The sequence below is a fragment of the Hyaena hyaena genome, unplaced genomic scaffold, assembly GCF_003009895.1.
Source record: "Hyaena hyaena isolate Hyena2069 unplaced genomic scaffold, ASM300989v1 scaffold_209, whole genome shotgun sequence".
NCBI classification, from domain to species: Eukaryota; Metazoa; Chordata; class Mammalia; order Carnivora; family Hyaenidae; genus Hyaena; species Hyaena hyaena.
Genome location: NW_024080844.1, coordinates 2265375 through 2337463, shown reverse-complemented (window position 1 = coordinate 2337463; position 72089 = coordinate 2265375). Strand labels below are relative to the sequence as shown.

The window sequence follows — 72089 nt, the reverse complement described above, 5'->3', positions numbered from 1 at the left end:
ATAATCTCGTGGTTTGTGAGTTTCAAGCCCCACTTCAGGCTCTGCTGACAGCTCAGAGTCTGGAGCCTGCTTTGGATTCTGTGTCTCCCTCTCTCTCTTCCCCTCCCCCACTTATTCTCTGTCTCTCTCTCTCTCTCTCAAAAAATGAATAAACATTAGAAAAAATGTTTTCTAATAAAAATAAGAAAAAAGTTATACATCCCCATAAGTTTACCAATTACAGAGCTTTCCATTCCTTTATGTAGATCCAAATCTCCATTTGATACCAGTTTCTTTCTGCCTGACTTCCTTTATCATCTTTTTATAGTGCGGGTCTGCTGGTGATAAATTATTTTATCTTCAATATGTTTAAGAAGGTATTTTACCTTTGCTTTTCAAATATATTTCCACTGAGAATTCTAAGCTTTTATTTTAGTACTTTAAAAACATGGTTCTGGAGATTAGCCAAGATGGCAGAGAAGTAGGGAGTTCCATACTTCCGCCTGCATCTCTCAAACAAAGAAGGGCTGAAGCCAAAGGACTCTGAATAGCAAGAGTCTGAGAGGAAAGGAGACAGAGTCCACTAAAAACATGATTCCACCATCTTTTTGCTTGCATTGTTTCTGAAAAGAGGTCATTATTATTTTTGTCCCTCTGTATATAATGTGTCTCTTTTTCCCTTCTGCCTGCCTTTAGGATATTTTTAGGAACTTGATTTTTATATGTGATAGTGTAGTGTTATGTTTCTTGGGTTCATGGTAGGTTGAGCTTCTTGAAATCCGTGGCTGTAAAATTTTCATCAAATTTAGAATTTTTCATCTATTCAATATTTTTTTGTTTGTCTCTCCTCTCTCTTCTGTCTTTTGGTGACTTGTATTTGAAGTTGTCCCATGGTTCACTGATGTTTTTTTCTCTCAATTTAGTCTTTTTCTCCATGTGCTTTGCCTTGGATAGTATCTATTGCTGCATCTTCAAGTTCATTAATACTTTCTTTTATGGTGTCTAGTCTACTTCAGTCCAGTGGAATTTTTGCCTTAGATATTGTGTTTTTCATCTCTAGAAGTTTGGTTAGGTCTTTTATATATCTACCAGTGGTATGATGAGAAACCACCTCTCCAAAATTAGAACAAAAACAAAAACACCTGATTTGCAACATTTGTTGATTCCATGTATAAACATTTCCACCACAGCCAATTTGAAATTACTGGTGGTTTAACAACTGGCTTGCAAAATTCATGATTATTTAAAGTGGCCTCTCAAAAAGTGATAGGAGTAAGTTTTATCCCAGCCTTAATCCTTCCTCTAATTTTTTTGAACGTATAGAATAGAGTTACAATAACTGTTTTAATGTTTTTGTCTACTAATTCTACCATCTGCCTCATGACTGCTTCTGTTTCTTATTATTTTGTAGTTTTTATGACTCATATTTTACTGCTCCTTTGCATGCCTGCCAATTTTTTATTACAGGTGACAGGAGTGTATATTTATTAGGTGCTGTACTTTTTTGTGTTCCTATAAATATTCTTGTTCTAGAATACAGTTATTACTTGGAAATAGCTTAACCTTTTGTAATTTGCTTTTAGGCTTTGCTATAGGGTACCAGAGCAGCCTTTAGTTTAAAGCAAAATTTCCCTGCCACTAAGACCTCTACTTGATGTCCCATGAATTATGATGTTTTTCCACTCTGGCTGTGGCAAACATGAGAGGGATTACTCCCTCTGCTTCTTCAAGAGTTTTCCTTCTCCAGATCCACAGGAATATACAAAAAGAGGGACACAGGGTCCATGATAAGTTTGTGGAGTTGGCATAACCCCCAAAGTTAAGAACATATGACACACAATAGTACATTATGCAGCCTAATATAATTACAAATTGATATAGAAAGGATTGCAAAACTACATATTTTCTAAAAGCATCTGTTTAATATAATCTATTGTATCAAAATTCAAAATGATCAAAGTGATATGTTTTTTCTAAATCCAAACAGAACTGGATCTGATTAAAATTCTAATTTTTTTCTTTTGGTGTTTTTGAAACACATAATAATTAATATGTATAGCTGGGGGATTATCATCATCATTATTATTATTTCTAGAGTACTATATGTAATTTAGAAGAAAGAAAATCTCTGCTTTTCCATGTTTGATCTGAAGATATGAAACATCAGAATATTCAGATTCTATCCATCTTTCCCAAAGTCTCCTGAATGATAGGATATACAGGATTATACAGAATTACTAATTACTCAGTGTCTGACTATGGATCAATATATTCAGCCTGTTTATTTCTGTTCTTCTTGCTTCATTATTGTAGCCAATATAGAAAGCAAATGGCAAGGTAGTTATAATCCTCTCATTGTTGGGGAAGGTCATCCAGAAGATATGACGGGTGATTGACCAGCTGACTTTCAGGACCTGGGTGATTAGAGGCTCCTTAGCCCCTCCCCAGCACTTGGAATGTGAGCTCCATTTGCCTTCCTGCTGCCAGAGGCTGATCCAAGGATACAGCTTTGAGATAGTGATGTGGTATTGAGAACCCCTGCACATTGTATGTGACTGGACTCTGTTAAGGGCAGCACATGAATCTTAAGAAGTGGAGTGCAGGTGCAGGGATGTTTTCATCTTGTGCTGCCCAAGACAAGCCTTGTAGGTAAGTTTCTTTTGCTTATAAAACCTGTCCCCTACCAACATGCCTCTTTCTTCAGTCTCTCCCTTCCCTCTTCATATGGGCATCAGTTTCAAATTGCACCTGGGAAGCTCCCAAGAGGCTTGCTAACCAATATTCAGTTTACTACTTGTTCCTAGCTTTGACTGTGACAGAAGCCACAAAAAATGCTGGTTAAACAGGTTAGAGCACATTTGATTTAGCTGCTCATGAAATCCTTTCATCTTTCCCTCAAATTTAGTGACCCAACCTGGAACAAGTTAAATACAAGGTCTGAAGGATGAAGCATTGAATTTGCCTTGTAGTTGTGTTTAATGGCAAAATGCCACAAGAATTACTCCCCCATAATGTGGAACTAATTTATAGTCACTAATTCACTGTAAAATGTGGAAAAGAAAGAATAAAACAAAAACCACCTACAGTTTCACAGTTCAGATACAACCTTCATGCTGAAGTCTTTTTGTAACCGTATGAACTTTTTACTCATTTGAGATCATACCAAAACTTTGTGTTTTATTCTTTTACAAAGTCCTATTTCAAATTTGTTTTTTGTTTTTTTAATATTTCATGCTTTTATTTAAATTTTAGTTAACATATAGTGTAATATTAGTTTCAGGAGTAGAATTTAGTAATTCATTACTTACATACAACACCCAGTGCCCTCCTTAATACCTATCCCCAGTTTGGCTCATCCCTCCACCGACCTATGCTCTAGCAACCATTAGTTTGTTCTCTACAGTTAAGAGTCTCTTATGGTTTGCCTCCCTCTAGTTCTTTCCCCTATGTTTTTCTGTTTTGTTTCTTAAATTCCACATGAGTATTTGTCTTTCTCTGACTGACTTATTTCACTTCATATGATATACTCTCGCTCCATCCACATTGTTTCAAGTGGCAAGATTCTTTCTGGTGGCTGAATAATATTCCATGATATCTATATCTAACATCTTTATCTAGTTGGTAGACAGTTGGGTTCTTTCCATAATTTGGCTATTGTTGATAATGCTGCTATAAACACAAGGTGCATGTGCCCTTTCAGATTAATATCTTTATATCCTTTGGATAAATATCCAGTAGTGCAATTGCTGCATCATAGGGTGGTTCTATTTTAACTTTTTGAGGAAACTCCATACTGTTTTCCAGAGTGGCTGTACCAGTTTGCATTTTGTATTAACAGTATGAAACTGTTCCCATTTCTCTGCATCCTTTCCAATATCTGTTGTGCCCTGTGTTATCAATTTCCAGATTTGTTTTAAAGTAAAAATTGTTTGAACCCAATGTATTCTTTTCAAACAGGTAATGAATACACAAGTTCCTTTCCACTTGCATGTGAATATCCACTACTTTCCCAGCAGGTCAGGCCACCCAGACTGTGCAGGGTGACTATACATCAAAAGAAGCACTATCTGCATTGTAGGAACTAGTTTTGCATATTATGATAATTTTAGGCATATGGCAAAAAAATATTTTTCCTTAAAAAATTACTATGACAATTAGAAGTAAACTGTTCTGAAGAAAGAACCACTTATCTAATTCACATATGTTGTCCATATGGTAATTCTGCCAACACCATAAATAAACAAGAGTGATATTTATTCCCCCCACCAAAATGACTCAAATTTGTCTTATTAGGAAAAATTATTAGATCTAGAACCCATATACCACCTTAAGCATTAATGACATAAAGAAAATAATTAACTAAAAGCCAAATACCCTCACTAGTTTTCTTTTTAAAAAATAGAAGACTTTGGGGGCACCTGGGTAGCCCAGTTGATTAAGCGTCCAACTCTTGATTTTGGCTCAGATCATGATCTCAAAGTTGTGAGATCAAACCCCATGTCAGGCTCTACGCTGAGTGTGGAAACTGGTTGGGATTCTCTCTCTCCCTTTCTCGGTCCTTACCCCATTCGTGCATGTGTGCTCGCTCTCTCTCTCCCTCACAAAAATAAAAAAATAAATTTTAAAAATAAAAAAGTAGAAGACTTTCTGTTATACTTCTTTTTTGAAAAAAAATGAATATAGAAACTGCAGTAAATAATTAAACTTTATAGTTTATTATAGCCACTTACAGTCAAGCATTTCAAAAAAGGGAACAGGGTAAAAAAGTGAATGAAACAACTGGCCGATACAAACAGCTGAAAGACAAAAACAGATGAGGGAAAAAACAGAGAGAAAAAAAATCTCTACTTAGAAAGTAGAGAGAGAGAGAAAGAAAAGAGGACAGGATCAGACTCTGAGAAATATGACAATTTAGGGTATTCCCACCTTAAAAATCTATGTTCCCCCAAATGCAGGTATAAATGGGTGTAAAATTGGGAATATCACTTGCTGGATAGGTTGGAGGTTTCCAGTTCCAATCATAAGGCAATATATTTCCATTAAATATAATCAATACCTTAAAATTGGGTAGGAAAAATATTTCCTTGTCAAAAACTGAAACCAGAGCATCTGACCATTTCATGTTTTTATTGCTGTGTTAATAAAACATGATGACAGGGGGATATTCCTGAGTGAAATCATCTTTTACCAAATAAAAGGAGAAGTATTGAGGGTCCCCAAACCCTGATGGGAATAAGCTATTACTTTTTTTTTTTAAGTTTATTTATTTTGGGGAAGAGAGAGAGCATGTGAGAGGGAGAGGGGCAGGCTCACGATTCATAAGATCATGACCTGAGCCCAAACCAAGAGTTGGATACTTAACTACTGAGCCACCCAGGCGTCTCAGGAAAAAGCTATTACTGAACATGTTTGCCAAACTATGATCTTACTCATTTATTTTAAGCAAACTACGCACCCTTCCACTACCTGCTTAATGTTAGCTAGTCTGAAAGCGAGGCAGTTCTAATAAGAGGCAGTAAGGCCTCAGGGAAGTTTCACTGGGGTTAGGGCAGAGTTTCTACCTCAAGGCTTAGAATTCAGTGAAATGGAATATGAATCTAATTTTTATCACCTTCTAGAAAGGTTACTTTTCTTCTTGAAAAAAAAAATCCTTTGAGATTACAATTGGTATATTTATACCAGATCTTGGATTGCCTTATTTGAATTGTACCATTCAAGTCAATCAACGTCCATCTCCAAGAAAAATAACCAATTTTTACTCTGCCAGATGCACAATTTGTGCAAAACAAACAAAAAGACCAAAACAAGACAAAAAACAAGACCCAAAGAAAATAATGTATCTTCATATTTTCAGTGTAAGAGAGAGGAATAAATGTGACATACCAATAGTTTTTAGTGAATTCACAGAATGAATAGGATCTGTAATGCCAAGGATCATGCTAAAGAGTAGGCAAGATTGCAAATTCCATGAATCCTTATTGAATTTCAGAACTACATATCCAATTATGATGAATGCCACAACAAAGCTTATTAATCCTGTCAAGAAGACCTGTGAAACCAATTCATAACACAGTATTAGGTTTAGCATATAAAGATGGCATGACTGCATTTACTTAGATAAGAATCAGATTTTGGTTATGCATTTTGTACAGTTACAAATAACTTTAAAAGGTATTCAGGGTTACCTGACTCAAAGAAACCATCCCTTCCAAACAAAAGAGATTCTATCTTACTGTTACAAGAACAATTTACTAATCTTTCTTGTTGTCATTCTTGCTTAATAGTTCTGAACATCAAAATGTTCTTAAAATGGAATGCAAATGTTTCCTGCTTCTGTGTAAAACATTTTCTGGCTTCTTCAGTGTTGATCTGCAGGGCTCCAGGCAAAAAGAGAGGTAAAAACAAAAGGCCAAAACCACATGACCGCTGATTTGGCCCTCTTTTTGAAGGCTTTCTAGAAGCCTCATTCAACAAACTTTTATGCACCTTTCATTAAGCCACACTATTTTCTGAGGCTACACAGCTACCGCTTGCTGAGAAATACAATCTTTCACACTGGGCCCACCTCTATTTCGAGCAAAATCTAGTAAGTTTCTGTTAATGATAGAAAAAGAGAATGTGTATCAGATAGGCAATCAGCAGTGTCTGAGTCAAAAATAGAAACAGAATGTAAAACTCTTAAACAAGAAGGAATTTAAGAATAAAGAAAACGGACTCAACTTGATTGAGAATGCTGAACGAGAAACAAAGGCTGGAAGCGTGGCAAATGCAGAGTACAAAACTATATGTGAGAAATAAGTCCAAATCTATTTCTTTGTTTAATTCACATACAGTGAAATTCATTCTTTTGATGTGGAGTTATAGGTTTTTGGACAGATGCATGCAGTCATGTGACCGTGACTACAGTTAAGAAACAGAACAGTTGCATCACATCAAAAAAAAAAAAAAAATCCTTCAGCTCCTCCTTAGTACTCAGTTTCTTTCCCTGTCCCCAGTGCCTGGCAACAAATGATCTGCTCTCCAAACCTACTGTTTTGGCTTTGCTAGAAGGAAGGTCTATTAATGGGATTATACAATAGGTAGGCTTTTGAGTCTGGTTTCCCTCTCTTAGCATAAAGCATTTGAAATTCTTCTATGTTGTGCCTATTAATGCTCTGTTTCTTTTTCATTGCTGGGTGATATTCTATTGTAAGATGTATCACAACGTGTTCATTCATTCACTAGCTGAGGAACATTTGAATTCTTTCTAGACTTTTCTGATTATGAATGAGGCTGCTACAAAGAATCACACAGAGCCTGTGTTAGGGTAAACATTAGCTTTCATTTCAGGTCAATAAATACACAGAAGTAGAATTGCTGGGTCATAAGACAAGTGTGTGTTTAACTCCGTAAGAAACTCCCAAAATCTTTTCCAAAGTGGCTATAGCATTTTGCATTTTTCATGCATTCTCACCAGCACTCACTATTATCAGGCTTGTTATTGTTTCTGCTGTTGCCATTCCAATAGGTATGTAGTGGTACTTCACTGTGGTTTTAATTTTTATTTCTCCAATGGTTTACAGTGTGGAGCATATTTCCAAACACTATTTTCCATTCAATCTTCCTTGGTGCCTCAAATCTGTTAAAATATTTTGCCCTTCTAAATCTATTTTTAGCCATAATAAATATTAAATGAGTTTTTAATTTTTTAAATATTTATTTATTATTGAGAGAGACAGAGTGCACGTGGGGAAGAGGCAGAGACAGTGGGAGACACAGAATCCAAAGCAGGCCCTAGGCTCTGAGCTATTAATCACAGAGCCTGACATGGGGCTCAGACCCATAAACTGTGAGATCATGACCTGAGCCAAAGTCAGACACCAACTGACTGAGTCACCTGGGTGCCCAGTAAAGCAGCAGAGATTCTCAACATGGATAAAATAACAAAATCTAAGTATATATTATTAAAAAAAAATCTAGACATAAGGACACCAAAATCTTATAAGTGGAAGGATGAGAAAATTATACCAGGAAAATATTAAACAAAAGAAAGCTGGTATAATTACAGTGGTACCAGATGGAACTGACATAAGGCAAAGAGCATTATTTAGGATAAAAGGGTAACTAAATCATGTGGGGGGGGAAATTAACGAGGACAATACTAATGCTTGTAGGCACTTAATAACAGCGTTTCTACTTATATAAAGTAAAAACTGGCAGAATTGCAAGGAGAAATTGATAAATCCATAGTTATAATGGAAGCTTGTTATATTAAATTGAAAAACAATACTGGCGAAGATATAGAAGACCAAACTTCATAGTAAACAAAATAATCTACTAAACAAATTTAGACCCCTACACTCAACAATTGGAGAATATATATTCTTGTAAAGCAAAGAACATTTTGGAAAAGTGATGTACCAGGCCACAAAGCAAATCTCCACAAACCATAAGGGTTGATATACAAAACATATTCTCTGGTCACAATATGATAAAAGAAATAACAATAAAATACCATATTTGGAAATTTTAAAGTAACTTCTAAGTAATTAATGGGTTAAAAATAAATAATCCAATTAAAAATGAGCAGTGGACCTAAATAGACTTTTTTCCAAAAAAGACATACAGATATCTAACAGACACATGAAAAGATGCTCAACATAACAAATCACCAGGGAAATGCAAATTGAAACCACAATGAGCTATCACCTCATACCTGTCAGAAGGGCAAGTACCAAAAAGACAAGAAATGACAAGTGTTGACAAGGATGTAGAAAAGAGGAAACTCTCTTGTGCTGTTGGTAAATTGGTACAGCCACTGTGGAAACCAGTATGGAGATTCCTCAGAAAACTAAAACTAGAATTACCATAAGATCCAGGAATTCCACTTCTGGGTATTTATCCAAATAAAACAAAACACTAAGTCAAAAAGATAGATGCATCCCTGCTTATTGTAGCATTATTTACAAGAGCCAAGATATGCAAGCAACCTAAGTGTCCATGGATAGATGAGTTGGATAAAGAAGATGTGGCATTTATATATAGATACAGCCATTAAAAAATGAAATTTTGCCATTTGCAATAACATGGATGCACCTATAATGCTAAGTGAAATTAGTCAGTCAGAAAAAGACAAATACCATATGACTTCATTTATGTGTGGAATCTAAAAAACAAAATAATACACAAAAAAACACCATAAATAGACTCATTAATACAGAGAACAAACTGAGCGTTTCCAGAGGGGTAGAGGATGGGCAAAATAGCAGAAGGGGCCTAAAAGGTACAACTTTCAGTTTTAAAATAAATAAGTTACAGGGATAAAAGTATAGCATAGAGAAGATAGTCACTAATATTGTGATAACTTTGTATAATGACAGATGGTAACTACACTCATCATGGTGAGCATTCATATGTATACGATTGTTAAATCACTGTGAAATACACTTGAAATTAACATAATATTGCATGTCACTATATTTCAATAACAAATAATAAACAAGCAAAATTCTTCCACACATGAGGAAAAAATAATCAACAGGTCCAAGAAAAAAGTACAGTAAAAATTTTAGGTAGGTTTGGGATGATCATGAAAACACTAAAAATCAAAACATGTGGGTGAAGCTGTAAGAGTAGTTATAGAAAAATTTAAGACCTTAAAATGTACAAAATACAAAAAACAGGAAAGCTAAAAATCAATAATCTAATATCTACCTCAAGATGTTAGGAAAAATACGGAATAAAACCAAAGAAAATAAAATGTTCTTCGAAAGAAAAAATAAAATCGTCTGGCAAGCATGATTAAGAAAAAAGAGAGAAGCCACAAATAAAACAATCTTAGCAGTGAAAATGGGCAAACCTATAGATAGAGTGGAGATGAATAATCCAGATTCTGTCATTTATCAGCCTTGTCTGTGACCTCTTAGCCACGATTTGTTGATATATAAAATGGAAATGGTATTTACTCAGTGCCTTATCACAGTGATCACCCAGCAAATATGGATTCCTTCTCCTTTCCCTTCAATTCCCTTTAATTAGTGGTTCTGCAGAAGGAACCACAAATTCAACTAAAAATGTAAGATTTGTGAATTATTAGTCTTCTTTGTAGACAAACATATTTTCTGCTAACATAAATAAGCAAGACTGACCATGATTTGTTTTAAAATGAGTTCTTACCTGCCAAAACACATTCTTGAGTATATAAAAGTCCACATCCAAAGCAGCCATAAATATAATTATAGGTGAAAAATAACAATAAAGTGAAAAGCTTGGTGTTCTCAGAAGAGGGTAGACAATTTCGTGCACCTAAACTAACAAAGATAAAAAAGAAATTAGTTGGCCGCCATTTTGAGGTGTCAGAAATTAGAATTAGGTAATTTGAGGTATTAGAAATTGATGCTATATCAAGGCCAGTTCTGAGGGTCTTATAGATTTCTTGATCTGATGTCCAGATGAGTTATACGTACAGTCCACTATTCACCAGAGAATTGTGTGTATTTGGGCTACACAAACATTGCTTGTGGTAAATACTGTAATCATTGTTTTAAAAAATGAAACTAGTGCCACTAGTGATCCCTGAGATAATTTTAGGTGTTCACAGGTAAGAATTTTTTATGTGACTGTTAGATATTTATTCTAATCGGCACTGAGACAGAAAAGAGAACCTTGCACAGATTCTTGTAATTTCACAAACATTTGTTTAGGATTTTAAAGTCCTTCAGTGAGGGGAACCTGGGTGGCTCATTGGTTAGGCATCTGGTTCTTGATCTCAGTTCAGGTGATGATCTCATGGTTCATGAGATTGAGCCCCTCATTGGACTCTGTGCTGGCAGTGCAGAGCCTGCCTGCGATTCTTTCTCTCTCTCTCCCTCTGTCCCTCCCCTGCTCACTTGCACTCTCTCACTCTCACTCCCTCTCAAAAGTAAACATTAAAAAAAAGAAATGCTCCAGGCACCTGGGTGGATCATTCAGTTAAGTGTGAGATGGACTTCAGCTCAGGTCATGATTTCAAGTTTGTGGGAGTTTGAGCCCCACTATGGGCTCTGTGCTGACAGCTCAGAGCCTGGAGCCTGCTTCAGATTCTGTGTCTCCCTCTCTCTCTGCAATACTCATGCTCTCTCTCAAAAATGAATAAACATTTAAAAAATTAAAAGAAATGTTCTTGCCTTAAAAAAATAATAAAGTCCTTTAGTGAGTCAAGTAGAGAAAAATAGTACATAGATAATAGCACATATTGTGTATATAAGGCATAAATCATGAAGGTTGTACACAGATGAATGGAAGAGATAGCAACAATGATTAAAAAGCTGTAAATATTCCCTCCTAAAAAGTTTCTGGCTCAACTAATAGTTTAATTTTCATTGCTTAACCTCTGTGCCTCAGTTTTCTCATCTATAAAATAGGATACAGTACCTACTTCTACTGGGTTTCTGTGAAGACAAATGAATTAACTCAAGAATTGATGATAAGTTGAGCACAGCGTAACACATAAGTCAAATCACTATGTTGTACACCTGAAACTAATGTAACATTGTGTGTCAAGCATACTCAAACAAATTTTTAAAATTAAACAGCTTTCATTGGAAAAAAAGAAATAGTAATAGTTAATAAATTAATAAGCACAAAGCACTTAAAAGAGACCCTGGCACATAGCAAACACTCAAATGATGTTAGTAGTAATGGTGGTGTTTCAGAAGAGTGACAAGAGGCTTTTACGATCCTATAGAGGGTCTCCATTTTTAAAAAATAAAAGAATGAGTGGAGACAAATTGTTATTGATCTCACTGCTAGGCACTTGAAGTTGAGTTAATTAATAAAATTTTTCTTGTATCAGTATTATATATTATATGACACATTTTTCATTTAATCTGGCAGTCAGAAAAGAGTAACCATGCTTCATTATGACAGTTACAGCTGCCTTTTATAACTAGAACCTCCACACATATTGAAGATTATGCCATAGATGAAACCAGATTACAGAGAGGGGGAGGGAATAGGAGTAAGGCTCCAAAGGCAGATGATGAAGAACCCAAGAATGTAGTTGGGTTCCATACTAGCATTTTATCTTATGCTTCTCTAACAGGTCTCTTTTACTATATGGTTTTTCATTTTCAAAATTTCTAATACCAGATGAATTCTTTCCAGGAACTGTTCACATTTTCCAAAAAAAAATTCCATATATTCAGGGATAGGGTTGAGAGTAGACCTTGGTTTTGGTCTCTGTCTTTTCATTTACTGATTTATTGTACATACATTACCTGAACAAAACTGTGAGCCAGTTTTCCTATTATAACTCCTGACAGAGAAAGAATTATCAAGACAGTGACTTCAGAATTCCTTAGACAGGTCTTCAAAAATCCTGAAGAAATACATGTATGCATTATTTAGACATAATGTATAATTTCAAGACAATTTAATATACCCTTTCTCCAGGTACTTAATTTTAAACTTCCTGAGTGTCAAGGTGCCTGGGTAGCTCAGTTGGCTGAGTGTCCAACTTTGGCTCGGGTCATGATCTTGCAGTTCATGAGTTTGAGCCCCATGTTGGGCTCTGTGCTGACAGCTGGGAGCCTGGAGCCTGCTTTGGATTCGGTGCCTCCCTCTCTCTCTGCCCTTCCCTTGCTCATGCTCTGTGTGTGTGTCTCTCTCAAAAATAAATAAATATTAAAAATATTTTTTAAATAAATAAATTTCCTGAGTATCATATCATTATAAATAAATAATTGATAGCTGTTACTAATGCTGTCTCTTAAGATACACAAAATGAAGCACCTCTCACAGGTAAATTGGGAAAATACTGAAATTCCAGTACTTGCCCACGTAGTGGCCCATTATGATCACTGTACAGGTATCTTACCTGTGGGTCTGATGATGAGAAGTTATGGAAAGCCAAACTTCATATTGACATAGTACACCTTTTATTAGTAATTACTCATCATAAACTGCTATAGTTTTCCTGAAACCAGAAATACTTTTAACTGAGCTCTGACTATGGAGAAAACTTCCCTCACCACACAAGTACCAGAAGACATGTTTTATTCTCTGCCTACACATATTATCCTGCCTTGAAACTCTCTCCTCTGTCCAAGGTTATTCAATTCATTCTCTCCAGAAGGAATATATAGACCATAATCCAATTAATTTATGCCTGGGGCAAGATTCATTGGCATCCCAGATTCTGCATTCACTGCCTTCCAACTACAGGTCATGGCAAACTGGTAGATATTACTCAAATACCTATTTTGCATAGGCCTAGATAAAGAAATGTTTCTCGAACCATTTCTGCAGTGCCCTTTACTGCTAAAGCATTTGTCCCTATGTTTCATCAAGGATCTGGAGCTGGTGAAATTCTTGGTCCCCAACACCTCTTAGTACGACAGGAGACCAGTGTCATTAATGTGTGTTTTAAAGACTGATCCCAGAAAAGGCGATTTTGCTCGCTGATACGATAGATAAAATTGAAGAAGGTTTTATGAATGTTTGCTTCATTATTTCTTTATACTCTTCCTAATTCCAGAAAGGATTTTAAAGCAGCTGACCTTTTTTCTCAAAGAAAAAAATGTTAAAGGAGACTAGAAACTTTTCTCCAATCACTAGTGTTGAATTGTGGAATAAAGTATCTGTGTTTTTGAATTTGGTATTTTATCTGCATGAATATCATTAACCACACCTATTGAATTCTTAAAAAAAAGTTTTTAAGTTAATTTGTTTTGAGAAAGGGAAAGAGTGTGTGCATGTGTCGGGAAGGGTCAGAGAAAGAAGGAGAATCCCAAGCAGGCTCCGAACTGTCAGCGTGGAGGCTCAAAATCACGACCGGTGAGATCATGACCTGAGCTGAAATCAAGAGGCAGACGCTTAATGGACTGAGCCACCCAGGTGCCCCATACTTATTGAATTCTTAATTATCATTTAAGAGACCCTTCCTTGTGAAGTCTCTCCTATTTGCCCACTAGGGGGTGGGTTGGATGGCATCTTCCCTGAAGCAAAATCACTTCAAAATCCATAATAGAATGGACAGAAGTGATGACATCAAGTACACAAATTGTGAAACACATATGTGTGTCCTATTTGTCCCAATCGCCCTCCCCTCATTGTAGATTTGTTGGTCAGGTTAAACCTGGCAGGTAGGCAGCAGGAGGCTCTCCTATGCGTTACAAAAGATTCCGGACCACAACTTTACAGTTAAACTAAACACACTGCATTGTAATCATTGTTTGTCTGTCTCCCTCATGAGAGGACTGTCTAATTCCTTCTCTGCCTACCGCTCTGCTGTGTTCAGCAAATGCCACTGAAGGAAGGGACATAGTATAGATGCTATTTATAATTCAAAGAAACTAGACTGTTAGCATTCACTCACATCTTATAGTTTCATTGGACTTCTTTTGATGGAAGTTGTGATCACTGTCTACACTAAGAAAGGTTCAGAGGACAGAGGAAAGATGAGGCTTAGAAACAACCACCTACCTCCCAAGACAATTGTGGAGCACACAAGCAATGTGAAATGCCCATTTACAACAGTGTAGCCAGCTGCTCTGCCGCAGAGTAATTCAGGTCTGTTAACTTCTCTTTGCATCCAGAAGGAAGAGTTCATTTTGACACTGCTTTTTCGGTCCTAATTTGATGAATTCACATGTGAGTTACTACTTTCACTACCAGACTAACCTACTATAACATGCAAAAAGAAGAAAATGAGACTTGCCAGGTTCCAGCACATCCACATTCTTTCTAAGATTGTACCACACTCAGGTCTGAGCACATTTCCTCTTGCCACAGGGCACACATTGATACCATCTGTTCTACCTGTTGCTCTCTCTAAGAACATTTTATAGGAACACGAACAGCAGTGTATCTCTTCCTCACACTTCTACATGGGCATGGGGAAGCGACTCCATGGATTTCTGCACTTAACCATCGTATGATCTAGTGATGTGTTTGCCTTCCACATTGGACAGTGAGGTTCTCAAGGGCCAGGCCTAAATATTATTTTTCCTCAAGGCTGTGCACACAGTACATGACACATAATAGGCTCTCTATAATATCTGATGAACTGAACTATTTGAGGGGGAACTCTTCCTCTGTGGTATAAATCATTCTGGAATTCCCCTTTACCATTTCAATTCCATGTCCCCTTTCTCCTCTCCTGGGCCCTTACAAATCCAAAATGGGAAACGTGGTCAACATTGATTCACACCAATAAGGTTGGGATGGGAGGTGTTAATAACCTAAAAACAAAGGAAAAGACTAAATTTGAGGTTTTATCATATGGTGCCTTTAAGTGAATTAGAAAAAGCCCCCCTTCCTGATAACAGGGCACATAGCTTGTGCAGGGATTTCAACCCAGTACCTACCCTCAGCTGGTGTCCTTGTGTAGAACATAGCCTGCACAAATCTATGTTGTGGTCCTGAGAAGGACTCATTCCATTTTATTTTTCCTTGCAGTTAACCTTAACCTAAAAATCCCAGAGGTTTCTGAAGTATCCTCAATAATATTTAGATTTACTCTTTGGTTTTTTTTTGCACCTGTCTACAAGCCATGATTCTGATGTGAAGCAGAAATAAGATTCAAAATGTTACATCTTCAAATCACTTCATGTGTCCCTCAAATAGCCCTCCAGGTCCTTGGCACTCTCACATCCTGCTATCCCCACCTGTCAGTACAGCATCGCTCTCAAATCAAGTTCTTCTCCAAACTACCAAGACCAGAGATACCGCCTTCCAAGACTAAGCCGGTTCAGAGTTGAAATCAAGATGAAGGCTTTTGAAAATCACAAATAATGCCCAGCTCTGCGTCTGTTTGCCAAGGACAGTACTGCCAACTGATATACACTGAAAGCCATTTCCATGCCTAATTCCCATTGGTTGCTTGCCAACTTACTTTCATTCTGATTGGCTACATACATCATCCCCACTCCCAATCCAGAAGCAGCTAAGTGGTCCAGTTCCAGGGAAGCTTGCATTTCCTAATGCTCATGCCGTGTCAATGTCCACAACTGTTTTAACTGATTTTCTTTGCCTGACATGGTCATTCACCATGTAGACAGAACTTCCTCCTATACGTTTTTAAATATATATTCTTGTTTTTCTTTCTTGAGCCCCAGTTCTCTGTAACATTGCCTGGTGTCCCTTCTGGCTTCTTCATTTATCCTTTTCCGTGTTCTCTTTTTCTACCTCTCCTTCCTTTTCAATGGGAATTTCTCACTTTGGGTACTTAATTTGAAGGAACAATATTACTTTTCATAGGAGGACAAATGTATCCCAAGTTCTGCAATGCCAAACTTAATAGATTTTTTGCCTCAAATCTAATCACCAAAAACAAATACAGTGTAAACTTAAATAAACATTATTCATCAATTTGTAGTTTATTTTCAAGGGAGTTATTTTGAGTGAAATTTTACTCTCTCATTCCTATGTTATCCCAATCTAATCCTCTTCCCCAGGGCACCAAGGATTCCCACAGCAGTGAGATTACTAAATTTGTCATCAATTTTCTCATCATTACAGTATCCAAGAAACTTTGACAAATGAAAGTCTCAATTTCTACTTGAAACTTTGAAGAGTTTTAGTCAACAGCTCTATGTCTGGCCCTGATTGCAGCAACCACCATTGGTACCTATAAACCATTCTCCAAAATATTTGCATTTTGTTGCTGTCTGGTATGGTTCTTTTAAACCACTCAGCCCATAAATTCCAAGGACCATGTTTTGTTTTGTTTTTTAAATAACTGTCTTAATTACAGGGTCTCTTGAGAGATCCATTCCTTTCTCTTTCCCATGCCCTTACTTAAGTCTCCTAGTTACCAAGTTCACTACCCTTTCTCCCATTTTCATCTTTATGTTATCTATACCACTGGTCACCTTGAATTCTCTCAACTGCTTCAAATAATTTTGAGTAACATCCTTCCACCATCTATCTATCTATCTATCTATCTATCTATCTATCTATCTATCATCTATCTTTCATCTGTCTATCTTCTGCTGTCCTCTCAGTCTCACTTGTTTCACCTAGATCCTACAGTTAAGTCTCATGAAGCTTTATATTTCAAAATTCAGATTCTCCATGGATTTTAGAAAAATCCTCATACCTCAAGAATACTTGGACAAAATTCATAGTCAGCTCTAGATTACACATAGTTCCGCTAGAGATTGCACATAACTAAAATACAGAGATGATCAAATTTCCTTACATTACAACCTTTCCTATACAGCTTTAAAGAAAAGCAATAATAGGGATGCTTGGGTGGCTCTATCAAGTGTCCGATTTCAGCTCAGGTCATGATCTCACGGCAGTGAGATGGAGCCCACACCAGGCACTGCACTGACAGCACAGAGCCTGCTTGAGATTCTCTCTCTCCCTCTCTGTGCCTCCCATGTTTGTGTACCTGCCCATTTGCTTGGTCTCTCTCTCTCTTTCTCTCTCAAAATAATTTTTTAATTCAAAAAAGAAAAATAAAAAAAGAAAAGCAATAATCCATCTGTACTTCACCATTTTTGTAGAGCCAGCTGAGTAGACTGTGATAGCCTTAGGAGTTGAGGGCTGAGAGACTGCCCAGTATGTTTCCCTCAACCCCATATTCTGATAATAGATTATATTATCTGACTGAGACAAGGTTGATTAGCCAGTTTCTCATCCCCCTAATACAATGATTGGCTCAGGGATGAGCATGGGACTCAGACAGGACCATTTAGATGGTTTAGCTTGGTATGTATCTATGTTGAGAGAGAGAGAGATGTTGTCTTTGCACTTGGTTTATAGCTATGACAGTGATTGCCTAGAGCAGCTAGAGGTCATCTTCCCAGATGCACTGAGAAACCACAGCTCAAGTCCAAGCAGTTCCAGGAGGCGCCACCTTAGACATCTCTGAGGTCTTGTGACCTCACAGTCCCACCTGAGATTTTATCTTTTTTCAGAATCTATTTCTTAGTTTGAGACCTTTTGCCATATAGAAAGGCTGGGAATGAGAAACAATTTTATTTTCAAACCCAGTGAGTACTGGCTCCATTATATTTCTTTTAACTTTCATTTGAAAACCGAACTGGTCCTTTTTGGTCCATCTCTTCTCTCACATTGTAGCAGAAGCTACTTGAACACTATCTGGAAAAATCCTTAGCAGGATCATTGAGTTCATTACTTAGATAACAGTGTGGTCAAACTTACCACCATCATATAACAAGGGTCTCTCTTCTCCAGCTTCTAATTAACATTTTCCTCCCTTTCCTATAAACTCTCACTAATAACCTCCTAAGACCTGCAGACTTTCACTAACACTCTCCTCTAGGTCCTCTGAGGTCCCAAAAAGGCAACACCACATATTTTAGGGTTTGTTACATCAATTTGTCACTTCCACAGTCTAAAACTTATATACATTGCTGCATAACAAAGAGACACAAAACTTAGTTGGTTAAAACAACAACAATCATTTATTTAGCTGAAATCTACAATTTTGGCAGGACTCAACAGAGAAGGGTGTCTCTGCTCCATACTGCATTGGCTGTGGTGGCTTGATTGGAGGATCTGCTTCCAAGATGGCTCACTCATATGGCTGGCAATTTGGCAGTGACTGTTGGCTGGAGCTTAGACAGGGCTATGGGTTACGACCTCAGTTTCTGTCCATATGAGTCTTTCCACACAGACTGGTTTCCAAGACTGAGCATCGCTAAAGAACTGGCTGGAAACTGCATCACCTTTTATGATCTATGGAAATCACATTGTTTTACTTCCACCCTAAGCATAGGCCTGCTCAGATTCAAAATGAGAGAGTAGAGACCCACCTCTCTATGTGAGGAATGTCATGATTACGTTGTAAGGAGAGCATGTAGGACAGGAGATGGGGCCAGCTTGGAAAATACAATGTGTCACATATTAGATAAAAAATCAGAGTGTATTGTCATCTCTTTATATTTCAGGTCATCATATCAACCTTAATAGCATTCTGCCTGCTTCAGCTCAGCCTAGAGCAGTTGTTATCAAAGGCTGGACTATAGACCAGTGGTGATTCATGACAAAAGTTCCATCATACATGGAAAAATGAGAAAATATAAAAGCTTAATTTATTCAATTTAAAGGACAGAACCTAACAATGAAATCATGCCTTCCCTTCTTTTCTGGTGTTAAAATGTCTTTTCTTTTATTAAATAATAGTGATAGCAGATAGTAATTGTTTTCTTAATGATGTCATATTAATCTCCTCCATTTTTTCACATTTATCCAATAAAACTACAGAAGTCTCAGGAACCACTGTCTAGAGTTTATCATAGCACTGGATTTAGCTTGTGCTTCACTCCTTTCCAAATAACTTATTTTACTAGTATGCACACTGAAATTGTAATTACTCTATGAGTGTTCAGAAGAAGTCCTGCACCTACCTGTGTAGCAGTTCAAACTCAAAGCATTTGGGCATTTTAACTCTCCTATGAATAAATGTATAATTCAATGCAACAATAGATCATAAGAAGTACTATACCTCTCTAAACTCAGATGTTCACATCAATGGGATCTTTGACATGAGATCCAGGAATACCTTGGTAATCACCGGGTTCACATGCCTAGAAAGTAGTACAGCATCCAAGGTGAAGGTCAAAAAACAGAGGAGGAACTAGATACAGGGTCATGATGTTGTATGTGCATGGAGCTGGTCTTCTGGAAGAGCAGGAGTTCAAATAGGGCACAAGCACAAAGAAGATAATGGAGAGAAGCGTTCAGGGCTCATTTTTAGAAAGGCAAATAAGCTCTATAAATGAATGAAGACTAGTGACCTCTATGAATAGCACCAAAAGAGAATTCATTCAACTGTTATTTACTAACTTACTATCTTATGGGCTCTTGAGGTATGAAGAAAAACATGACAAAGCCCCTACCCTCAAAAAGCTCACAATTCACATGGGAAGAAAAATATGGGAACAATTAAATAGAATATATACGTGGCTGTTAGCACGACAGATATCCAGAGAAGGAGGGATTAGTTCTTCCTTACACTGGGGATAGAGAAGGTCATAGGGTAAAGAATTATAGACTGCTTGCCAAAGGTCAGAATAGGCTTTTTTTTTTTCAGCTTTATTGAGGCATAACTGACATATAAACTTGTAAGATAGGACTGACTTCTGAGAAGTTTCCATTGCTGGAGGCAAGATGAAGATTAGGAGTTGGTGTCTTATTCAGGCTGCTGTAGCAAAAGACCCTAGCTGGCCACTTTATAAACAACAAACATTTATTTTCTACAGTTCTGGAGGCTGGGAAGTCCAACATTATGGTACCAGATGATTCAGTGTCTGGTGAGAGCCTACCTCCTACATGGCTCATTGTGCTGTAACCTCACATGGGTGCTAAGGATAAGAAAACCGTCTGGCGGTCATTTATAAGAACCTAATCTCATTCACAAGGGCTCTGTCCTCATGACCTAATCACCTCTGAAAGGTTCCACTGCCTAAAAATATAATTTTGAGCATTAGATTTTAACATGTGAATTATCAGGGGGGTGGGGGAGGGATGTGGCATACAATACATTCAGACCATAGCAGCTGGTGAAGGAGTTAGAAGACCAGTAAAGGAACCACAATGACATAAGGGTGCCAGTCAAGGAGTTTTAAGAAGAAGGCGTTACTACATACATCAGAAGCTTCAAGTAGTTGGAAGATAAGGGCTAAAAGGCGAATGAAGGAGACAGGGGTTTATTTTATATGCAGGGCTTCCAGAACTGTCTCAGTTGTATCTACGAATCTTTGAAGTAAGATTCAGGAATCGTCCCCCTAATCACCAGGACCACATGCCTGGAAAGTACGTGACATTCAAGATCAAGGGTCAGAAAATACAGCAGAAACAATAAAAACGGCAACTAGCCTTGTCCCAAATTACTATAGTGCTTAAAGGTAATGGACCTCTCACAAAATAGGTAGTAAGAGAGCGGAGCCCACACAGACAGACCTCCTTCCTGTAGACCCCCGCAAACAGTCACTGGGTCTCCCAGAGGGGAGTGAGAGTTATTGCCGTATTCTTGTGCGTAAGGCAACTGAAATGGAATTGCTCATGCATGAAAAAGATCTCAAAACTTAAAAGTCTGTGACACAAATTTAAAAGTGTTATTTCAGGGCACCTGGGTGGCTCAGTTGGTTGGGCGGCTGACTTTGGCTCAGGTCATGATCTCACAGTCCATGTGTTCTGTACTGACAACTAGCTCAGAGCCTGGAGCCTGTTTCAGATTCTGTATCTCTCTCTCTCTCTCTGACCCTTCCCTGCTCACACTGTCTCTCGCTCTCTCAGAAATAAATAAAACATTAAAAAAAATTTTTTTAAGTATTATCTTAAAACTGCACTTGAGAAAGTGTCAACTGATGAGCAATTACTGAATTGCTTTTTTCTTTTCCATCCCCTCTATAATGAAAACCTAGCTTTCAGGGTAGGACAAAAAAGAAGAGGTCTTAAGAACAACACATAAATGTGGGTTGCTTTTTTAACATGTTGTTTCCATAAAAACTTTCAGGAAAATCATAGTGGTAGAAGGTTTGGGGGTTTTTAGATAAACTAAAAAAAATAAGAATTTGAAATCACTAATATGAAACCCAAACCAATACTGATACTTAAAACATAAAAGACATAGAACAGAAGGAAAGATAGCATGGAGTCCAGTTAAAATATCTATATTGCCAAACCTAGTGAATAAGCGAAATCTAACCATATGTGTGTGGAGAGAGAGAGGAAGAGGAAGGTAAAGAAATGAGTAGGTTTTACCAAAAGACTAAATCCCACCCCACAGGTAAATTTTAATTTGGACATAAAAAGTAATAGTTGTAGGGGTGCCTGGGTGGCTCAGTTGGTTAAGCATCTGACTTTATACTCTCCCAGTTTGTGAGTTCGAGTCCCATGTTGGGCTCTGTGCTGACACTCAGAGCCTGGAGCCTACTTCAGATTCTGTGTCTCCCTCTCTCTGCCCCTCTCCCACTTGCACTCTGCCTATCTCTTTCTCTCTGTCAAAAATAAATAAACATTTTAAAAAAACCCTGAAAATAAAAAAAGTAATAGTTGTATAAGAAGAGGACTCTGAGGGGCACCTTGGTGGCTCAGTCAGTTAAGTGTCCGACCCTTGATTTCAGCTCAGGTCATGGTCTCACAGTTGGTGGAATTGAGCCTTGTGTAGGCCACGGAGCCTGCTTGGGATTGGGGTTCTCTCTCTCCCTCTCTCTCTGTCACTCTCCTCCCCTGCTTGTGTGCTCTCTCTCTCAAAATAAATAAATAAACCCTATAATAAAAAGAAGAAGACGACGACCCTGAGCCAAACCATTCTTAATCTTTCCTCGCTCAATGATGTCTTCCTATAGCTTTTCTTTCGAAAGAGGGAGAACAAATTTTTTTTCTGGAAATATCTTTTTAATATCTTTTTAATAGAGTTCCTCAGTTGAATGTAAATTTCCTGCCTCAATTACACAGAAAATTTTTAGATACTCTGTATAGCCCTTAGAGCTTCCAGAGAGCTTTTGTGAGTGATTCGCACCCACATGCTGTCTGGAAGTAGCATGTGGAATTCACACAGAGCTGCACTTGGAGCAGAGGCAAGACCGGAGCATCTGCACTTATGCATGCTGAATAGGACAAAACAAAAAAAGGGTGATTCATACTTAAACATTTTTATAAAGCCCTATATCTATTTTCTTAACTTCAACTGGTATGAATAAGTTTGCTTTTATAAATACTAGAAGGAAGTGTGGCATTTTATAAAATATATATTCAGTAGAAGGTAAGATCTTGACTTCTTTTCTGACCATGGCTTAGACTACAGATTTGGCACTTTTCACTTGACCTGAAAGGAAGCAGATTTTAAAATTACATTTAATTAATATAAATTGTAATATAAAACAAAAATGAAGCCCATTGTTAAAATAATTGCCATGAAATAAATATGTCCCAGTCCAAACCAGTCATTAATTAAGCCTTGGTGTTGGTATATCAATTCAAGTATTCTCCTCTTTTTTTTTTAATTTAAAGGTATAAGGTCACATTTCTCATATAATCGGTATTACTGTTCCTAATTCTGCCATCGAATAGAATAACTGAATAAACCGCTTAACCTCAACAGTCTTCACTTTCCTCCTTGTAACATGAGGAGGTCATTTGAGAGGTCCCATCAAGACTTAACACTTCCATCATGTGAAGGTATAAGATACTGAGGTGCTTGGAGGGGATATAGAAGATCGGGGGTGGGGGTGGGGAGAGCTGATTCTTCCTAAGCGATGAGAAGGAAGGAGGGAGAGGTGATGCCCAGGCTAATGGCAGTGGTAGAACAGGGGGAAAGGGTGAGAACCAGATTGTACCACAATGACTCAGGCCTTAGTCATCTCACTGCTGGACTATAGTGGTTTCACTCTCTCCAGTCTCTCCTTCACCCATTTTATAAGGAAAGCCATATTATTCTCTCCTACTTAATCCTTCTCTGCTTCCCCCAAAGCATTTAATGACAGCCCTCTGCCCTGGATAAAGACCAAATTTCTAAGCTTATAAATTCAGTACTTTTAATGAAATGAGCATAAGTTAACTTTCCAACCTTATTTTTCACTGTTCCTCACAGACTCAACTACAATTAGCCAGATAGATCCTGGCCACTTCCCCATTCCCACCTTTGAGCCTTTCGTCATCTTATTGTGCCTTCATTCCAGAACTCCCCTCATATTCCATCCTGGCTACCCGTCCTTTCAAGCGATTCCTCTTTCTTCATGATACTTCCTCCTAATAGTTAGGCTTCTCGGAACATACAAAGCACTGAGTTTATCTTTTCTGGTTTATATGTTTACTCACCAACTGGGTGGTGGGCTCCTTAAGGACAAGGACAGTGTAAAGCATCTGTCTCCCTTCAGGGGACCTAGGAATGTGCTATCTATGCCTGTGCTCAATAGATGTCTGGTAAAGATGGCAAAGGATATTCTGCCATACTACCTAGATTAGATTGTCTTAACATTTAAAAAACCATAGTCCCTTTTGATTAAAAAAAAAAAATCTTACATACTCAATATCCACATTCAAAAGAATGAGTTCACATCATACACAAAAAAATAACTCAAAATGGACCATAGAACTAAATGAAAAAAGATAAAATTACAAAAGTCTTACAAAAAAACCTGTAAGAGTGAGTCTTGGTGATCTTGGGTTAGGCAATGTTTGTTACATATGACACTGAACGCACAGGCAGCAAAAGGGAAAATAAGGTAAACTAGACTTCAAACTTAAAGGCTTGAGGCTTTTGCCTCAAAGGACACAATTATGAAAATAAAAAGATAACATACAGAATGGGAGAAAATATTGGCAAATCATATATCAGATAAGGGAACTGAATTCAAAATACATAATGAACTCCTACAAGTCAACAAGAAAGACAACCCAATTTAAAAATGGGCAAAGGAGTGGTGACTGGGTGGCTCAGTCAGTTAAGCATCCGACTTCAGCTCAGGTCATGACCTCATGACTTGTGAGTTCAAGCCCCATGTTGGGCTCTGTACTGACAGCTCAGAGCCTGGAGCCTGCTTCAGATTCTTTGTCTCCCCCTCTCTCTGCTCCTTCTCCTGCTTGTGCTCTGTCTTTCTCTCTCTCAAAAAATAAAAACTAAAATAATTTTTTAAACAGGCAAAGGATTAAAATAGACACATCCCCAAAGAAAATATACAAATAGCCAGTAAGCACATGAAAAGATGTTTAACATGATGAATAATTAAGGAAATGTAAATCAGATCTACAGTAAGATATTACTTCACACCCACTAGGATGGCTAAAGTTCTTTTTAAAAGACAATAATAAATGTTGATAATGATGTGGAAATTGGAATCTTCATGTACACTGTTTATTGGAAATGTTCTGCAGTTCCTTAAATGATGAGGCACAGAGTTACCATATGGCCCAGCAATTCTCCCAAGAGAAATGAAAACATGCAGTCACACAAATTTGTACACAAAAGTTCACAGAAGCACTACTTACAAGAGTCAAAAGCATGGAAACTCAACTACTGAATGGGTATGTTTGAATCCATACAAGAATATTATTCAGAACAAAGAGGAATACGGAAGTATGTTACAACATGTATGGACCTTGAAAACATGAGAAATGAAAGCAGCCAGACACAAAATGGCACAGATTGTATGATTCTATCCATGAAATGTCCACAACAGGCAAATCTTTAGAAATACAAAAGATAAATGGTTGTAGGAGTCTTGTGGGAGGGAGGGTTGGGGGTGATTGCCAATGGGTATGGTATTTCTTTTTGGGTTGTTTATGTTCTAAAATTAGATGGCGGTGATGATTATATAACTGAATATATTGAAAATCCCTGGATTGTATATTTTTAAATGGTGAATTTTATACTGTAAGAATTAAATCTCAATAAAACTGATATTTAAAAAATTCTTAGGTATGCCTGCCATCAAGTGCAGCTTCCCCATTGACAGGAGACTGTACCCACAGTAAGCTTTTCAAAGCACAGTTATAATACTGAAAGTGCTTTCCAAATTTTGCCATTCTACCTCCTAGAAGGATATGCTTTTCTAATTTAAAATCAAAGGTACAATAAATTATATAAAATTAATAAATAATGGTAACAATATTAAGATTAATATTAGACATTCTCTACAGAAATTATTGTTATTATCAATATTGAAACTAATAGTAAATCTAGGGAGTTGTATCACACTTGTATCATGAGCTTGTAAAAGGTTAATGAAGATTGTTAAAATCAGAAGATTGTTAATCCCAGAAATAACACTGAACTAATATTCATCTTTTCTGACATTCAAACCATTTTTATCCCAAACTTACGTGGTGTTGCCATTTTTGTGAAGATAGGAGTCACAATATCTTCCAATTGTTGTTTCTGCTCTAAAAGCTCGCTAATGGTGGCTTCCAAATGGGTTTCCAACCACTCATTTTTAATACGGCATTCACTGAGGATGGTATTCTACAGATAGAAACAGAGAATTTACTTTCCACTTGTTTATTGAAAAATAAAACTCTATAGGATCTCTGAACTAGCACTGTGCAATAGAACTTTCTGTGATGGTAGACATGCTCTATCTGCATCATCCAATAGTCACCATTTGACATTTACATCCATTGAGTCCTAGAAAAGGGACAGGTGTGACTGAGGAACTCTATTTAATTTTAATTAATACTAACTTAAAATAGCTACATTTGGCTAGTGGCTGCTATATTGGACAGTGCAGCTCTAACATTAGTGGAATGTTGCTTAAAATAAAACTCGTAGTTTACAGTCCTGAAGCTGTGGGTCAGTGTACACCCTCTCCCTAATTATTTTCATTGAGTCCTGTGATAAAAAGATGTGTTTGCAAAGTTTGGAGAAGAATAGATGGATGTTATGAACTGGATGCAACTCAACAGGCATATTATTCTCCCTCGGAGGGTTCAGAGGAGAGGAAGTACCAGAAATGCAAGAAGAGCTCCACCTTGCTGAAAATGTCTCAATTTGCATCAAAGCTATCTCAGCACACACACAGCAAACTGAGAGTGTCTGATTTGAGTTTATTGTTCTATGATTCATAATAAGAGAAAAGAATGCATTTCTTGCATGTCCTGTTCCTATTATTAAATAAATAGTAGTGTACGCAGACATATGTGGAATCAAATGCATTTGGAAGGATGTCCATAAGCAAATTAAGGATAAATATGTAGTTTAAAAAAATTTAATATGTATAGTGTAACTCCAATCATATAAAAAAACAAAATCTTATAAAACTATATGTGTGAATACGTATGTTTATATAACTGAAATGGTGAAATTTGTATGGTGAAATTAACAGGAGATTGTTACTGGAACCCCAGGGCAGTAAGACTGGAAATGGAAGAAAGAAAGCTATTAAGTTTTCTTTAGGCATTTCAATTTTATTCTAGTTATTACTATATGTACATAATATTTTCTAGTTCAAATAACCAAACATTTAAAAATTGAAATTTAAAAAAGTTTTTATAGTAACTAGTTGAACAGAGTACTGTCTGTGCCCAGAAATTTTTCTTTCCTAGATTTAATAGCTGCAATAGCTATCCTAACAGAATTTTGTCTATATTTTGTTGGTTTCATAAGAGATATTGTAAAGTGTTTTACAAACCATAAGTGAAATGTGTAACTTATCATGTTCTCAGGCTTGGGGATGTCTTAACACTTTTAGCAATAGCTAATTCTTTTTCATCAGAATTAGAAGTCACAGGGAATTCACAGAACATCCTGCACAGAAATACAAGAGATAATTTAAAATCAAACCACATTTCGAGTACCTGGAGCATATCTTACATCCAAAGCAATAAATTAGTTCACATGTAATGCTTAGTATATGGTAAATGTGGCAAGCTGGCTTTATAATTAGCTGTCTTTATATTTTTGTCTTTTTTTACCATCATGTAAAATATGATGCATTTAATGAATATGTAATGTAGATATACATAGATACTGAAATATGATGTATATATAGGTTTTAAAGCAAAACTTAATGAAATAAATATCAGTGGACCTCATTATTGAACAGAATAGCCAGAACATTGCCGGTACTATTAACACTATTTTCTGTGCTTCTCTCCTAATTCATCCTCTTGCCCTCCTCCAATGGATAATCACAATCTGTGTTTATAATTTTTCTTTTCTTTTTTAATAGTTTTACTCCACAGGTAGGTATCTCTAGACAATATAGTTTCATTTTGCTTGGTTTTGAGCTTTATGAAAATCTCTACAGTCTTTGGTGATTTTTTATCAACTTCAACAATACGTTTCAAAAATGTATCTATGTTTTTGGGTATAATACTCAGTACATGCATCTCTATGTCACTCTTAAATATTATTTCATTTAATTTTTATCATTCTATCTCTTATCAGTAGTTTACTAAGGGAGGGGGGAAGGAAGGAATCAGGGTAGGTAAGAGGGAAGGAGGAAGGGAGGGAGGGAGAAAGACAGCAGTAAGGACCACCACCTACCTCTATAGCATTAGTATAAGAAACTAAAGATATAAGGCAAAAATCTCAAAAGACATCTGAACAAACAGTAGTCACAACGCAGTACCTTGTCTTCCTTCAAGAGCTTCCCTTGTCCCTTTTCTGTGTCTGTAACAGCTGCAGAGATCTTTGCAATATACTTTTTCAGAGCCAGCCTTGCATCTGAAGAAATAGGACAATAAATAGCACAATAATAAGACAAAGACTAAAAATATCCTCAACTATTTACACTATACTATTATACATCCAGAGTTTATAAAGACTGCATGTAGGAGATTTGTTGAGGTTACTTTCGTTGAATTTCAAGATAGATAATACTCAACTAGCACAGGGCTTTGGGACACACTGTGTTCCTAAAATCATAGCTAAAATTTTGAAGACAAATAAACATGTGACACTTAATCCCAATGAGATCGTGTGCCATTAAAATATCTCCTTAAAACATCTACTCTGGAGGGGCACATGGGTGGCTCAGTTGGTTGAGTATCCAACTCTTGATTTTGGCTCAGGTCATGATCCCAGGGCCATGGGATCAAGCCCGCTGTCATGCTCCACACTAAGCATGGAGCCTGCTTAAGATTCTCTCTCTTTCCCTCTCTCCCCCTTTCCCTCACTCTCTCCCTCAATAAAAAAATAAATAAATAAATAAAAATAATCTACTCTGGAGAAAGGAACAAAAACTCATTTCCAATAGAAAAACTGTTACTTGCTTTACCCTTTATGATCCTTCAAAATAAATTCCAAAATATTTTTTTAAGAAAGCTTTCTTTTAAAAGAAATTTTTTAAGAAATATCTTCTTTTAAAAGAAAAATATTTAAAATAATTCCATTCACTATAGCACCCACAGTAATGTCATCACAAAATCTGCAAGACTTGTTCGAATAAAATTACATTTGAGAGAAATAAAAAATTCAAATAAATGAAAAGGCTTACCATATTCCTAGATGAAACTGAATATTGCAAATTGTAAGTAAGCTCTAAATTAATTTGAAGGTTGATGTATTTGTTCCCTGTGGCTGCTATAACAAATTGCCACAAATTTTGGTGGCTTAAGACAACAAAAATTTGGGGCGCCTGGGTGGCGCCCCAGTTCTAGAGGCCAGAAGACTGAAATTGGTATCAATGGACTAAAGTCAAGCTGTTGGCAAGGCTGAATCCTTCAGAGGGCCTTAAGGGGAAAACCCATTTTCCTGCCTGTTTCAACTGCTAGTGGTGGCCTGTATCCTTGACTGGTAGGGGGCTCCTTCTTCTATCTTCAAACTACAATAGGTCTCACCTGGATAATCCATAATAATCTCCCTGTCTCAAGATCCTTAACTGAAGGATCTACAAAATCCCTTTTGCCATATGAAGTAACATTCATAGGATCCAGGGATAATGACCTAGATATCTTAGGTAGCCACTTTTAACTCATCACAGCCTGCCCTAAAGTTCACATCTATCCCACTTGCAAAATACAATTACTCCATCCCAACATCCAAAAGTCTCAACCCATGACAACATCAACCCATGTCCAAATGCTCATTCAAAATATCATCAGTTCAAAAGTCTCAAATTTCATCATCTAAATCATTTAAACAAGCTATGGGTGAAACTTTGGTGTTATCCATCATCTTGGATGATGTAGATTCCTCTCCATCTACAGACTTGTGAAACTAGAAAATAAGTTCTCTACTTCCAAAATATAATGGTAACAGTTGTAGACACTGCCTTTCATAAAAGGAGAAAGTGGAAGGAAAACAGGAGTCACCAGTCCCAGGTGATTTTAGGATCCCACAAGGCATTTCCTATTTGGTGTCAAGACCTAGGATGAATTCTCTGTGCCACAAGGCTCCATCCTCTTGGCCTGTGGCTCCAGCCCAAGTCATCCTTTTTGAGGACAGGTAGCATGTGTTTACAGATGAATAATCTCATCAGTCCATTTCCTGTCTGTAGGGTTTGGGGAATCCAGTAGCCTTTTTCCTTTTTGTTTTCTCTATGTCCCTTTGTTCAAACTGACAACATAATATTCTCAAAAACGTTGTGAGTCTCCTTGCAGGTCACAGAGACTCATTCCATTAAACAAGAGGCTCCTCCACAGGTCTTCATTGGATAATTTCATTTCATTTCTGACTTCTGCCAAAATGGCTGAGGGGAGCCATGAGTAATACACTCAATCTTCTCAGCACCCACAAAACACTGTCCAGCCACATCCTTGCTTTTTCTACAAAGCATGCTTTCCTGACAATGGATCTTCTAATTTTAGCACTTTTGCTACCTGGATAGGCTGAGAATTTCCCAAATAATCAAGTCCTCTTTCCTTTTCAACATAACAGTTGTTTTTCCTCAATTTATCATTCCCCTCTCACATTTTACTGCAAGCAACAAGAAGAAACCAGGCCATGCCTTCAACACTTTGCTTGGAAATCTCTTCAGCTACATATCCATGTTCCCCACTTACAGGTTTTGCTTTCCATATATGGACAGGACACAATTCTGTCAAGCTTTCAGCCATGGTGCCCTTCCTCCAGTATCCAATAACATGCTCATTTCCTTCTGAGCCCTCTCCATCAGCAACTCTAATGTGTTTCTACCAATAATCTGCTGAAGACAACCTAGGTTTTTCCTATTCTACACCTCAAAACTCCTCCATCTACTTATTACCCAAGTCCAAAGCCACTTCTACATTTTTGAGTACTTGTTACAGCTGTGCCTCACTTCCAGGCACCAAAATCTGTATTGGTTCCCTATGGCTGTTCTAACAAATTATCACAGACTTGATGGATTAAAACACTAATTTGTTCTATTACAGTTCCAGATGCCAGAAGTCTGAAATTGGTATCACTGGACTAAAGTCAGGCATGGGCAGGGTTGATTCCTTCTGGAGGCCTGAGGGAAAAACTATTCCTTGCCTTTTTCACCTTCTAGCAATTCTATTTCCCTCAGATTGTGGCTCCTCCCAACACCTTCAAAGTGCATCCACCAATCTCTGCTTCTAGCATCACTTCACCTTTTCCTCTTCATGTCAAACATCTACTTCCCTCTTATAAGGACACTTGTGATTATTTTTAGGGTCCATCAGGAGAATCCCAGATAATGTCTCAATCTCAAAACCCTTAATCATATCTGCAAAGTCCATTTTGCCCTATAATATTCATAGCTTCCAGTGATTAGGACCAGGATATCTTTTGGGGCCATTATCCAGTCTACCATGATCAGTATACAATCTCATGAAACTCCACATATGAGTTTTTGAGAGACTTTTAAAAATCACTGTACACAAGAAAATGGCAGCAGAGTAGGACGACCCTAGGCTCACCTCATCCCATAAACCCAACTAGACAACTGTCAAATCATCCCAAATACTCCAGAAATGAACCTGAAGACTAACAGAACAAATTCCACAACTAAAGGGTGAGAGGAGGCCATATTGAAGAAGAAGGAGGAGGAGGAGGAGCAGGAAGAGGAGGAGGCAGAGACTTAGACAAAATGCCAAGACAAAGGAATTCATCCCAAATGAAAGAACAAGATAAGATCACAGCCAGCGATCTAATCAAAACGATATAAGTAACATGCCTGACCGAGAACTTAAAGCAACAGTCATAAGGATATTCATAGGGCTGAAGAAAAGAATGGAAGACCTCAGGGAGACCATTACCACAGAGATAAGAATTAAAAAGAATCAGTCAGAGGGGTGCTTGGCTGGCTCAGTCAGTTAAGCATCAGATTCTTGGTTTCAGCTCAGGTCATGATCTCATGAATTCAAGTCCTGCATTGGGCTCCACACTAACAGTGCAGAGTCTGCTTGAAATTCTTCCCCACCAACCCCTCCCCCCTCTTTGCTGCTGGCCCCTCTTGCTCTCTTGGTCTCTCAAAACAATAAATAAATAAACTCTAAAAATTTTTTTAAATGAATCAGAAATGAAAAATGCAATAATTGAGATTGAAAACAGGCTTGATACAATGAACACAGCTGGAAGAAGCAGAGAAATGTAAGTGATATAGATGATAAAATAATGAAAAATAAGGAAGCTGAACAAAAGAGAGAAAGGAGAATTAAGGAACATGAGAAAAATTAGGGAACTCAGTGACTCTATCAAAAGTAATAACATTCATATTATAGGAGTCTCAGAAGAAGAAGAGAGAAAAGAGGACAGAAAATTTATTTGAAGAAAGAATACCTGAAAACTTCCCTAATCTGGGGAAGGAAACAAACCTCCAGGAGGCACAGATAATTCCCATCAAAATCAACAAAAGCAGGCCAACATCAAGACATATTGTAATTAAATTTGCAAAATACAATGATAAATAAAAATCTTAAATGTAGCAAGACAAAAGAAGTCTTTACCTTACAACTGAAGATCCATAAGGCTAGCTGCAGATTTATCAAAAGTAACATGGCAGGCCAGAAGGGAATCACATAATGTATTCAAGTGCTGAATGGGGAAAAAATCTGCAACCAAGAATACTCTCTCCAGAAGGCTATCATTCAGAATAGAAAAAGAGATACAAGTTTCCCACACAAACAAAAACTAAGAGTTCGTGACCACTAAACCAGCCCTGCTGCTTAAAGGGGACTCTGAGAAAACAAGTCCAAAGGTGACAAAGAAAGGAACAGAGAAAACATCCAGAAACAATGACAAAACAAGTTAAAAGAAAACTGGCACTAAATATGTATCTATCAATAATGAGTCTGAATGTAAATGGACTAAATGCTCCAATCAAAACACAGTGTCAAAATGAATAAAAAAAAAAAAAAAAGATCCATCTATATACTGCCTGCAAGAGACTCATTTTATTTTATTTTTTTTAGTTTATTGTCAAGTTGGTTTCCATATAACACCCAGTGCTCATCCCAATAAGTGCCCTCCCTCATTCCCATCACCCCCTTTCCCCTTACCCCCACCCCCATCAGCCCTCAGTTTGTTCTTAGCATTCAAGAGTCTCTCATGGTTTGCCTCCTCTTCTTCTCCCTCATGGTCCTCCATTAGCTTCCTCCTAATCCACCTATATGTGCAAACATATGGTATCTGTCCTTCTCTGCCTGACTTATTTCTCTCAGCATAACACCCTCTAGTTCCATCCATGTTGCTACACATGGCCAGATTTCATTCTTTCTCATTGCCATGTAGTATTCCATTGTATAAATATACCACATCTTCTTGATCCATTCGTCAGTTGATAGACACTTAGGTTCTTTCCATGTTTTGGCTATTGTTGAAAGTGCGGCTATGAACATTGGGGTACATGTGTCCCTATGCATCAGCACTCCTGTATCCCTTGGGTAAATTCCTAGCAGTGATATTGCTGGGTCATAGGATAGCTCTACTGTTAATTTTTTGAGAAACCTCCATACTGTTTTCCAGAGGGGATGCACCAGCTTACATTCCCACCAACAGTGTAGGAGGGTGCCGATTTCTCCACATCCTTGCCAGCATCCAGAGTCTCCTGATTTGTTCATTTTAGCCAAAAAGACTCATTTTAGACCTAAAGATACCTGGAAATAGAAAGTGAAGCGATAAAGAAACATTTATTATACAAATGAATGTCAAAAGAAAGCTGGAGTAGCAAAACTTTTATTGGTTAAACTGACTTTAAAATGAAGACTGTAACAAGAAATGAAGAAGGGTACTATATCATAATAAAGAGAATATTCCAACAAGAAGATCTAACAATTATAAATATCCATGCACCCAACATGAGAGCACCCAATACATAAAACAATTAATAACATATAGGTACTAATTGATAATAATACAATAGTAGGAGACTTTAACACCCCACTGACATTAATAGACAGAGCATCTAAACTGAAAATCAACAAGGAAACAACAGTTTTGGAAGATACACTGTACCACATGACCTTAGGAGGTATATTTAGAACATTTCATCCTAAAACACAAAATACACATTCTTTTTAAGTACACACGGGACAGTCTCCAGAATAGACCATATACTACGTCACAAACCAAGCTTCAACAAGCACAAAAAGACTGAGATCATACCATGTATATTTTCTTGCCACAATACTATGAAACTTGAAGTCAACCACAAGAAAAAATTGGAAAGTCTACAAATATGTGGAGGTTAAACAAATATGCTACTAAACAATGAATACATCAACCAGGAGATCAAAGATGAAATAAAAAATACATGGAAACAAATGAAAGTGAAAACACAATAGTCCAAAACCTTTGGGATGGAGCAAAAGTGGTCCTTAGAGGGAATTATATAGCAATACAGGCCTATCTTAAAAAGCAAGGAAAATCTCAAATAAACAACCCAAGTTTACACCTAAAGGAGCTAGAAAAAGAACAACAAATGAAACCTAAAGCCAGCAGAAGGAAGAAAATAATAAAGATTAGAGTTGAAATAAATGATAAAGAAACTAAAAAAACAAAAACAAAAACAAAACAAAACAGTAGAAAAGATCGATGAAACTAGAGGCTGGGACTTTGACAAAATTAATACAACTGATAAACCTCTAGCCAGACTTATCAAACTGAAAAGAGAAAGGACCCAAATAAATAAAATCACAAACAAGAGAGGAGAAACAACAACTAACACCACAAAAATATAAACAATTATATTTCATATATATTATGAAAATCTATATGCCAACAAATGGGACAACCTGAAAGGAACTGGTATATTTCTAGAAACATACAGATTATCAAAACTGCAACAAGAAGTAGAAAAGTGGAACAGACTGATAACCAATTGAATTGGATTCAATTCAAGAAATTGAATCCAAAATAAAAAGTCTCCCAACAAACAAAAGTCCAGGGCCAGATGGCTTCACAGGAGAATTCAACCAAACATTTCAAGAAGAGTTAATGCCTATTCTTCTCAAAGTATTCCAAAGAAATAGAAATGGAAGGAAAACTTCCAAATTCATTCTATGAGGCCAGCATTACCCTGATACCAAAACCAGATAAAGTCTCCACTACAAAAGAGAACAACAGGTCAATACCCCTGATGAACATGGACACAAAAATTCTCAATAGAACTAGCAAATGGAATCCAAAATACATTAAAAGAATCATTCACCAGGATCAAGTGGGATTTATTTCTTAGCTGCAAGAGTGGTTCAATATTTGTAAATCAATCAATGTGATACACATTATTAAGAGAAAAGAACCATATGACTGCTGTTTCAATAGATGCAGAAAAAGCGTTTGACAAAGTAAAACATCCATTCATGATAAAAAACGCTCAAAAGTAGAGTTAAAGGGAACATAACTCAACATAATAAAAGCCATAAATGAAAAATTCACAGCTAATATCATCTTCAATGGGGAAAACTGAGAGCTTTTCCTCTATAGTCAGGAACAAGACAGGGATGTCCACTTTGGCCACTGTTATTTAACATAGTACTGGAAGTCCTATCCAAACAGTCAAATACAAAGAAATAAAAAGCATTCAAATTGGCAAGGAAGAAGTCAAACTTTCACTATTTGCAGATGACATGGTACTGTATAAAGAAAACAAAAAATTGCTAGAACTGATTCACAAATTCAGTAAATTCACAGGATACAAAATCAGCGCACAGAAATTTGTTGCATTTCTATACACCAATAATGAAGCAGCAGAAAGACAAATTAAGAAATCAATCCTATTTACAACTGCAGCAAAACCCATAATATTCCTATGAATAAACCTAACCAAAGAGGTGAAAAGACATTCCATGCTCAAGGATTCAAAGAACAAATATTGTTAAAATGTCTATACTACCACAAGCCAGCAAAGAAAAGCAAAGCTGGAGCATCACAATTCTGGACTTCAAGTTATATCAAAAAACTTTAGTGATTCAAAACACTATGATACTGGCACAAAAATAGACACAGAATAGAAAACCCAGAAATCAACCTACGACTATGTGGTCAATTAACCTTCGAAAAAGCAGGAAAGAATATCCAGTGGGAAAAAGACAGTCTCTTCAACAAATAGTGTGGGGAAACTGGACAGCAACATGTGAAAGAATAAAACTGAACCACTTTCTTACATCCTACACAAAAATAAATTCAAAATGGATGGAAGACTTAAATGAGAAACTTAAAGCCATTAAAATCCTAAAGAACAGAGGTAGTAACCTCTTTGACACCAGCCACACTAATTTCTTTCTAGATATGTCTCTGTGGGCAAGGGAAACAAAAGCAAAAATAAAATATTGGACTAAATAAATAAATAAATAAACTATTGGGATTTCATCAAAACAAAAGTCTTATGCACAGGAAAGGAAACAATCAACAAAACTAAAAGGCAAACTAAAGAATGGAGGCAATATTTGCAAATATCTGATAAAGTGTTAGTATCTAAAATACACAGAACTTAGGACATCCAGATGGCCAACAGACACATGAAACGATGCTCAGCATCCCTCATCATCAGGGAAATACAAATCAAAACCACACTGAGATACCACTTCACACCAGCCAGCGTGGCTAAAATGAGCAAATCAGAGAACTCTAGATGCTGGCGAGAATGTGGAGAAACGGGCACCCTCCTACACTGTTGGTGGGAATGTAAACTGGTGCAGCCCCTCTGGAAAACAGTGTCAAAAAAAAAAAAAAAAGTCAAAAATAGAACTACCCAGGATCCAGCAATTGCACTGTTAGGTATTTACCCAAAGAATTCAAAGCTACCAATCCAAAGATATACATGCATCCCAAGATTTATAGCAGCATTATCTACAATGTGGTAACAGCCCAAGTGTCCATCCACTGACAAATGGATAAAGATGGTGGTGGTGGTGGTGGTGGTGGTGGTGTGTGTGTGTGAGTGTGACAATGGAATATTACTCAGCCATAAAAAAGAATGAAATCTTGCCATTTGCAAAGACATGGATGGGGCTAGAGAGTATTATGCTAAGCAAAATAAGTCAGTCAGAGAAAGACAAATACCAAATGATTTCACTCATATGTGGAATTTAAGAAACAAAACAAAGGAGCAAAGGAGAAAAAAAGAAACACACCAAGAAACAGAATCTTGGAACACTTGGGTGGCTCAGTCATTTAAGCAGTCAACTTCGGCTCAGGTCATGATCTTGCAGTTCAGGAGTTTGCATCCACCTGGAGCCTGCTTCAGATTCTGTGTCTCCCTCTCTCTCTCTCTCTGCCCTTCCCCCGCATGCACTCCCACTCTCACTCTCTCTCTCGCTCTCTCTCTTTCAAAAGTAAAAAATAAAAATAAACATAAAAAAAGAAACAGTCTTAACTATAGAGAACAAACTGATGGTTACCAGAGGGGTGGGGGTGGGGGACAGGTGAAATAGGTGATGGGGAATGAGGAGTGCACTTGTTATGAGCACTGGGTAATGTATAGAAGTGTTGGATCACTAAATTGTACACCTGAAACTAATATTACACTGTATGTTAATTAACTGGAATTGAAATTAAAAACTTACAAATAACTCACTGTAATGCTCAACTGTGTCATCTGTAATACCTAACAATCTTCTCAGCCTCATTCATCTATCTATAAAGTGAATATAATAAAAGAAGTTAAATTCAGACCTATATCTGGAACAGTATTCATATATAGGGATCAGTTAACTGGCATTCTTGCTTCCAGCACCTCAGAGATTCAAATTCATCATTCACATTGCAAGCAAAATTAATTCCCTAAACTGGAATCTAAGGTTTAGATTTTGGCTCCACTAATTGGTAATCTGGAGTCAGTGGTGGTTCCAGAATTCCCATAGAGGATGGAGCTTAGGAGAGGCATTAGTTGGAAGGTGGGATTGAAGGACTTGTTGTGAAACTGCATTTCTACAATAAGCGTGTTGATTTTACTGAAAGCACACGTGTATTTTGGTGGCTTGCTAGAGAAAGGAATTTATCGCAAGTATCCTCTTAATGCCACCATACTTATGTAGTGAATGCAGCCTGTTATAGAAAAATATCACAGATTGGGTAGATTATAAAAACAGAAATTCATTCCTCACAGTTCTGGAGACCAAGAAATCCAAAATCAAGCCACCAACATGGTTTGCAGTCTGATGAGAGCCCTCTTCCTTCATAGCTGGCACCTTCTCACTATGTCTTCACATGGGAAGGGCCTAGGGAACTCTGTGGGAACTCTGATAAGGACACTAATCTTATTCATGAAGGGTCCACCCTCGTGTCCTAAGCACCTCCCAAAGGCCCTACCTCCTAATACAATCACGCTGGGCATTAGTATTCAACATATGAATTGGAGGTGGAGGAGGACATAGACAATCAGACCACAGTAATACCATAACCCCTCTATGCTTCATGGAAGTATTAGGGTACAGTCCTCAGGGGATTATCATAACGACTAAACAAAATCTAGCATAGCACATGGAAGTATCTTGGCACAGTGCCTGGAACACAGTAAGCTATTTTTAGGTCACTCCTCTCCTCAAAATTCTATAAAGGACTCCCTACTGACTGCTGAATAGGATACAGGGCCCTCCAACATTGATCTAGTCACAAACTACCTTTCCAGTTTTATCCCCTCTAACATTCATCCAGAGAACCTATCCATTGTTTACAGAGTCACATCCCCAGATGTCAACATGGCTCAGGTCTTTGCTCAGACATTAGCTTATCAAGAGGCCTTTCCTGATGGCCCCCTATAAAGGAATACAGTCACTCATTCACTTGCTGGCAACTTCAAAACCCCTTTACCACTCTACTTTTCTCAGTGGCACTCCACAGATACATATAGACAGATATATTTTCTGGGTCTCCTTATTAGAAGGTAAACTTAATGAACACAAATTATGTTTTGTGCCAAGCTGCGTATATATTCTCAGGTCCTAAAACAGCACTTAGCATATAAGGTACTCAATAAATATTTGTTATATGAATGTTGACATAGAATTCCCTTATTATGTTTCCTCAATCTAAGATGCCCTTCTTCATTGTCATCTATCAAAATTCTACTCGTTCTTCAAAGCTTACTCAAATATTCTTCTGTGAAACTTCTGATTCCCCCAAGTATAACCCATTGCTCTCTCAACGATTACGTGATTATAATTTGAAGTAGCTCTCATTTCAGTGTGTCTTATCATTTTTACTATCTTAGTTTTGGCGTCTACCCCTAGATTGTAAGTTCTTCAAAGGCAGGGTCTGTGTCTCATCTCTTTATCATATGCCATGCTAAATTCCCCATCCCCAACCCACTATCTGACAGTACCACATTGCCACCAAAGGGACATGGTTTAAACAGGAGAGGGACTTAATATTTGCTTAGCTGTGTGAAGGGAAGGGCATTCCAGAGTGGGAAAAAAAGAAGCAGATGCTAAATTGTGTGAAATGATATGGCTATAGCAACTTTTAAAGTAGATATAAAACTGTCATACTAAAAGAAGGCTTGGAGGATATAGGTAAATTATTTCCATGAAAATCTATTAATATGACTAATAGCAATAAATAGAATTTGTTAGCAAGCAAAATATTAGTAAAGTCTTCATGTTTCAGAAAAGTTGAAGAAGTTCAAAACATTCCGGCAAAAAGCAAGAAAAAATATCCCTAAGAAACCCAGTAGGGACCCCTGGCTGGCTCAGTCAGTGGAGCACACAACTAATTCTTCATCTCAGGATTCTGAGTTTGAGCTCCACATTGGGTGTAGAGATTACTTAAAAACAGAGTCTTATAAAAAAGAAGAAAGAAAGAAAGAAAGAAAGAAAGAAAGAAAGAAAGAAAGAAAGAGAGAGAAAGAAAGAAAGAAACCCAGTAATTGGCTAGGTGACATCTTTTAGTTCCAGTGTGGGTTCTTTATGACATCACTGAATTTATCCCTGAGTCACTATGACTGATGATGTTATAATGATCATCAGTGTATACTGTGCAGACTAGAATCTTAATGCTTTGAGTGGAGCACCATATTAACCTCTCCTCAGAGCAATTCTACTCTGTGACCAATTTTTGGCTATAGATTTTTTCCCCCACCCGATTGAGAAAGATGTCCATTCAAGGTCTATCCCTGTCTTTTTCTCTGTTGTTTATCTGCTTCCTTAGGGAGAGCTTCTGCATTTGTGATGGAACTACCTGGACAAAGGTTGGATGGGAGATTTTTCCAGAAGAAATGCATTATCTGAAACTTAAACCTTCTCCATCTCACTGTCTACCTTACCCTCTGGACAAGCTATGCTGCAATTTTGCTAATGTGAATATACTGCAGACTTCCTTTCACTTCATTTATATTTTAGCACAAGCTCTCTTTTTAATCCTGTCTGTTTTATCTGTGCATTACCTGTGGATGAAATGGAAAAAACACCAAAAACAGGTGAATTAGTGATGAAAATAATAATAGTTATAAAATGTCAAAGCCTTTAAAACATAAGATTATCAGCTTCTTTGAAGGAAAGTACAATGTCTATTCTCTCTGTAACATCACCCTGCCCCCACTTCTCACCCCACAACATGTAACACAATGTCTTGCATGTACTAGGGGCTGGACAAAAGTGTACTGAATTAGAAAGTCCTTAAAATACTGTAGTTCAATCTCTCTCTTTCAAGTTACAAAATACATCAAGAAAGTGGTGAGCTAGAATGGATAGTAAATGAAATGAGAATGGATAGGAAATGAAATGAGTAGAATGGACAGGAAATGAAACTGGGCCCATAGGTAAGTCATTTGCTCTTTCTCAGCTGCCTCATCCATAAGATAAAGCATCTGGATAAGAGATCTGTTAAGTCCTTTCCAGATCTATCTAAGAAAGCTAAGTCTGTAAAAGTGCACATGTATTTTTTTCCCTTTTTTATATCGACCATAAACCTATTTCTAATGTTAAGATAACTTGCTGGGAAATGGCACTCTTAAACCGATTTTCCACTTTGCCAATAGTACCATATTTTGAGGCAATTTTCAAATTTTGAGGCCAACTGACCTTCACAACTATTAGATATTTATAAAATGGCTATGATTTGATTGGATTATACATTGAGACTGTTCAATAAAAGAAAATATTTTGCAGATATTCATATAATAGCATTCTTTCAGCAGAATGCTCTAACCATAAAAAGCTCATATTAAATGCTTGCTGATTGTGATAATGATCGCTATAATCTAATGTGGGAGCAAACAGAAAAGAGCATTTCTTCTGCACTTATTCCTTTTTTCTATAGTAACCTTTCTATTGTATAGATAAATAATGTATAGTATTTGGGGTTTAAGTGTATCTATCCAGAAAACAAACATAATTTGAACTACACTAAGAAAATAATCTATAATATTATCTGTCTTTCTTCCTTTAGCTGAAGAAACCACCCCCCTCAGAAACATTTGGTAAAAATCTAGAAGATCATTGCATGTATGACATTGATCAAATACTCTGCCGGCTGGCGGCTGCAACATCAATGATGACCAAGTACCTGAATCAGGTGACCTGTCATCCTCCAGCTAAGAGAGTCAAACACCGGAAACTAAAGAAGAAGAAGAATGAGGGAGGAGGAGCCAGAGGATACTAGATCTATCCATACGCAAACATATCTCAGTCCAGTATGGAGATTACACAAGAAAATCTGTTGAGACAACTCATTCAAGGATAAATATGGTTCTTTGAGAGCCTTTGTAATTTTTGTCACTTACTTTACCAAGACTTTCCAAACAAGTATAGGTTTGAAAAGTACTTCTATTCAGCTAAGACACCCATACTTATTATAGTGCTGAGAAAAAAATTACATACTATCACTTCTTCATGGTTAAGTTTTTTTTTTCTTTTTAGTGTGTTAGATTACTAATCATTAACCAATATATAGAATATAATCTTTCTTTAACTGTTAGGAATTTACTCAAGAGATACAGGAGTGCTGATGAATAGGGGCACATGTAGCCCAATGTTCAAAGCAGCCCTTTCAGCAATAGCCAAATCATGGAAAGAGCTGAAATGTCCATCAACTGACGACTGGATCAAGAAGATGTCATTTAGTTGACCATACATTTGTGGGTCCAATTCTGAGTTCTCTATTCTGTTCCATTGGTCTATGTGTCTGTCACCTGCTGGGATGAGTACTGGGTGTTATAAGTGATGAATCATTGGGTTCTACTCCTGAAGCCAAGACCATACTGTATGTTAACTAACTTGAGAATAAATTTTTAAAAATTAAAAAAATAGATTAATTTTTTTAAGTATAAATTTCTACATTTTCACTGTGACGAATGAAGTAAGTATCAACATTTTTTAAATTTCTGGCTTTGGTTGATAAGATCACTCGATTTTTAAAAAGTATTCTTGACTTTTATTGATCAACTACCTCAATTTTTATAAGTATGGTCACCATATTTTCCATACAAATTAGAAAACTTGCCTGAGACTAGGACAGAAGATTTTATTTAAAACCTATTGAAAAACCCCAGAAAAACATGCCAGCTCTATAACATTCCTCCCATCAGTATAAGGGAGGAAAAAAACTTTCAGAAAACAATTCTTGAGACAGTAAAATGTAATTCTATAGTCTTTACAAGGAACAGGATGGTGCCTGCTTTGGATAATTGTGGATTATTAAATGTTTACTTATGATTCCAGTTTCCAGACTGTCCTTACTTCCACTCTCCCATACCACAACCCTACTCCTACATCTCCAAAAATGATTCTTCCATCCCTTCAGACTTCTGACCTGTCAACCAATTCCCTCTAAGAGAACAGGTATACAAATTCTTTTAATGAGGACTCTTGAACACTTGAAAAGTCTCAAAACCTCGAAAACCCAAAGAAATTTCTAACAGTGGAATTTTCAACAGTATAAAGGAGACTCTTTTTAAGGTAGGTATTAGAGTACACAACTGGGCTTTAACAAAATGCCTGGAGGCCAGCAAAAGGGGAATTATGGCTGGCTGTGGGGTGGGGGGCAGTTAGAGAGCACTGCAAAACAAAGCTACAAGAAGCTGGATCAAACCAGACAGGCCCAAGACAGAGAAGGCTGGAAACCCTAACCAGGTAAGGGTATAAATGTGCGAAACCCTGCTCCCAAGAAATCTCCTCCCCAAGTACTTAATATTCCATCCCCTAGTTAACAACTGTCAGTAAAAGATAGTGACCCAAAACTGGAGTGCGCAGCTCTCCCTTGAGCTCACCCCCTCTCACATCTCAAGAACGTACTCTCACTTTATTTTTTTTATAGTTTATTGTCAAGTTGGTTTCCATATAACACTCACTGCTCATCCCAACAAGTGCCCTCCTCCATGCCTAGCACCCATTTCGCTCTTTCCCCCACCCCCTATCAACCCTTAGCTTGTTCTCTATATTTAAGAGTCTCTTATGTTTTGCCTCCTCCCTCTCAACTATTTTCTTCCCCTTCCCCACCCCCATGGTCTTCTGTTAAGTTTCTCCTATTCCACATGAGTGAAAACATATGGTATCTATCTTTCTCTGCCTGACTTATTTCACTCAACATAACACCCTCAAGTTCCATCCATGTTGCTACACATGGCCAGGTTTCATTCTTTCTCATTGCCATATAGTATACCATTGTATAGATAAACTACATTTTCTTGATCCATTCGTCAGTTGATGGACACTCTAGGCTCTTTCCATGTTTTGGCTATTGTTGAGAGTGCTGCTATGAACATTGGGGTCCATGTGCCCCTATGCATCAGCACTCCTGTATACCTTGGGTAAATTCCTAGCAGTGCTATTGCTGGGTCATAGGGGAGTTCTAGTGTTAATTTTTTGAGGAACCTCCACACTGTTTTCCAGAGGGGCTGCACCAGTTTGCATTCCCACCAACAGTGTAGGAGGGTGCCCATTTCTCCACAGCCACGCCAGCATCTATAGTCTCCTGATTTGTTCATTTTAGTAACTGACTGGCATGAGGTGATATTTCAATGTGGTTTTGATTTGTATTTCCCTGATGATGAGTGATGTTGAGCATCGTTTCATGTGTCTGCTGGCCAATGGATGTCCTCTTTAGAGAAGTGTCTGTTCATGTCTTCTGCCCATGTCTTCACTGGATTGATTGTTTTTCAGGTGTAGAGTTTGTTGAGTTGCTTATAGATTTTGGATACTAGCCCTTTATCTGATATGTCATTTGCAACTATCTTTTCCCATTCCATTGGTTGCTTATCAGTTTTATTGATTGTTTCCCTTGCCGTGCAGAAGCTTTTTATCTTGATGAGGTCCCAATAGTTCCTTTTTGCTCTGGCTTCCCTTGCCTTTGGAGATGTGCCAAGTAAGAAATTGCTCAGGCTGAGGTCAAGAAGATTGATTCCTACTTTCTCCTCTAGGGTTTTGATGGTTTCCTGTCTCACATCCAGGTCCTTTATCCATTTTGAGTTTATTTTTGTATGTGGTTTAAGAAAGTGGTCTAGTTTCATTCTTCTATATGTTGCTGTCCAGTTCTCCCAGCACCATCTATTAAAGAGGCTGTCTTTTTTCCACTGTACTCTTTCCCGCTTTGTCAAAGATTAATTGACTATACATTTGTGCACCCAATTCTGGGTTCTCTATTCTGTTCCATCGGTCTATGTGTCTGGTTTTGTGCCAATACCATACTGTCTTGATGATGACAGCTTTGTAGTAGAGGCTGAAGCCTGGGATTGTGATGCCTCCTGTTTTGGCTTTCTTCTTCAATATTACTTTGGCTATTTTCAGTCTTTTGTGGTTCCATACAAATTGTAAGATTGTTTGTTCTAGCTTTGGAAATAATGCTGGTGCAATTTTGATTGGAACTGTATTGAATGTGTAGATTGCTTTCGGTAGTAATGACATTTTAACAATATTTATTCTTCCGATCCATGAGAATAGAATGTTTTTCCATTTCTTGGGAGAGAGGCAAACCATGAGAGACTCTTGAATGCTGACAAAAACTGAGGACTGATGGATGTGGGGGGAGGGGGGGATGGGCATGGAGGAGGAATGAGGGGGATGAACTTGTGGGGATGAGCACTGAGTGTTATGCAGAAACTAATTTGACAATAAACTATTTGTAAAAAAAAAATGTTTTTCCATTTCTTTGTGTCTTCTTCAATTTGCTTCATAAGTTTTCTATAGTTTTCATACAGATCTCTCATATCTTTGCTTAGGCTTATTCCTAGGTATCTTATGTTTTTGTGCAATTCACAATATGCAATTGTGAATGGGATCAGCTTCTTGATTTCTCTTTCTGTTGCTTCATTACTGGTGTATAAAAATGCAACCGATTTCTGTACGTTGATTTTGTACCCCGCGACTTTGCTGAATTCATGGATCAATTCTAGTAGGCTTCTGGTGGAGTTTGTGGGGTTTTCCAGGTAGAGTCACATGTCATCTACAAAAAGTGAATGTTTGACTTCATCTTTGCCAATTCCGATGCCTTTTATTTCCTTTTGTTGTCTGACTGCTGATGCTAGGACTTCCAGCACTACGTGAAACAACAGTGGTGAGACTGGATATCCCTGTCGTGTTCCTGATTTCAGGGGGAAAGCTCTCAGTTTTTCCCCACTGAGGATGATATTAACTGTCCTTTTCATAAAGGACATAACTGGGCTTTTCATAAATGGCTTTTATGTTTAAGTAAGTTCCTTCTATCCCGACTTTCTCGAGGGTTTTTATTAAGAAAGGATGTTGGATTTTGTCAAATGCTTTTTATGCATCTATTAACAAGATCATATGCTTTTAATCATTTCTTTTGTTAATGAGATGTATCACATTGATTCATTTGCTAATATTGAACCAGCCCTGTAATCCAGGAATGAACTCCACTTGATCATGGTGTATAATTCTTTTTATATGCTGTTGAATTCAATTTGCTAGTAGCTTGTTGAGGATTTTTGCATCCGTATTCATCAGAGATATTGGCCTATAGTTCTCTTTTTTGCTGGGTCTCTGTCTGGTTTGGGAATTAAAGTGATGCTGGCTTCGTAGAATGAGTCCAGAAGTTTTCCTTCCATTTCTATTTTTTGGAATAGTTGGAGAAGAATGGGTATTAACTCTGATTTAAGTGTCTGGTAGAATTCCCCAGGGAAGCCATCTGGCCCAAGGCTCTTATTCGTTGGGAGATTTTTGATAACTGATTCAACTTCTTTATTAGTTATGGGTCTGTTCAGATTTTCTATCTCTTCCTGTTTGAATTTTGGTAGTGTGTGTGTTTAGGAATTAGTCCATTTCTTCTAGGTTTTCCAGTTTGTTGGCATATAATTTTTCATACTATTCCCTGATAATTGCTTGTATTTCTGAGGGATTGGCTGTAATAAATCCATTTTCATTCATGATCTTGTATATTTGGGTGACCTCTCTTTTCTTTTTGAGAAGCCTGATGAGAGGTTTGTCAACTTTGTTTATTTTTTCAAAAAAACCAACTCTTGGTTTCATTTATCTGTTCAACTTCTTTTGGATTCTATATTATTTCTGCACTGATTTTTATTATTTCTCTTTTTCTGCTGGATTTGTGGTGTTTTGCTGCTCTGCTTCTAGTTCCTTTAGGGGCGCTGTTAGATTTTGTATTTCCGCTTTTTCTAATTTCTTGAAATAGGCCTGGATTGCAATGTATTTTCCTTTTAGGACTGCCTTTGCTTCATCCTGAAGAGTTAGGATTGTTGTGTTTTCATTTTCATTTGTTTCCATATATTTTAAAATTTCTTTTCTAATTGCCTGGTTGGCCCATTCGTACTTTAGTAGGGTGTTCTTTAACCTCCATGTTTTTGGAGGTTTTCCAGACTTCTTCCTGTGGTTGATTACAAGTTTCATAGCACTGTGATCTGAAAGTGTGCATGGTATGGTCTCAATTCTTTTATATTTATTAAGGGCTGCTTTATGACCCAGTATGTGATCTATCTTGGAGAATGTACCATGTGCACTTGAGAAGAAAGTAAATTCCATAGCTTCAGGACGTAGAGTCTTAAATATATCTGTCAAGTCCATCTGGTCCAATGTGTCATTCAGGTTAATTGTTTCTTTAGAGATTACCTGTCTAATTGATCTATCCATTGTTTGTAAGTGGAGTATTAATGTCCCCTGCTATTAGCACATTCTTATCCATAAGCTTGCTTATGTTTGTGATTGTTTTATGTATTTGGGTGCTTTCAAATTGGGTGCATAGACATTTATAATTATTCTTCCTGATGGATAGACCCTGTAATTATTATATATTGCCCTTCTTCATCTCTTGTTACTCCTTTAACTTTAAAGTCCAGTTTGTCCGATATAAGTATGGCTTCCCCAGCTTTCTTTTGAGTCCAGTAGCATGATAGATATTTCTCCATCACCTCACTTTCAATCTGAAGGTGTCCTCCGGTCTAAAATGAGTCTCTTGTAGACAGTAAATAGATGGATCTTGTTTTTTTATCCATTCTGATGCCCTATGTCTTTTTTTTTCTAGGAGAGAGAGACAGCGTGAGCAGGGGAAGGTCAGAGAGAGAGGGAGATACAGACTCTGAAATAGGCTCCAGGCTCTGAGCTGGCAGTCAGCACAGAGCTTGACGCGGGGCCCAAACCCACGAACCGCAAGATCATGACCTAAGCGAAAGTCGGACACTTAACCGACTAAGCCACCCAGGCGCCCCATGCCCTATGTCTTGATTGGAGCGTTTAGTCCATTTACATTCAGTGTTATTATTGAAAAATATTGGTTTAGAGACATTGTGTTCTCTGCAGGATTCATGCTTATAGTGGTGTCTCTGGTACTTTGTGTTCCTTGCAACATTTCCCTCATAGAGTCTTCCTCTTGTAGGATTTCTTGTAGGGTTGGTTTAGTGATGATGAATTCCTTCAATTTTTATTTGTTTGGGAAAAACTTTATCTCTCCTTCTATTCTGAATGACAGGCTTGCTGGATACAAGATTCTTGGCTGCATATTTTTCCTGTTCATCACATTGAAGATTTCCTGCCATTCCTTTCTGGTCTGCCAAGTTTCAGTAGATAAGTGTCTCCCTTTGTATGTTAGGGCCCTTTTATCCCTAGCTGCTTTCAGAATTCTCTCTTTATCCTTATACTCTGCCAGTTTCACTATGGTATTTTGAGCAGAAGATCGATTCAAGTTACATCTGAGGGGAGTTCTCTGTGCATCTTGGATTTCAATGTCTATTTTCTTTCCCAGATTGGGGAAGTTCTTGGCTATTATTTGTTCAAGTGCCCCTTCAGCTCCTTTCTCTCTCTTCTTCTTCTTCTGGAATTCCTATGATTATGGATAGTGTCCCATTTGATTGCATCACTCAGTTTTCAAATTCTCTTTTTGTGCTCCTGGATCAATTTATCTCTCTTTTTCTTGGCTTCCTCTTTTTCTATAATTGTATGTTCTAATTCACCTATTCTCTCTGCCTCTTCATCCATGCAGTGGCCACCTCCATTTTATTATGCATCTCATTTATAGCATTTTTTAATTCATCACAACTTATTTAAGGTCCAAAATCTTTGTAGCAATGGTGTCTCTGCTGTCTTTGATGCCTTTTTCAAGTCCAGCAATTAATTTTATGACTATTGTTCTAAATTCTTGCTCAGTTATGTTGCTTATATCTGTTTTGACCAATTCTTTAGCTATCACTTCTTCCTGGAATTTCTTTTGAGGAGAGTTCTTCCATTTTGGCTAGCTTTCTGTCTCTTGCAAGTTTTAAAAGCTTGTTATGCACTCTGCACCTGTGATTACTGCTATACTAAAGGATGCTCATAGACTGTCCAGGGCCTGTCCATTCAGGAAGTGTTCTTTTAATGGTGTCCCTTGGTCTCTTTTGTTGTGACTTTGGTTATTTTATTTCCCTACTCGTAGTAATATGTGGGACTCCCCATCATGTGTAGTTGGTTTGTTTCTTGAGGTAGCCTTGGAAAGGAAAAGAGACAGACAAACAGGGAACAAAAGCATGCAAACTCACAAACAAATCAAGCAAGCAAGGGGGGGGCACAAAAAGCATAAAACCAGAAATCCCATCTATAGATAAAGAGCAGGGTGGAGGCACTGTTGATGGAAGAGCATATACAATGAGAGAAATTACAGGGGTGGGGAGAAAGAGAAATTGAACACTGACCAGGAAGAGAGACTAAAAAGATTAATTCAGAAAGAGAAAAAGGAGAATATGGGAGATAAGGAGAAAGGAAACAAAGATAATGTTACCCAGAGAAACTATATAGTCTGATTATTTCAGAGAGAGAAAAGGAAGGTAACGAAGGAGGTGTAGAACATCCATCAAGAGAATGGATTAAATATGCCTGTTAAAGCAAACCTATAACCAGAATAACCAGTCCAGAGGAGGGGAGAGATAAGAATGAGATAAGGAAGAATATACCTGAATAACAAGAATTGATCTAGAGTTAATCACGGCAATGCATCAGTGCGGGTCTTGGGGGAGGGGCTGTTTCCGCAGCCTCTATAGTCTCTGGTAACAAAAGCAGCACCCCAGCACAGATGGGCGTGGTTTGGTGTAGGCGGGTCTCACCTCCACTGTGGGTTCCCCAGGGCTGTTCCCTGAGGCCCCGCCTTGGTGGGTTTGGGGAGAAAAATGGCAACCCCCAGTCCCTTCTCAAATCAGGTGTTCCAAATCACTCCTTTGGGTCCAATCTCACTGTGCCATGGGCACAGCCAAGGTGGGCTGTGTTCTATGTCCCACACCCAGCCACGTTTCAAGCTCTTACTCTGCATTAATGATACCACCCAAAATGTAATCCGGCAAGCCAGGGCACTTCCTAGCAGGGGTCCAAGTCGGGGACTGAGCAGGGGACTGGTTCCTCCTGATGACGACTGCATCCCTTGCATACCTTCTATCCCAGAGGGAATTTCTGGGACTGGGGCACCCAGTCCAAGGAAAGCTCCACAGTTAGAGATAGGATCTCTCTCCAAAAGCCCTGCAGTTAGAGATGGGATGACAGGATCCTAGGATCCCTCTCCATCCCCGGCCGGGGGCGGGGGGGGGGGGAGGGGGGCAGAGTGTTCTCTTCTCCAGGTACAGTTCTACAATTCCCCAGCCACTCTTTCTCTTCCCTTTGTCTCTCTGCAGAAGGGGCTCCCTCCCCTCTGTGCCTCCATGTCCCAGCCCATTTTTATATTCCCCAGTTTGCAATCATGCACTTACGAGGCTATCTTCTTAGTGGATTCCATCTCTTTTCCTCCCAGACTCTTGCGGTTCAGAGTCCTTTGGCTTCAGCCCTTCCTTGATTGAGAGATGCAGGCGGGAAGTACGGAACTCCCTACTTCTCCGCCATCTTGCCTCCTCAAGAATGTACCCTCATGTTAATGAAATTTCCTCCTTGCATCCCTTGATGGTTGTGTCTGGTCTGTCTTTGAAATTTTTCTTGGGAGGACACCAAGAGCCTTCGAGGACATCCTTGGATGGGCTGGGCAGAGGCCTCAAGCCCCAGTGCAGGGGGTGGGGTTTTTTTCCCAGTCCATCTGACCATATAAGAAATCTCCCACCCCTAAAACCTCTCCAGGTGACCCCTACTCTAATCACTTGAACAAGAAATAGCAGTGGTTTAAATTCTCATTAAGTCTGAAGCAAACAATGTTAAATGTTTTGCTGAGTAGTTTGTGTTTCTGGCATTCCATAGCTACATTCCCATGAAGCTCCATCACTGATCAGAAAACAGAATGCAAGTTTATAGTATTATAGTCTTCTTTAATCTTAATTATTAGGAAATATTAGGTATAATTCCCCCAAGAATGTAAGGACCCAAAATAAACAGATTGGTATGAGGAAGAAGAAAAACAATGGAAGTTCACACTCAAAAACCCCAAACTGTTTCTTTTCAGAAAAGTTACAGTAAAATTTGTCCCTGGTTTGTGTTTTTTTAAAACTCATGGATCATTTTTCAAAAATGGATTTTAAATTATACAACATGAATTTCACCTACAATAGCTATTCATGGGGAATCAATTAAATTCTTTGCTATTTGTTTTCTTTTTACTTATAGATCTAACCATGAAATTGAAAGTGTTCATAAACATTGTCCCTAGAAAACATTAGCACAAGTAGACAATGATCTATAATATAATCCAGTGGGGCGCCTGGGTGGCTCAATCAGTTAAGCATCCGACTTTGGCTCAGGTCATGATCTCACAGTCCGTGGGTTAGAGCCCAGTGTCAGGCTCTGTGCTAACAGCTCAGTGCCTGGAGCCTGCTTCAGATTCTGTGTCTCCCTCTCTCTGCCCCTCCCCCACTCACACTCTGTCTCTGTCTCTCTCTCTCTCTCGAAATAAAATAAAGACATAAAAACTTTTTTTAAGTCCACAAAGCATAACATCTTTTTCTTCCCAAATGTGCTACCTTGTCTCAATTCTTTATTACTATTCTCCCAGCTCTCCCTCTCATTTTACTGATAAGTAAGTTCCTTATTGCCATCAGAAGTATCTTCCTAAATATCACTTTCATCTTCCTTTTCTACATAAAAACTTTCAATGGCTCCCAGTAGTTACAGAAATGAAATGAAAACATCTTAGCCTGACATTTAAAGGTATAATCTGGCTGTAACAATAGCAGCAACGTTTAAAAAAAATTTTTTTTTTAATGTTTTTATTTTTTGAGACAGAGAGAGAGATAGAGCACAAGTAGGGGAGGGTCAGAGAAACACACAAAATCCAAAGCAGGTAGGACTCACACCCATGAACAGTGAGATCATGACCTGAGCCAAAGTTGGTTGCTTAACTGACTGAGCCACCCAGGTGCCCCAATAGCAGCTACATTTTTCAAGTGCTGATCACACACCAGGCTTTGTGCTAAGTGCTTTATATCATCTCATTTCATTCCTCACAACAACCCCAAGAGGTAGAAACTATTATTGGCTCCCTTTACTGGAAAAGAAAACTAAAGTGTAAAGAATTTACGTACCTTGTCCAAGATCACATAGGTTCAAATGGAAACACCAGTATTTAAACTCAGGCAATTTGATTCAAAAGCACATGTACTTATTTTTTTACAGTTCTACCTGTGTTATAGCCCACCTTTGCAAATTACGACTTATTATTCTGGTAATGCAATCTCATCACTGTTTCCCCAAATGCCACTTCCATTCCCAGCCTACAGATTTTGCTCATACTCTGTCTCCTTCTATTGGAATAAAATCCTACCCATTCTCTAAAACTCCGACATGCTCAGACTTCATGTTCTTTGACAACCCCATAGCATGTACCACCTGCTCTGCTGATTTTCACCCTTACTCCTAGTCTTTCTGATGTTGTTATTTATGTCTATAGCTTATCATCCCCCACCTAACAAACATCCAGAGAAAAGGAACAACCAGTTGTACCTACAACAATGCTATGCTCATAGTGGGCATTTAATAAATGCTTGCTGAAAGCACAAATGCAGATAACTATGCAAAATAAATGCCATGAACTTCACAAGTACTGAGTTTTTTTAACCAGTGTGTGTACTTACACAGGTATTATCTCTAGAAATCTCTAAGCTATGTTTTACAGGGTTGTGAAAACGAATTAAGCAAAATATCACTAAAATTCAAAATAGCACACAGCTTTTTGATATCTGATTGAAGAAGTAACATTCATGCCAAAAAGTGCAAAAATTATAAATGTGTTCACATATGAACACACCATGTAACTAGCAACCAGATTAAGAAAAAAACACTACATCCTAGAAGTCTCCTTCATGCTAGACAGGTAACTGCTATTCTAACTTCTAACGCTATAGATTGATTTTGTCTGGAAAATCATTTTAAGTTATTATAACTTTCTACCTGGGAAAGCAAATATATGACTCAAATATGCCATTAAAAAAAAAAGTTAAGGAATGGTCCACTCTACCTAAGTCTTTCAGAAAATGACCCTGTATATATATATATATATTCTTATAGGAAATTATTAGTAAAATTGTTAGATGTTAGTCAGTCAACTAGCTTTCAATACGCACAGTTTCTATTAAGTACAATGTTGGAGGCCAATAGCAAAATGGCAAACAAAAAAAGAAACAAGAGGGAGATTTCACACATTATCACCACCAGTGACTTGTGATTATATCTACAAATAAAACATGGTGACAAAAGGTGAAAATGCTAATCATCTCTTGCTCTGTTGAGGGTATAACCTTTTACTCCTAGGGAAAAAAATCTATCACTCAGTCTATTTGCTACTGTCATCAGCTAGATCCCAAGACCTGACCTTTATTGTCCACCTGCTTGTACTCACCAACCCCTGTTGCACATTTTTCCTTAAGCTGCTTTCCAGCTTATGTCTCAACCCAGGCAAATGGAAACAGAAATACCCCCCCACCCCCACCCCTGTCATAGCAACTGCCCTGAAAGATGGCCAGCAGGCCCAGACCATGCAGAGTAGCTTAAGCATAACCCTTGACTCATGCTTGTGCAGATGGACCATAGAGTGACCTCTAAAATGACCGACAACTACCTTCACCTCATTATAATACTAAAATCTCCACCCAGGGAGTGGCACGAGCCTCATTTACATAATACGCAATGTATGTATAGACCTGTTTCCTTAAGGTGCATGTGGGATCCTGATGTCCACCTCTACAAATAATGACAAGGATCCCCTTCTTAAATATTTATCTCAACCCTAAATAAACAGAACCCATCCACCCTTGCTTGGGGAGTCACAGCTTTGGACATTAATTCCCTGTGATCTCCTAATTTGCTGCAAATAAAGTTTCCTTTGTGCAACAACTTTCCTGGTATAGTTTCCACCTGTGACTCACCAAGGAACAAACTCACGTTGGTTCAGTTACACTACTACCTTGTGGGCTTCCTTACCTGCCCAGTCCAGGAATTCAACACACTCGGTCTGGGAATACCGGGCAGCAACATCTCGAGCTCTTTCTTCCCGGAAGTTCAGAGCTTGTATATCAACATCCAATTCCACGAGTGCTTTCAAGGTTTCCAAACGACCCCAGGCTGCAGCACAGTGTAAGAGTGTGTAACCTATCAAGTAGAATGAAGATGGTCAGGTCAAGTAGACTACATTGTTTTAGGCTATTTTATTCAACAGAAGATCACAATGGCAATCAAGTACTGAACAATTACTGCAGGCCAGGCACTATTTTAAGTACTTTATATATAGTAAACTCATTTAGTTCATAAAAATCCTATGAGGTCAGAACTATTATAATTCCCACTTAATAGATAAGGAAACCGAGGTCCAGAAATTTGCCTGAGGAACGCAGCCAGTAAATGATAGATGCAAGAGACTAACACAGGGAGACTGAAGTTTGAGCTTTTCAACATTTCTAAGGAAGACAGCCACATCCCTAGAAGTAATCTATTTTGGAACACAATTAGACCCATGACTATTAGTCTAAGGGATTCCAACAAACTCTAATTGTTAATATTATTGTTATTTTAAAAATTTTAAATCCAAGTTAGTTAACATACAGTGTAATATGATTTCAGGAATAGAATTTAGTGATTGATCACTTACATGTAATAACCAGTGCTCATCTGAACAAGTGCCCTCCTTAAAGCCTCTTGCCCATTTAGCCCATCCCCCCACCCAATACCCCTCCAGCAACCCTCAGTTTGTTCTCTGTATTCCAGAGTCCCTTATGGAAAAGGGACTTAGTCGGTTAAGCATCCAACTTTGGCTCAAGTCATGATCTCCAGTCCATGAGTTCGAGCCGAGTCAGGCTCTGTGCTGACAGCTCAGAGCCTGGAGCCTACTTCGTATTCTGTGTCTCCCTCTCTCTGCTTCTCACCTGCCCATGTTCTGTATCTCTCTCTCTCAAAAATAAACATTATAAAAATTTTTTAAGATTCCCTTATGGTTTGTCTCCCTGTTTTTATATTATTTTTGCTTCCCTTCCTTTATGTTCATCTATTTTGTATCTTAAATTCCATACATGAGTGAAATCATATATCTTTCTCTGACTGACTTATTTCACTTCGCATAATACACTCTAGTTCCACCCATGTTGTTGCAAATGGCAAGATTTCATTCTTTTTGTAGCCAAGTAATATTCCAGTATGTGTACATATATGTGTACATACACACATATATGTGTACATACATACAAACACATACATGTTTGTGTACACATACATACCACATCTTCTTTATGCACTCATCAGCCAAAGGACATTTGGTCTCCTTCCATACGTTGGCTATTGTCAATAGTGCTGTTATAAACATTGGGATGTATGTGCCCCTTTGAAATAGCACACCTGTATCCCTTGGATAAATACTTAGTAGTGCAATTGCTAAGTCATTATTTTTAATAAACAATAAGTCTATTTTTAATTTTTGAGGAACCTCCATATTGTTTTCTAGAGTGGCTGCACCAGTTTGCCTTCCTACCAGCAGTGCAAAAGGGTTCCTCTTTCTCCACATCCTCACCAACATCTGTCATTGCCTGAGTTGTTAATTTTAGCCATTCTGACGGGTGTGAGGTGGTATCTCATTGTGGTCTTGATTTGTATTTTCCCTGATGATGAGCGATGTGAAGCATCTTTTCATGTGTCTGTTAGCCATCTGGATGTCTTCTTTGAAAAAGTGTCTATTCATGTCTTTTGCCCATCTGTTCACTGGATTAGTTTCTTTTTTTTGGGGGGGGGGTGTTGAGTTTGATAAATTCTTTACAGATTTTGGATATTAACCCTTTATCTGATATGTCATATCATATACCCTTTATCTGAAAGTCAAGTGCCTTTTAGTTTTTCTATTGTTTCCTTCGCTGTGCAGAAGTTTTTTTTTATCTTGATGAGGTTCCAATAGTTCATTTCTGCTTTTGTTTCCCTTCTCTCCCGAGACATGTTAAATAAGAAGCTGCTGCAGCTGAGGTCAGAGAAGTTGTTGCCTGATTTCTCCTCTAGGGTTTTGATGGCTTCCTGTCCTACATTTTAGGTCTTTCATCCATTTTGAATTTATTTTTGTGTGTGCTGTGAGAAAGTGGTCCAGGTTCATTCTTCTACATGTCGTGGTCCAGTTTTCCCAACACCATTTGCTGAAGAGACTGTATTTTTTCCATTGGATATTCTTTCCTGCTTTGTCAGATGGCCCTATATTTGTGGGTCCATTTCTGGGTTCTCTATTCTATTCCATTGATCTATGTATCTGTTTTTGTGCCAGTACCATACTGTCTTGATGATTACAGCTTTGTAATACAGCTTAAAGTCGGGAATTGCATTGCCTCCAGTTTTCGTTTTCTTTGTCAGGATTGCTTTGGCTATTTGGAGTCTTTTCTGATTCCATACAAATTTTAGGACTGTTTGTTCTAGCTCTGTGAAGAATGCTGGTGTTATTTTGAGAGTGGTTGTATGCTAGCATTATTGTTAATACAATCATACAAATTATGACATCTACGTGTGCCTTTGGTTTGGAAATTAATCATTTGAATTAAAACCGAAATCACGACCCATTAAATTAGAAAGTTGCTTTTTAGACTAACTGAGGCAACTACTAGGGGGTGAAAAACAGGGAGGCATCATTAAAATTTTTCACACTGGCTTAAAAAAATCAAGTCAAAAGTTCATGGTTTCAGCCTACCCACAGGATGTATTTATGACTCATTTAACTAGCCAAAGAGGCATGCACTACTACTACAAGAAGAATTGAGCCACAGAATGAATAGATGTATTGAATGTATTAAGTACTGGGCAGTTTATGTACTACTACTTCATTTAATGCCTTCACTAACTTTATGAAGTCAGTATTGTTAGCCCCATTAAAAGATACAGAGGAAAGTGAAGGTCAGAGAGGCTATACCTTGCCCAAGCCCACACTGGTAGTAAGCAACCAAAGCAAGATTGAAACCCAGGTCTGTTGTCAAATAAAGTGTTTATAAGTAGTAGGAAACAACACCTATGCATTTGTCACTGAGTACAGCAAGGAAAGAGAGACTAATGATTCCTCTACTTCCTTCCAGAAATGTCTCCTTGGCTCCCCACTTGCCATATTCCCACAATCCCACTTCTGCTTTACATCAAGTTGTGAACTACCATTGTCTTAAGGATATCATAACTAGAACAGCTAATAAAGAAATCAAAGTAAGATGAAGTGACCAGCCAAAATTGGAATTACCTCCCCTCTTTAGCCCAACTTTTTTTATATAGTATCACAACAAGTGAGAAGTTTCAAAAACCAAGAGATTGAGATTGGCCCAAGAATGTCATTGTGCCTTTATCTTCTACAAAATGGGGGGGGGGGGCTGTTAAGAAATACCAATACCATCCTTGTTCTTGCCTTCTGCCTGAAGTCTTCAATGAGCTGAAAAGTCCAGGGCCCCTGATTTGCTGGGGGGCAGGGAGGACACTATCTACAGACAAGACAATGCTAACATGAGCAAGGGGCCATTCCAACTGAGATGTTCTAGCTCCTTCTACTGCTTTTCTCAAGGCTGATGTTACAGGCCACTGGTAACATCTATTTTTTTTCCTATTTAATATACATAATTTAAAAATAAGAAAAAAATTCTAAATAGAAAGAGGTTTTGAACAAAAAATGTGCATGTTTTTAAAACACCTTTACATGTTTTTCCCCTTGTTGAAGGTGGCCTGTTTTTTAATTTTTTTTTAACGTCTTTATTTTGAGAGACAGAGACAGAGAGCAAGCGGGGGAGGGGCAGAGAGAGAAGGAGACACAGACTCTAAAGCAGGCTCCAGCCTCTGAGCTGTCAGCACAGAACCTGACACGGGGCTCGAACCTACGGACCGCAAGATCATGACCTGAGCCGAAGTCAGACGCTTAACCAACTGAGCCACCCAAGCGCCCCAAAGATGGCTTGTTTTTTAGAAAGAAATACACAGAATACTTGAAGTACATTAACCCAATTGCCTTTCCAGAAGAAGAAAATTATTTAAATAAGATAATTTCAAAAGCAACCAGATGAGAAAGAGATTTTCCTAACATCCTCCCATAATGTTGTCAATGAACACTGGATCCCAAGAGAGAGATACAGAAGGCCACATGTTAGAAATCCCAGTAGCAAGAAAGGTACCATAAGTGGAACTGGAAAGGATTAGGATTAATTCTGAGAGAAAAATAATCTCTTTGTGAAAGACTACTAGTTACTAAATAGAGAAGGAGTCAGCAAAGGAGGTAGTTCATAGCAGCTAAAGATCAGACAAGAAAAGGAATCTCTTCCTCTATAAAGGCACTGTTATCCACTCACTACAGTACTATAAGGTAGGCACTAACATTGTTCTCGCTTATAGATAAGAAAACAAAAGAACAGAGAAAATAAGTACTTTTCTCTGGGCTGTTATAAAGGTTTTTTTTTTTTAATGTCTATTTATTTATTTTTGAGAGAGAGAGTGAGCGGGAAGGAGCAGAGAGACAGGGGTACAGAGGACCCAAAGCAGGCTCTGTCAGAAACTGTGAGATCATTCATGACCTGACCTGAAGTCAGACATTCAACCAACTGAGCCACCCAGGCACCCCCAGGGTTGCTATAAATTAATGAAGGTATATGGTAAGGTCAAAGTCCAAGAATGGGGATGACGAGTCAAAAACAAAATAGGCCATGAAGAAAAATACTCACCTATCTAGAATATTTCTCAAAACCTGCCTACCACCAACACTACCAGACTTTTTGAATTTCCCAAATCATATTGTTGCCTTTTTTTAAAAAAATTTTAATGTTTTATTTATTTTTGAGAGAAAGATAGAGACAGAATGAGCAGGGGAGGGTCAGAGAGAGAGGGAGACACAGAATCTGAAGACAGGCTCCAGGCTCTGAGCTAGCTGTCAGCACAGAGCCCGATGCGGTGAGATCCCATGAACCGTGAGATCATGACCTGAGCCAAAGCTGGATGCTTAACCAACTGAACCACCCAGGTGCCCCCCAAATCATATTGTTTCATGCCTCTACAACTTTTCATATGCTGGGGTTTTTTTCTACCTGAAATAGTAATTACAGTAATGGAATAAAATAATAGTATAACTTTAATGCTTACTACTTTTTAAAAATAGTTTATTGTCAAGTTGGTTTCCATACAACACACAGTGCTCATCCCCGAAAGTACCCTCCTCCATGCCCATCACCCCCATTCCACTACCCCCCCACACACCCATGAGTCCTCAGTTTGTTCTCAGCATTCAAGAGTCTCTCATGGTTTGCCCTCACTCCCTCTCCCCCACTATTTCCTGCCTTCTTCTCCCCCACAGTCCTCCGTTAAACGTTCCTCCTAATCCACCATATGTGCAAACATATGGTATCTGTCTTTCTCTGCCTGACTTATTTTGCTCAGCATAACACCCTCAAGGTCCATCCATGTTGCTACACATGGCCAGATTTCATTCTTTCTCATTGCCATGTAGTATTCCATTGTATAGATAAACCACATCTTCTTGATCCATTCGTCTGATGATGGACACTTAGGCTCTTTCCATGTTTTGGCTCTTGTTGAGAGTGCTGCTGTGAACATTGGGGCACATGTGCCCCTATGCATCAGCATTCTTGTATCCCTTGGGTAAATTCCTAGCATGCTGGTATCTTATAAAAGGAGTTCGGAATTCATTTCTTTAATTAATGAAACTAATACATTTTAAATATGAAAATGTATAAGCATAAGATATCAAACAAAAGCATATGTATGAAATAGAAATGTTAAGGTATATTTTCATTCTATTAGCAATATAAAATCATATAAAACCAAAACATTAAGGATAAAAATACTATAAAAATAAAGAAATGTAATTAATCATGAAAATTTCAATTGAAAAATTATTCAAATTTTCTAAATGTGTCAATAGTATCACCAAGATATTTTGTACAAATTTTTTTTAGTTGTTGAAGTTTTTCTCATTCAACAGTAGTTGCAATTGGTTATAAACTAAAACCAAGTATTTTCCTTCAAATTATTTTACCTTTAATTTGAAGAGAGAGATCTCTAAACAGCTTTTTGCTCTTTTGCAAACACTGCAATCTTTTTATTAAGAGTAAGCTGTAACTTTTTTTCCCCAGGGAAAATATTGTTGGTTCATATTTGTCTTTTTTAATTTCTTCATGTACAGAAAGAGATTCTATTTCAGTTTTCTGATCAGTTTCAAAACGATGGATGAGATTCACATTTACTTAGTTGGGAAGTTTTGGGACTCAAATTATTCTTACAACAGAAATTTTTGCAAAACCACAATATCAACCACCTAAATTTGTAGACTTTTTGTATACATTTAGCAATTAAATTATTAATATTGCTCTCAATACATAAGTGACTCAGATGTCATTTTTTAAAAATACCAAATAATACTATTATACCTATAAAAAGACCACTATTTCAGTTACCTAAAATAGTGGGTAAGTATTCCAGAACATGAGCAATATTGTAATACTAAAATTTGATATTGCAATTACTACACTGCCTGCCATGCTCTATCCCTCATCTCTCCTTTCTCTGGTAAACTCTTTGTCATTCTTCAGGATTCCATAGAAATATTGCCTCCTGAAACCTTCCCTGACCATGCCCAATACTTCCAGGTAAAGTTGACCTATCTCTCCTCTAAGCGATCTCATACTTAATCACACCATATAGTGATTACTTATTTACATATCTGTTTTCTGCTAAACTGTGAACTTGTCCAAGGCTGAATTCATTCATCTTTCTATAACCTGAGCCCTCAGCACAAGGCCTGCTGTTCCTCCACCCTTAATAAATGTTTGATTTTATGTGGAGAGAAATTTTTAAACAGTAATTCATTCTGGTCATGCCTGCTTGAGTACAGTCAGGTTTAGTGACAAAAGCCTGGCCAGAACCAGAGGAAGTTCCACAATCAATAAACAACAAACTACAGAGATCTGTCTTTGGCTCAATAAGAAAACAAGGCATTTCCCAAAAGACCAGAAGTCAGGAGGATGTAACCACAAAAGACCTCAATAGCCAAAGCAACCTTATTTAAAAAAAAAAAAAAAAGCAAACCTAGATGCATCACAGTTCTGGACTTCAGGTTATATTATAAAGCTGTAGTGATTCAAAACAATATGGCAGTGACACAAAAATAGACACATAGATCCATGGAACCGAATAGAAAGCCCAGAAATGAACCCATAACAGTAGCCAAATTCAAAATGGATAAAAGATCTAAATGTGAGATAGGAAACCATCAAAATCCTAGAGGAGAAGACAGGCAGTAACCTCTTCAATATCAGCTGCAGCAACTTCTTTCTAGTTGTTGTCTCTGGAGACAAGGAAAGCAAAAGCAAAAATAAACTATTGGGCTTCATCAAAATAAAAAGTCTGCACAGGGAAAAAAACAATCAACAAAACTAAAAGGCAACCTATGGAATGGGGGAAGATATTTGCTAATGACATATCTGATAAAGGGTTAGTATCCAAAATATATACACAAACTGGTGTAGCTGCTCTGGAAAGCAGTATGGAGGTTCTTCAAAAAGTTAAAAATAGTACTACCCTAGGATCCAGCAATTGCACTACTAGGTATTTATCCAAAAAATACTAAAATGCTAATTCTAAGTGATACATGCACCCCAATGTTTATAGCAGCATTATCTACAATAGCCAAACTATAGAAATAGCCCAAGTGTCCACTGACTGATGAACACGTAAAGAAGATGTGGTATGTATGTATGTATATGTGTACATACATACACAATGAAATATTACTCAGCCATCAAAAATAATGAAGTCTTGCCATTTGCAATGACATGGGTGGAATTAGGGAGTATTACACGAAGTGAAATAAGTCAGTTAGAAAAAGATAAATACTATATGACTTCATTCATATGTGGAATTTTAAAAACAAAACAAACTAACAAAGGGGAGAGAAAAAGAGAGAGGGAGGCAAACCAAGAAGGAGAGAACAAACTGATGGTTACCAGAGTGGGGTGGAATGGGTGAAATAGGTGAAATGGGTGATGGGGATTAGGGAGTGCACTTGCTGAGATGAGTACTGGGTGATGTAGGAAAGTGTTGAATCATTATACTTCACATCTGAAACTAATATTACACTGCATGTTAACTAACTGGAATTTAAATAAAAACTTAAAAAAAATAACTAGCTTCCTAGTTCTTTCCTTAGATGAAACTTATTATCACAGAGACAACTGGGGGGCCCATCTCTGTTCGTATAGATGCTAGTGTGGATACTTTCCAGTTCTAAGAACATGGCATCTATTATGATCCAAACTGCAGCAATGAAGATCTGGATCATGATGTTCCAGTGGTTGGCTATGGCTTTAAAGAAGCAAAATTGGATAACAATAAATGTTGGATTATCAAGAACAGCTAGGGTACAGACTAGGGCATGGATGGCTACAAAATGATGGCCAAAGACCAGGATAACCACTGTGGAACTGCCTCTGTGGTCAGTTTTCCTATTGTGTGAGATGATGGTGATAAAGAAGCCCTTGATTAGGAAGAGGATAGGCCAAAGAAGAATTTTATCTTAACACGGAGCAGATTTTATTGTGTGGGATAAAGCAGTTGAGCCACTGAAGATTCAAGTGTGATTTGATTCTGTGACATTTTACATTGGCAAATGTTCCTCTCTCTCTCTCTCTCATTAGCACTGTAAACAGCTTTGTATGAATTTGTCTGTTAACTTGTGAATGTTCATGCTTGAAAACAATGTATGAAATCAGCAAAACTAAAAGGCAACGATGGGATGGGAGAAGATATTTGCAAATGACATATCAGATACAGGGTTAATATCCAAAATCTGTAAAGAGTTTATCAAACTCAACATCCAAAAAACAAATAATCCAGGGAACAAATGGGCAAAAGACATGAACAGGCACTTCTCCAAAGAAGACATCCAGATGGCCGACAGACACATAAGATGCTCCACATCACTCATCATCAGGGAAATACAAATCAAGACCACAATGAGATATCACCTCACGCCCATCAGAATGGCTAAAATTAACAACTCAGGCAACACAGATGTTGGCGAGAATGCGGACAAAGAGGGACCCTTTTGTGCTGCTGGTGAGAATGCAGACTGGTGCAGCCACTCTGGAAAATAGTATGAAGGTTCCTGAAAAAATTAAAAATAGAACTATCCTATGATCCATCAATTGCACTACTAGGTATTTATCCAAAAGATGCAGATGTGCTGTTTCAAAGGGGCACATGCACCCCTAACGTTTATAGGAGTGCTATTGACAATAGCCAAAGTATAGAAAGAGCCCAAATGTCCATCAACTGATGAATGGATAGAGATGTGGTATATATGTACAATGGAATATTACTCAGCAATCATAAAGATGAATCTTGGCATTTGCAACATGGATGGAACTAGAGTATATTATGGTAAGCGAAATTAGTCAGAGAAAGACAAATATATAACTTCACTACAAATCAACAAGAGAGAATTTAGCAGAAGTTAGACAGCCTGTGTTTGTGGTTAACAGCTTGGGTAACATATGTTTCAATGTACCCAAAACCAACTTTGGTTTTGTTCATTCTCTCTACTGTTTCTTTATTTTCAGTGTCATTACTTCTACTTTTTCCTACTTGTCTACTTTCTTTGGATTATTATTCAGTTGTTCTTTTATTCTAACTCTTTGAGTGAAATGCCTTGCTTATGGTTTTAATGTTTCTTATATTCTATTACATGTATTAAACCAGAATTTAAATTTTAGTTTTATTCCACAGGTTCTGACATTGAGTGATCCTCTTGTCACCTAAATATTTCATGATTTCTAGTATATCTTCTATAACCAATGTATAATTTAAAGAGTGCTTTTGTTTCCAAAATTACAAGGGATTTTCAGTTATCTTCTTGTTACTGCTTTCTAATCTCATTTGTGATTAGAGAACAGAGCACGCTGTAGATTCTTTGATATTTGTTGATACTTTATTTATGGACTTAATTGTGATCAATTTTTTAAAATGTTCCATGGGAGCATTAAGAAAATACATATTCATGGGGTGCCTGGGTGGCTCAGTCAGTTAAGTGTCTGACTTCAGCTCAGATCATGATCTCACACTTTGTGAGTTCGAGCCCCATATATCAGGCTCTGTGCTGACAGCTCAGAGCCTGGAGTCTGCTTCGGATTCTGTGTCTCCGTCTCTCTGCCCCTCCTCCTCTCACATTGTCTGTCTGTCTGTCTCTCTCTCTCTCTCTCAAAAATAAATAAATATTTTTTAAAATTTGGCAGGGGGACACCTGGGTGGCTCAATTGGTTAAGTGTCTGACTTTGGCTCAGGTCATGATCTCGTAGTTCAGGAGTTTGAGCCCCGTGTCAGTCTCTGTGCTGACAGTTTGGAGCTTAGAGCCTGCTTCAGATTCTGTGACTCCCTCTCTCTGCCCATCCCCTGCTCACACTCTGTCTCTCTATCTCTCTCAAAATAAATATTTTTTAAAAATTTTTAATGTTTTTAAATGCATATTCCCTATTTGCTGGAAGTCATTGCTATTTTTAATATTCTTCAATGACCATATTTGCAATCTGAAAAAAAAGTGACTGAATAAAAAGAGCTAATTAGATCATGACTACAAAACTAAAAAATCTTCAAAGGTGTGGTAATATTACTAAGCACCTACTATATATCAACTTAGTATTGCCAACTACTGTGATATTTATATTTACTACCTTTTTTAATCCACACAACATCCTACAAGAAGAATACAATTATTATCCCCGTTTTGCAGATGAAGAAACAGAAGCACAAAAAGAACAGGTAACTTGCTCAAATCACACTGCTAATTAAGAGTGAAGTCTTTGTACTTAACTACTATGCTATATCATCATGTATACACATACCCATATATTTATATGCATATATATGTATGTAAAATATAAGCTGGCACATCAAATTTATTCAACTTTAAATATATATGGTACAGGGCATCTTTAGGTAGTCATAAGTAATACTGATGAGAGAAAAAAGACAAAATACCTCTGGTGGTTTTTTCGTTTAGATTCACACCATATTTTGCCAAAGCTCTAATCACATCACTTTGCCCAGCCATGCAAGCTGCATACAACAAATTTCTCCCAATGATGTCTTCTTCCAAGAGTAGCTGCATGGCCTGTTCATGATGGGGGTTCTCAGGATCTTCAAAAATCTTCTTCAGACCTTCTACATCCCCTGTGAGAGCAGGTGGTAAGAGAGGATTAAGGGTGCCTGTTCCCTCTGGCTCTTTCGCTTCTCCTTCATCATCACCGTCATCTTCTGCTTCATCTTCTTCTTGCTGTGAGAAAAATATTGATCTTTCTGAACTCTCTGACTCTGGAGGTTCGTCTGGCTCCATGAACTCCAAAAATACCTGAGGCAAAAAAAAAAAAAAGCTAATACAAATCCTCACAGATCAATATTTGTTTCTTTCTTTCTTTAGTCAACTGATAATATAGATAGGATGAAAGCACTTAATTGGCTGAAAATAATTATAACAGTAAATTTAACAGGAACAGAAGAAGAAAGAGATCAACATGGGCTAGATTCATATGGAAAATTATATATACTATATACAATATAATATATTAAATAATATATATGTATTTAGACAGGACACCCACTTCCTGGTCTAAATTAGCTGTGCAAGCTAATGGCTGTGTACATGCTTGCATCCAGTGAGAAGGAATTACGCTTTCCCAGATGTTTCATACTACATCACTACTTACATCTTACTTACTTACATATATACAATGGAGTATTACTCATCAATCAAAAAGAGTGAAATCTTGCCATTTGCAACTAGGTGAATGGAACTAGTGTACTGTGCTAAGTGAAATTAATCAGAGAAAGACAAATATCATGACTTCACTCATATATGGACTTTAAGATACAAAGCAGATGAACATAGGAAGGGGAAGCAAGGGCAGAGAGAGAGGGAGACACAAAATCTGAAGCAGGCTCCAGGCTCTGAGCTGTCAGCACCCGACGTGGGGCTTGAACTCACAAACTGGGAGAACATGACCTGAGCTGAAGTCAGACACTCAACCAACTGAGCTACCCAGGTGCCCCTAGTATATATAACTTTTATTTGTATTATATAGTATATATTAGTTTATGATATCTTGTTTAAATTTTCCATATGTAAATATATACGTTTATTTCCATATATAATATATATATTATACATATATACATATGTTACATGTATATTATATATATATATAACTTCTATTAATAACTTATTATTCAGTAGTAATGGATACTTTGTCCTGGGAACATTGGATTATAAGGGTGTTCTTGTATATATGTTATTAACCAAAATACTATTTATCCTTACTACATGTAATATACTGATGTCTTATTTCCCTTATAGTTTTTAAGGCTGGGTGTCACCCGCCAAATTGATTTCATGACCCACTAATGGGGTACAAGCTGCACTGTGAAAAAGCATTAGTTTTGAATAACCTCTACGGAACTATACTAGGAAATCAACAAGAGAGAATTTAGCAGAAGTTAGACAGCATGTGTCTGCGGTTAATAGCTTGGGTGACATATGTTTCAATGTACCCAGGGCAGTTCCAGCTCCATCTGTTCTCCTGCTGTAATTTTTAATAGCATCCTCTATTACTGTCAAAGGTATCTATTCCTCTTACACAATAAGTTGTTCTGTCACCCTATTAATAACATTGTGATCTTCTGGAACATATCTGCTATAGATATCCAGATTCAAACCTTAGAGAACAGAGGCGAAATGTGTTTAAAACACCTTTCCTCACTGGCCTAGTAGGGGCCCAGATATGAGACCTTGAAGATACTGAGAAAATCCTATTTATAGCTCTATTCCTGCTACTAGGCCTATAATACTTTATTTTTTTCTCCTCCATTCCTACTAGCCAAATCCTATTTAGGGCAAGGTATAAACCTGCTTTCTTCCTTAAACTTTCCTTGAGTCCTTTCTAGAATGCACAGGGGTCTCTGCCTCCTCTGACCTTCAAAGGCCATTATATATTTAGTCTGTACCCTACAACTTACCAAATATTGTATTATATTATTTTGTTTGTTTCAAGTATAGAAGAGATCTACTTAATTAGGCTATAAACTGAGTAGGTACAAGAATCGAGCCTTATATTTCTCTTGTGTCACTTTTAGACTTGTCACAATTCTTGACATGTATGTGTGCAATGACTCTTAACGTCAAGCTTGCAATTCTCATTGCTTTTCTTCACAGTCAACAACAATGGGTTTTGGAGTCAGAAAGACTTAAGCTCACAATCCACTCCTGCAATTTATTAGCTGCATAATACTGGGTGATTTACCTAAACTCTTGTAGGAATAACACCAGACCTGGTTTATATGATTGTTCTGTTAGAATATATTAGATGATGCATATGCCAAGCACGTGGTGAGTATTCAGTTAGCAAAACTTATCATCATCATGATATCACCATTCCCCCAGCAAAAGCATTCACAAAGCAAAAACAAAGATGGTAATGCTATTATTTCTTCTTTTTCATTAATACACAGTTGTCCTATGTAAGGTGTGAGTAAATGGGGCTACTCTACCACCACCAAACACTTGATTATAGACAGATTATTCTGCATCTAGAGATCAGTCTGGTCTCAAGTTAATTCAGAGATTTGTACATAAACTGGATCAAATCTGGAAATATGATTCAGGCCAGAATATTCAAAGCTTCGCTTGATAAACCCTTGAATGGAGCTTAATTTCCAAGTCAGCCCACAATAAACATGATTAAGGGAACAGTTCTCAAATTCCTTTACACTCTTAAAAATGAAGAACTCCCCAAATTTTTATGTGGGTTATATCTACCAATATTTACCATATTAGAAACTAAAACTTAAGAAATCTTTAAAATATTTATTATTAGTTCACCTTAAAACAATTATGTGTTAACATACAAAATATGGCTTATGGAAAATAAGTATATTTAACAAGGAAAAGTTAATGAGAAGAGTGGTATTATTTTATATTTTTGCAAATCTCTTTAATGTCTGGCTTAATAGAAAAGCCACGGGTTCAAATGTCTGCTTCTACATTCTCTGTCATAACATGTGATGTTGTGATATCACAGGTCATGTAGCCTCCAGAAAACCACTGTAATGTGAGTGAACAAGTAATGTGAAGAATTCATATGAAGATAGCTTTACTGGTAATATCCCTGAAAAACGTCTTAAGGATCCCCAGGGAATCCTGACCATACTTTGAGAACCAGTGGACTAGGCCTAAGTCCTAGGACTTAAGCCACTCTGGTCTATAGTCAAACCCTCAAGATTATTCTAGTCTAAATCTAGACTAAACTGAGATCAGCCTTTCTGAAATAAAAGGATGAAGTGAAGTCTTCCAGGGCTTTTGAAAGACATCTAATCAGGAGCATAAAAGTAAACTCTCCTGTCATACATTTGTCTATTGATGATTGTGTCCATCATATTGTCTTTTGAAGACAGAGCAAAGAATTCTATTTTTTTTAATGTTTTATCTATTTCTGAGAGAGAGAGAGAGAGAGAGCGTGAGCAGGGAAGGGTCAGAGAGAGAGGGAGATACAGAACCTGAAACAGGCTCCAGGCTCTGAGCTAGCTATCAGCACAGACGTGGGGCTGACGTGGGGCTCGAACCCACGAACCGTGAGATCATGACCTAAGCCAAAGTCTAATGCTTAACCGACTGAGCCACCCAGGCACCCCAAGAATTCTATTTTTTATGATTTTTTTCTTCTTATAACATTGAAGTCTTATTAATATAAGTACTAATAGCATGATCACAATAATATAGCTTTTCCTTTCTTCCTTTTATCAATATTCTATATATTGAAATATTTAACTCCACTTCCTCACTAATATTTTTGTTTTAGAAAATACTTATTTTTCATGAGAAATATGTAATTTAGATCTAATATAATGGGTTTATATTTTTTTATTGTTAAAAGAATTGATAAACATATTTTTAATTCTGTTTTAATTTCTAATCTTTTTATATTTTCAATGCTTACTGCAGGGCTAGATATAACCCACATAAAGGAAAGCTCTTTGGAATCATCTTAATTTTTTAAGATGAAATGACTTCAGTTGACTTATGACAAATAGTCTCACAAAGAATGATGGACCCCTCTCTTGATGTATTATGGAATTTATAAGGAGTTACTCAACGATTACCTGTAGACTAAAAATATGTTATGGACATTGACAAATTTTCAGGGCCTTTTAATTCATACTGTAATGTGAATGTTATAATTTTTTTAAATTCACATACAAGTTAGTTAGCATATAGTACAATAATGATTTCAGGAGATTCCTTAAGCCCCTTAACCATTTATACCATCAACCCCTCCCACAACCCCTCCCGGAACCCTTTGTTTGTTCTCCATATTTTGTCTCTATGTTTTGTCCCCCTCCCTGTTTTTACATTATTTTGCTTCCTTCCCTTATGTTCATCTGTTTTGTATTTTAAAGTCTCATATGAGTGAACTCATATGATATTTGTCTTTCTCTGACTAATTTCGCTTAGCACAATACCCTCTGGTTCTGTCCATGTAGTTGCAAATGGCGAGATTTCATTCTTTTTGATTGCCAAGTAATACTCCATTGTATATATTTTTACCATATTTTCTTCATTCATCCATCAGTGGACATTTGGGTTCATTCCATACTTTGGCTATTTTTCATAGTGCTGCTATAAACACTGGGATGCATGTGCACCTTCAAAACAGCATACCTGTATCCTATGGATAAATACCTAGTAGTACAATTGCTAGGTCATAGGGTAGTTCAATTTTAATTTTTTGAGGAACCTCCATACTGTTTTCCAGAGTGGCTGCACCAGTTTGCATTCACATGGAATCAATGTATTTTTTTTTAAAGTTCATTCATTTATTTTGAGAGATAGAGAACACGGAGGAGGTGTAGAGAGGGAGCGAGAGAGAATCCCAAGCACAAGGTTTCTCTGCACAGTCAGCACAGAGGCCCTAAGCAGGCCTCCGTCACACTAACCATATCATGACTTGAGCAGAAATCAAGGGTCAGACACTCAACCGACTAAGCCATCCAAGCATCCCAGGATCAGTAATTATTTTAAAAGTAAGGGGCACCTCATTTCTGTGAGTCAGAGGTACCCTGCTTTAGTCTTTATTTTGGCATTTATTAATTACGTGACTTTTCTCAACTCCCTCTCCTTATTTGTGAAATGAGAATAGCACCTGCTCTGCTTTACTTAATTAGCGCTGGGAAACAAGTCTATAACTCTTCCTTTTAACTATAAAGTGTGAACTCTTTTCAGGCTGCTAAGGCACGAATAATAGAAAACCACGTAGGCCATGGTCTCACCCAATAGGCCATTCCCAGGAAGCCACAAGTAAGTAAACAGCTTAGAGTGAGATAAGGGATATAATGGAGATAAACAGAGCTTTGAGGGTAAAGAGGCTGGACAGCTAAATTACACTCGGGAGAGTCACGAGGTTCAAAAAAGGTTTCCCAGAAGTGGTGACCCCTCACCATGGAAGAGTAGGAGTCTCAAAATGAGGAGAAAAGGGCAAACCAGGGAAGAAGAAGCATAAACAAAGGGCAAGGAGTCACATAAGCTTGAGTTATGACAGATGAATAGATCTTAAGGGCTTTTAAGCTACTTGAATTTTTTCCTCAAAAAACGTGGTCCCTCCAGAATTTTAAGTCCCAGCTCAAGGAGAAGACCCCAAAGGGCAGCCCTGGGCCCCGGGGGTTAAACAAAGGAAGGCCTGAAGAAGAGGAAACAGAGTGGCGGCCACACGGCGCGTCGCAGGAGGTCCGGCGGGGCGGGCGCCAGTCACTTCTGGACACCTGAGTTCGCTTCCGGCCTGAATCACTGAGGGACTCACCGAGATCCCCGAGGCTGTCCGCGGGGCGAGGGCCGCTAGGGAACGCCCTGGCAGAGGCAAACCCTAAGGACGCCGCGGCTGAAGCCCCCTCCCCTCCCGCTCCTGCCTCAGCTGCAGTACGCAGAGACGCCCATTCGTCGCCCGGTTCCCACCCCGAGCGCCCACCGGGGCCCTCCGCGCGGGACCCCGACTCACCGCTCCCCAGGTCCCTGGCTTCCGCGGTTACCATGGCGACGGCGCACCCGTGCGCGGTAGCGCCGCCCCGCGCGCTGCGGTTCCGGGGGCGCGGCGACGGTCAAGGTCGCAGGTGGCTTGTGGTGAGAGCGGGGTAGAAAACCGGTAGGAATTCATGCAAGTGAGGTAAATGCTACTTTCGGACGGTGGCGTGTGGCTTTTTCTTTATTTGCTAAAATTTTCTATAATATGGTCTATATTTATTTTACAACTTAAAAAAATAAAATTTAAAAATAAGGCGTGCACATTGTTTGCCTGGGCGCGTCTTACATCTTCTGTTTGGCCTTTGAACTGCAGAATTTATAAAAAATATGAGGATGCTTTCTGAAAACTACGAAAGATCTTAATTATAACGGAAGACTTGCTTAATTTTCCAGTCGTGGGGGGTGGTCTCTGTCTTATGGTTTGAGGTCATTGTCACATTGACTTTCCTGAGAACTCACAATTGCCAAGTATGTGTATGAGGACCTTGGAAAATTATGTATCATTTGGTTGAGGAATTTAAGATCCAAAACAGACAACTTTTTAAAAGCAGATATGAGAAGAGCTGGAACAGGGGCATCAAAAGAAGCCAGCAGAGAAGGGCCAAGCTTACCCAGAAACTGTAAATGTCCATATTAATCACAGAGCGAAGACCTCAAAGTCTCGGTATTGACGACGACTAGTGAAGAAAAACATTTGGTTCTTTACTATTTTTACCAGAAAATCATTAAGGAGGAGATAATATTTTAGAGGAGCTCAGAACATTTGAGCTGAAGGCTAAATAGCCTATTTTAAAATAAATATTTGACCTAAGACCCAGGCAAACTATCGCTATTATAGACCTGAACTCCTGGAATAAAGAATAAACTTGAAAAAATGTTTAACTATTAAGTATTGACTTTTTCTTATTCAAAGTAGTTATAATAGTTAAAATATTAAAGTTCAACATTATAGACAGGAACAATAGTCTAGAAGCTTTGTCATCTGCTTGCTGGCTCCTGCCATCACTATGCAGCACATTTGCTCTACTTAAGCATTCATTTCCTTCTGAAGTTGTTGGAGAAACAAGACCTATTTAGGTACACAGTATGTTATATGTATATACTATGTTTTTCATAGTCTGGTTGGAAGGTTTTTTGGTTGGAGTTTTTTTAAATATCTGGATGGAAGATAACTTCTGATGAATGATCGTGCATGCTTCTGTTTTTAATTAATCTTCATTGGGTGTGAAGAATTCCCAAATACGACTGTTGATGTAAAGTCTTAAATGGATTTAGATACTGAATGGAAGTCTTAAAGATTATTTTAGTGCTCTGAATGCTAGAAAGGATGGAAAGACTCTAAGTAGGTCTGGGAAACCTAATAACAAAGGGTCTTGTTCTCTACTTAACTCCATGTCAGAAAACAACTGCATGATTCATTTAGGCAAACCAGGTTAGAAACAGTCTTATGAAGGATACAGATACAGCAGAAAAATTT

General features: G+C 37.7%; 3 protein-coding genes across 4 annotated transcripts in view; 1 reads left to right on the top strand and 2 right to left on the bottom strand.

Annotated features, from left to right (window-relative positions):
• The window catches only part of SLC9C2 (solute carrier family 9 member C2 (putative)), an 83902-nt gene extending 69190 nt beyond the window's left edge, over positions 1-14712 (bottom strand). The window contains exons 1-4 of the mRNA XM_039242365.1: positions 14422-14712; positions 12216-12316; positions 10135-10263; positions 5863-6028 (exon numbers count right to left, since the gene is read on the bottom strand). Coding sequence (XP_039098296.1) covers positions 5863-6028; positions 10135-10263; positions 12216-12316; positions 14422-14548 — 523 coding nt within the window. The 5' untranslated portion in view covers positions 14549-14712. The remainder of the gene's footprint in view (positions 1-5862; positions 6029-10134; positions 10264-12215; positions 12317-14421) is intronic.
• A 7598-nt stretch (positions 14713-22310) lies between these two features.
• ANKRD45 (ankyrin repeat domain 45) lies at positions 22311-70728 on the bottom strand. 2 transcript variants are annotated; one of them, XM_039242368.1, is made up of 6 exons: positions 70357-70728; positions 64531-64900; positions 53491-53658; positions 27987-28081; positions 25741-25879; positions 22311-22744 (listed from the first exon to the last, which is right to left on the bottom strand). In XM_039242368.1, the coding sequence occupies exons 1-6, from the start codon at positions 70621-70623 to the stop codon at positions 22713-22715; spliced, it is 1071 nt and encodes a 356-aa protein (XP_039098299.1). In that variant the 5' UTR covers positions 70624-70728; the 3' UTR covers positions 22311-22712. The 2 variants fall into 2 exon arrangements, with proteins under 2 accessions (XP_039098299.1, XP_039098300.1); XM_039242369.1 differs by having other exon boundaries at positions 70590-70692.
• On the top strand, positions 39702-41436 carry TEX50 (testis expressed 50). The gene is made up of 2 exons (XM_039242370.1): positions 39702-40154; positions 41126-41436. The coding sequence occupies exons 1-2, from the start codon at positions 39831-39833 to the stop codon at positions 41336-41338; spliced, it is 537 nt and encodes a 178-aa protein (XP_039098301.1). The 5' UTR covers positions 39702-39830; the 3' UTR covers positions 41339-41436.
• Positions 70729-72089: the final 1361 nt, after the last annotated feature.

Coding starts and splice junctions, on each gene's coding strand:
- ANKRD45 (XM_039242368.1), bottom strand. CDS start 70,623: ATGGTAACCGCGGAAGCCAGGGACCTGGGGAGCGGTGAGTCGGGGTCC. Junction 53,659..64,530: donor AAACGAAAAAACCACCAGAG/GTATTTTGTCTT, acceptor TCTACTTGATAG/GTTACACACTCTTACACTGT. Junction 28,082..53,490: donor TGAATTCCTGGACTGGGCAG/GTAAGGAAGCCC, acceptor CTATTTCTTCAG/ATGCAAGGCTGGCTCTGAAA.
- TEX50 (XM_039242370.1), top strand. CDS start 39,831: ATGTCCATTCAAGGTCTATCCCTGTCTTTTTCTCTGTTGTTTATCTGC. Junction 40,155..41,125: donor GGAAAAAACACCAAAAACAG/GTGAATTAGTGA, acceptor TTCTTCCTTTAG/CTGAAGAAACCACCCCCCTC.